General features: G+C 35.0%; 1 protein-coding gene and 1 pseudogene across 1 annotated transcript; both read left to right on the forward strand.

The window, feature by feature from the left end:
* Positions 1-13,616: 13,616 nt before the first annotated feature.
* On the forward strand, positions 13,617-22,519 carry LOC108459394 (histidine kinase 4-like; annotated as a pseudogene).
* A 36,124-nt stretch (positions 22,520-58,643) lies between these two features.
* LOC108482417 (U-box domain-containing protein 21-like) lies at positions 58,644-60,469 on the forward strand. Its single transcript, XM_017785548.2, has one exon. The coding sequence runs from the start codon at positions 58,900-58,902 to the stop codon at positions 60,232-60,234; it is 1,335 nt and encodes a 444-aa protein (XP_017641037.1). The 5' UTR covers positions 58,644-58,899; the 3' UTR covers positions 60,235-60,469.
* Positions 60,470-72,089: the final 11,620 nt, after the last annotated feature.

Here is a 72,089-nt window from a genome sequence, read left to right on the forward strand (position 1 = left end):
TCAGCATAACAATCCAAACACCGAAAAATTCATAATTGGGCAAAATGACCATTTTGCCCCTAGACTTTCACAAAATGACCATTTTACCCCTATGCCTGAAATTCAATTTTCATCTTATTTTCTTGCAATTTAACCCTATACAAATGTATTTTATAACTAGAAGCAGCCCAAATTCTCATTATTTTATACATTTATCATATATTTTACAACTTATGCAAAAATGGTCATTTTTGGTGCTTTCATGCTAACACCTTTCACAAAAGTTGTTTATAACATATCCAAAACTCATATTCTTCCATAAGATTCCAAAAAACACCTTATATGTTCTCATGGTAAAACCTTAGACTTTCTACCATTTTGCAAAATAGTCCCCTCATTTGAAAGCTTATGTCTCTAGGGTCTTAAAAATGTAAAAATCATTAATAAAGAACATAAAAATCACTTACTTGCAAAAGCATAACCTAGTTGAAATTTTAAAGCTTCAAAAACTCTTCATTTTCAGGTATTTTCGGTCAAGAAGGAAGGAAAAATGAAAAAGATGAAGGTAAGCTCTTAGGGTATTAGTTTATTACATAATATGTCATCAATTACCTAATGTTGAGTTTTCAACATCCATGTCCCCTATGGCCGGCCAAGCTAGAATTTTAAGGTCTAATTGCCCTTTAAAGACCCCCAATTCTTATTCTCTATCTATTTGACACCTTTAGCTATCAATTCAAGACTTTTTCACTTTGTGCGATTTAGTCCTTTTTCACAATTAAGCTCACAGATGATAAAATTACTCCACCAAACTTTTCATACACTCATAAAATCATGCTATCACATCAAAATAAAAATAAAATAATTCATTCAACTCCAGATTCATGGTCCCGAGATCACCATTCTGACTAGCCCCAAAATCGAGCTGTTACAGTAGTAAACACACAGGCAGAGACACGGCCATGTGTCTCAGTCGTGTGGAGGAGACATCCCAACTCACGGGCGTGTGCCTCAGTCGTGTGCCCTTAATTGGTTGATGACATCAGAAACAGAATGTCAAGGTTTTTATACACCAGTGAGACACAAGCATGTAATGGCCGTGTAAAGGACACGGGCATATGCCAGGCTATGTGAAAACGGGTTTGAATTGAAAAATAAATTCGCACAGGCTAGGGACATAGGCATGTCCCGATATGTCCAGGTTGTGTAAGTCACACAGGCCTTCAATATAGCCATGTTAAGAAGACACAAGGCTGTGTTGCCCTTCCATACGGGCGTGTGCCCCTATCAACTTGAAATTTTATAAAAAAATTTAGAGTGCACCGATTAGTCTCGAATCAATTCCAAAGTGTGTTTGGGGCCTCGTAAACCCATAGTAGGGACATTAAGGTATTATGAAAATTTTTAATTTGGAGCAAAATTTCATAACTGGGAAGTGTATGTTTGTATGTGTTTAAATCCGGTAACACCTCGTAACCTATCCCAGCTTCAAACTCGAGTACATTTAATGGTATTAGAGCTATAGTTTAGTCGAATCTCAGACTAATGTAGCATAAGTACGAGTCTAGCTATAAATGCTATAAATATATTGTGATAGTGTGACGACTTCTACGAAATTTAAATTGTGTTTTCATATAGTAAATAGATCCTGACGGAGCTATGGTGGATGATGTGAAAAGTAATGCGTCAGCTCCCGCTAAAGGGACCGCGCTAGTCGAAAGTGGGCCCGTGACATTGAGTCAGAGCGAAAGGGTTAGATAAGCCTACCTTCATATGATGGATGCTTGGTACTCGAAGTTCGTTCATGCAAATCCAAACACTCCGCCTCCCCCACCTCATCCGAATCCTCAGCCTGCTCATATGGCTCCTCAAGGAGTAGAAGTGGTTAGGAGAGAAAAACCTCCAGTAGATAGAATTTGTAAGCACGGGGTAGAGGAATTTCGGGCTAAAATTGATGATGACCTAGAAATAGCAGAGTTCTGGTTGAAAAATACCATTAGGGTATTCGATAAATTGTCTTGCAACTTTGAGGAGTGCATGAAGTGTGTTGTGTCACTCCTGCGAGACTCGGCCTAACAATGGTGGAACACCCTTGTGTCAGTTGTACCAAAGGAAAGGATTACATGGGAGTTTTTATAGGAAGAATTCCGAAAGAACTATATCAGTCAGAGGTTTATAGACCAGAAGAGGAAAGAATTTCTAGAATTAAAGCAAGGTCGAATGATGGTAATAGAGTATGAGCGTGAGTTCGTGAGACTTAGAAAATACGCTAGGGAGTGCGTATCTACTAAAGCCACTATGTGCAAGAGGTTTGAGGATGGTCTGAACAAAGACATCCAATTGTTGGTTGTTATTTTGGAGTTAAGAAAATTTGTAGTACTTGTTGAGAGGGCATGTAAGGCTGAAGAATTGGCCAAAGGGAAGAGGAGAGCTGACATTGAGTCACGTGACTCAAAGAAAAGAAAAATGGGAAGATCATTTCAGACCTCATCCAAGAAATTGAGGGAGTTTCTTACTAGAACAAATGCGTCGGCAGGATTCTCGAGCAGAAATAAGAATAAGCAGTATGCGGCGTCTAAAGCTCAGACCACTTCCATTGCGAGTGTTGGTAGTGCTCGACCGAATAGACCGAAGTGTTCGCAGTGTGGTAGATGACACTTCAGTGAGTGCCGACGTAATGATAAAGGCTACTTCAAGTGTGGTTCACTAGACCACTTTATTCGAAACTGTCCTGAGATAGAGGAGAAAGACAAAAAGGAAGATGTGAGAGCGAGTAATGCTCTCTCGAGGGGTAGACCACAAAAGAACCCTGGGAGTGGGGCTGGCAGTAGAGGTACGCCAAAAGATTCTACTGTGAGGTCTGAGGGCAGAGCGCCTGCAACGTCATACGCCATTCATGCCCGCAAAGATGTCACGTCTCCCGATGTGATTACGAGTACCTTTTCTATCTATGATATATCCGTAGTTGCTTTGATCGACCCGAGGTCTACCAACTCTTATATTTGCATGAAATTGGTACCTAGTACGAAAATGCTAGTGGAGTCTACTGAATTTGTGGTAAGTCTCCAACCCGTTAGGCAAACATGTAATAGTTGACAAAGTGTGTAGAAACTGTCCTTTAATGATTAGGGGCCACTATTTTCCGGCTAACCTCATGCTACTACTGTTTGATGAATTTGACCTAATTCTTGGCACGGATTGGCTGACTGTTCATAATGTGTTTCAAACTGTAGTAGTAAATTTACTGAATTGAGATGTGAAAATGGGGATATTATTTAGGTTGAATCAGGTGAATCGGACAGTTTGCCAATACTGATTTCCTCTATAACTGTTGAGAAATACATAAGAAAGGGTATGAGTCCTATCTTGCATTTATGTTGAATACCCAAGAGTCTGGATTAAAGATTGAGTCAGTGCTAGTGGTATGTGAGTACCCAGATGTGTTTCCGGAAGAATTGCACGGATTACCTCCAACTAGGGAAGTTGAGTTTGGTATCGAGTTAGTCCCTGGTACGACACCTATCTTGATTGCTCCGTATAGGATGGCTTCAATGGAGTTAAAGGAGTTAAAAGTATAGTTACAAGAATTAACAGACAAGGGTTTCACGAGACCGAGGTATTCCCCATGGGGTGCTCCAATACTTTTTGTGAAAAAGAAAGATGGGTCAATGAGATTATGTATAGACTACAGACAGCTTAACAAGATGACGATGAAGAACAAGTATCCCTTGCCGAGGATCAATGATTTTTGATCAATTAACGGGAGCCACGGTATTTTCTAAGATAGACTTGAGATCTAGCTATTACCAGCTAAGAGTTAAGGAGAAAGATGTGCCGAAAACCACGTTTCGAACGAGATACGGGCACTATGAGTTCCTTGTCATGCCCTTTGGCTTAACCAATGCTCCTGCCATGTTTATGGACTTGATGAATCATATTTTGTGGCCGTACTTGGATAAGTTCATGGTTGTTTTTATCGATGATATATTAATTTATTCTCGTGATGAGAGTGAGCACACAGAGCATTTAAGAACCGTTTTGAAGACATTACGAGATAAGAAACTATATGCCAAGTTTAGTAAAAGTGAGTTTTGGCTCCGAGAGGTTAGATTCTTGGGACACATCGTGTCGGGTGATGGGATTAGAGTTGACTCGAGTAAGATCTCGGCTATTGTTGAGTGGAAACTGCTGAGAAATGTATCAGAGATTAGAAGCTTTCTAGGATTAGCGGGTTACTATAGAAGATTCGTTAAAGGATTCTCCATGATTGCTACTCCGATGACGAGGTTGCTACAAAAGGATGTCAAGTTCGAGTGGACGAAAAAATGCCAACAGAGTTTTAAGAAACTTAAGGCGTTGTTGACTGAAGCCCCAATTTTAGTGCAACCAGAACCGGGAAAAGAATTCATAGTGTATAGCGATGCATCCTTGAATGGATTAAGATGCATGCTCATGCAAGAAGGCAGGTGATAGCATATGCCTCAAGACAACTAAAGCCACATGAGAAAAATTATTCGACTCACGACTTAGTGTTAGCAGCCATAGAGTTTGAACTAAAGATTTAGAGACACCACTTGTATGGTGAGAAATGTCAGGTATTCACTGACCATAAAAACTTAAAATATTTTATGATTTAAAAGGACTTGAATCTACGACAATAAAGGTGGCTAGAGTTGATTAAAGATTATGAGTTAGTAATTGACTATCACCCGGGAAAGGCGAACGTGGTTGCTGATGCATTAAGTAGGAAGTCATTGTTTGCCTTGAGAGCTATGAATACTCAGCTTTCTGTAATCGAGGATGGTTCGATTCTAGTAAAGTTGAGAGCTAGACCTATATTTCTCCAAGAGATTTGTGAGGCTCAGAAGAGTGATAAATATTTGCAAGCCAGGATGACTCAGTGTGAGATAGTTGACAGATCCGATTTTTGGATTAGTATCGATGGTTGTTTGATGTTTCGAGATAGGGTCTGTGTACCTAGAGATGATAAGCTTATTGGGAAAATTCTTCATGAAGCACATAGTAGTTGTAAGTCAATCCATCCGGGTAGTACTAAGATGTATAATGACTTGAAGAGATTGTATTGGTGTCGGGCATGAAAAGAGACATCTCAGAGTTTGTGTCGAAATGTTTAATTTGTCAACAAGTGAAAGCCGAGCATCAAGTACCTTCGGGTTTACTTCAGCCTGTGATAGCTCCCAAGAGGAAATGGGATTGAATTACCATGGATTTTGTGATAGGATTGCCGTTGTCACCTAGAAAGAAAGATGTGGTTTGGGTCGTAGTCAACCGATTAACGAAGTCGGCTCATTTTATCCCTGTACGTACTGACTACTCGCTTGATAAACTAGTCGAGTTGTATGTTTTCGAAATTATGAGACTTCATGTGTAACACCCCTTACCAGTGTCCAACGTCGGAACAGGTTACGAGGCATTACCAGACTTAATCATTCACAAACATGCAAAAAACAGGTTACAAAATCTCTTTTAATTCAAAACATTTCGTACACATGAATAATGTCCCATACACGGGCCTACGAAGCCCTAAACATGCATTGAAAGTAGTTAGGGACTAAACCGAGAACCTTAGAATGTTTTGGGAAAACTTAAAAAATTTTCCAATGGAACAGGGTCACACGCTGGTGTGGACATAGGGACATGCCCGTGTATCTTTGACATGCTCGTGTCCTCAAGCCGTGTAACTCTCTGTTTATGACGTCAGCATGCAAATCGAACCACACGGCTGGGCAACACGCCGGTATCTACAGGCCATGTCCTTCACACGGTTGAGACACATGACTATGTCTCGGCCCATGTAGTCAACACTTAGGCTATTTTCAAAGCCTTCATGTTACCCATAAACCCTTACAGCCTTATACATATTAAAACCACAAATCATGGTATCATTTTAGTGATTAAAAAACCTTTATTAAGACATATTCATAACATTAACATGTCCTCTTACAAGCAATGCATTACTCATGCAATACCAAGTCTAGATTCCTTAATTCACATTCATAAGACTTGTCATTTTGATGATCACTTTTACCATTATACTATGGTTACCAACTTATCCATCAAGCACTTATGTTCAACCATTATCACGTTGTTTTTATAACGTACAATTACTACATGGCTATGACCACCTCAATTGGTCATAGAGCATACATCAATCACATATGTGATATTACCAGCCAAGCATGGCAAACAAATATAACCACATCATAAACATTAGACATGACATGAATAGCTAGGTTTACAAGCCATAATCAATATGAGCCACATCTCATGGCCATATACATATAACTCAATATAAACCAATACATTTGGCCAAAGCATAATAGCACATGTCAATAAACTAGATCCCTATACATGCCACTCACTTGAAATTTCTATTAATACTTCGTTATTCCAAAGGTAGTGACTTGATAGTGTGATGCTGCCTCCGACGATCTCCAACCCCGAGCTACCTAACAAGCTAAAAGAAATGGAAAAGAGGGAGTAAGCTTCATGCTTAGTAAGTCCATATGAAAATAATAAGCAATTTATCAATACGCTTCCACCAATTCTTACAACATGATCTCAAGGCAATACTATCATAATTGCCTTTTCACCTATGTTCAGGTCAACATGTTTTCTCAAGTCATAGTCACTAAATTACTTATATCCAGAGTTACAGAACTCCAAGTTAAGATTCGGTAATTTTTAAAAAAACTAGACTCACATATATTCTTACCATAAAATTTTCAGAATTCTTTTGTTTAGCCAATTAGTACAGTTTATACTTTAAAGTCACCTCTGGTCTACGGTTTAACAGCTTCAACCTTTCTTTGCTAAAAATTAATTATCTCCTCACATGGGATTTGAATGATGCTCCCATTTGTTTTTGTTTTTTGAAAATAGACTCATTAAGGATTCTAATCATATAAATTATAACCCATAATTATTTTTGTACAATTTTTAATGATTTTCCCAAATCAGGACAGGGGATTTCGAAATCATTCTGAATATGTCTCACAACAATTTAAATATTTCATAATATGAAACTCTTTTGCTTACACCGTTTCTTCTATGTGAAACTAAACTCATTAAGATTTAATTTCATATTTTATTCAGCGTGGATTTTTAAAGTCAGACTACGGCTGCTGTCCAAAATTGTTTTAGTGTAAATTAATGATAGTAAGTTTATCACACCTCATTAATTCATTTTCACCACATTGGTAAAGATACATATTTATACATCATAAATATAGACCTATAATCACAAGGTCATCTCTAAATCATTATCATAGGCATGGGTTACCTATTTACATCTTCACCAAATGTGCATCATAAACCGAAATCATTTCTCATGAGCTTGGCATACATACCTGTGTTACTCAACATGCTCATATTCATTCCTTATTAATCATACAACATGAATTGAATTCACATCTCATCAATTTCATGTAAGTACCTGTACCACTCACTACATGGTCATAAGTTCTCTCATTTTGATATAAATTATAAATCTTCTATTGAACCATTTGGAATACTACAGGATATTCATTATCCCCAAACATGGGATACGATGCCGATGCCATGTCCCATATATGGTCTTACACTAGCTAGCACATCAAAATCGATGCCATGTCCCAGACAGGACTTACACTGACTTTCATATCTCGAGGCTGATATCGTGTCCCAAACAAGTTTTACATTGGCTCTCATCTATTAGTGTTGGTGCCATGTCCCAGATAGGTCTTACACTAGCTTGTATATCTCGAGACTGATGCATGTCCCAGACATGTCTTACACTAGCTCTCGTCTCAGTGCTGATACATGCCCAGACATGTCTTACACTGGCTTGTATATTTCGAGGCTGATGCATGTCCCAAACATGTCTTACTCTGGCTCTCAATATGTGGTCGATGCATGTCCCAGACATGTCTTACACTAGCACACATATCACCCAATGTCATGGCATGAATATACAAACCTATTCCTAATGTTCAACCGGAAGTCTTCATTATGCAAATTCTCATGCACGATGCAAATCAATAATTCATACTATACTAATCGTACAATACATGATAATATTGAATTAGTATTATTTACGTACAACTTACTTGTTTCAATGGAATGTCATATTCCATCAGATTTCCAATGTATTTAATCATCATAAAAATGTTATTAACGTTTGGTATCACTTTCTCATACATAACCCCATCCACATATAATTAAATGCGATCATATCAAAATAGATTTCAAATATATTACAATAACATGGATAACATGTTTATTGACTTACCTCGAATGCAATTTCGACTAATTATTCTCTTTTTGTCCTTAACCACGTACTTTCTTGATTTAAACCCGAATCTCGATTTTCTTAATCTAACGTGATGAAATCCACTCATTTAATCATTAAAATAATCAAAACATTTTACAATTCACAATTTGGAAAAATAATCGTTTTGCCCTTAGAATTTACAAAAATTACGATTTTACCCTTAGGCTTGTAAATCAATTTTTATCGAATTTCCTACTTTACCAAGCCTAGCTAAATTCTCTTTATAACTATAGTAACTCAAAATTTCAAATTATTTCACACATTTACAACTTATTTTACAAACTTTACAAAATAGCCCTTTTTAGGTGTTTTCATGCAAACTCCTTTCACAAAAGTTGTTTATTACACAACTATGACTCATTTTATTCCATAAAAATTCAGAAAAAACATGAGTATTCACATGGAAAAACCCTAAACTTTCATCCATTTTGCAAAATAGTCCCCTCATTAGCTAGATTATGCTACAAGGGTCTCAAAAGTACAAAAATTATCAAGAAAGGCCATCAAAATCACTTACTTGCAAGGGTGAAGAGTGGCTGATATTTTTGAGCTTCCAAAACCCCCTCTTTGCTGGTATTTTCGGTGGGGAAGAAGAAAGATGAAAAGGTGATACCTTTTATTTTATTTTATTTTATTTCTAGTCAAAATTAAGTTACCAACTTCACCTAATTTTGACTTTTCTACTTTCTTTCTCTATGGCTGGCCAAGCACCTTTTTAGGGTCTATTTTCACTTTAAACACCCCAAATTTTAGTTCTCTAGCTATTTAACATATTTAGCTAGCAAAACAAAACTTTTGCCCTTTTATACGATTTAGTCCTTTTTCTCAATTAAGCATGAAATCGCTAAAATTATTTCACCAAAATTTTTATACACTCATATAATCATGCTATAACACATGAAATAACATTAAAAAAAATTTCTCCGTCTCTGGAATAGTGGTTCTAAGACCAGTGTTCCGACTAGGCCCAAAATCGGGCTGTTACATCACAAGTGCCCTTGTCGATTATTTTGGATAGGGATCCGAGGTTTACTTCACAGTTTTGGAAAAAGTTACAAGAAGCTTTGGGGAAAATTTTGAATTTTAGCATGGCTTTCCATCCGCAAACCGAAGGCCAGTCGGAGAAAGTAATTCATATTCTTGAGGACATGTTTTGTGTTCTTGAATTCCAAGGTAGTTGGGAAAAGTATTTACCACTGGTAGAGTTTGCCTACAACAATAACTATCAGTCGAGTTTGAAAATGGAGCCTTATGAGGCTTTATATGGGCATAAGTGTCGAACACCCTTGTTTTGGACTGAACTCAGAGAAGATCAGATTCACGAGGTCGACTTAGTCAAAGAGACCGAAGAGAAAGTTAAGGTAATTTGTGATTGTTTGAAGGCCGCTTCAGATAGACAGAAATCCTACGCGGATTTGAAACGAAAGGAAATTGAGTTCAAGTCGGTGATAAGGTGTTTAAAAGTATCCACGTGGAAGAAAGTCCTTAAATTTGGTAAAAAAGGAAAATTAAGTCCACGTTTTATTGGACCCTATGAGGTGATAGAGAGAATTGGACCAGTAGCTTATCGACTAGCCTTGTCATCCGAGTTAGACAAGATCCATGATGTTTTCTATCTGTCGATGTTGCACCGTTACCGTTCTGACCCTTCACACGTTCTTTCGACAACAAAGTTGAGATTCAATCAGACATGACTTATGGCGAAGAACCGGTTAAGATCTTTAGCCCGAGAGGTCAAGCAATTGAGAAATAAAAGTATAGCACTCGTGAAAGTACTTTGGCATCAACATGGGGTTGAAGAGGCCACATGGGAACCCGAAAATACAAAGAGAGATCAATACCCTAACCTTTTCACCGGTAAGATTTTCGGGGACGAAAATCCCTAAGGGGGAGAATTATAACAACCCGATTTAGGGCCTAGTCAGAACAGTGGTTTCGGAACCACTAACCCAAGGTTGGAGAAATTATCTTTAATATTATTTTATGTGTTGTAGTATGATTATATAGGTGCATGAAAATTTTGGTGAATTAATTTTAGCGATTGCATGCTCAATTGCGAACAATGATTAAATCGCATAAAGGGAAAAAGTTTTGTTTTACTAAAAAATGGTGTTAAATAGCTAAAGAATCATAATTAGGGGTCTTTAAAAGGAAAATAGACTCATTTCAATAGGGTGGCCGACCATAGAGATAAGAGGAGTCAAAAAGTCAAAAAATTACTAGGGTTGGTATTTGATGACATTAGCTAATTGAATAAAAAAAATAAAAATCAAAAGGGGTCATCTTTCTTCTCCATCTTTTCCACCAAAAATTTGAAGTGAAAAACCCCTATGGGAGCTTGAAAATTTTTAGCACAATAAACCCTTACATGTAAGTCATTTTGATGGTTATTTTTGTTGATTTTTGTACTTTTGGGACTCTTGTAACTTAATTTAGCTAATGGAGGGACTATTTTGCAAAATGGTTGAAATTATAGGGTTTTGGAATGAGAGTGTTCATGTTTTTTGCTGAATTTTTATGGAAGAAAATGAATCATGATCGTTAAACAAACAACTTTTGTGAAGTAGTTTTCATGAAAACCCTAACTAAGGACCATTTTGCATAAGTTATAAATTATGGGGTAAATGTGTGAAATAATGGGAATTGTGGGCTGCTTCTAGTATAAAAAGAATTTGAATAGGCTTGGTTAGTGAGAAAATTCTAGAAAAATCGACTTACGAGCCTAGGGGTAAAATAGTAATTTTGTGAAAGTCTAGGGGCAAAATGGCCATTTTTCCAGAATATGAATTATGAAATGCATTGATCAATATGATGATTAAATTAGTGAATTTTTATCATTTTAGATCAAGAAATACGAAATCCGGACCTAGATCGGGGAAAGGCCAAGCAAGTAAACTAATTCCAACTCGCCCATTTTTTGTATACCGAGGTAAGTTGTACGTAAGTAAGGTAAATTTATCGTTATTATGTATTGAATGATTTATTTTGCATAATATGGTTGAATATGATTATGAATAAGGCGTGATGAAATTAATGCGGTAAATTCTCGGTTGAACCTAAGAATAGATTGGATATCCATGCCATGACATTTAGGTGATATGTGTGCCAGTTTAAGACCATGTTTGGAACATGGCATTAGCCACGATATGAGAGCTAGTGTAAGACCATGTTTGGAACATGGCATCAGCAATGTTGTGAGAGCCAGTGTAAGACCATATTTGGGACATGGCATCGACATTAATATGTGCGCTAGTGTAAGAGCATGTTTGGAACATGGCATCGGCCACATTATGAGAGCCAGTGTAAGACCATGTTTGGAACATGGCATCAGCCACATTATGAGAGCTAGTGTAAGACCATGTCTGGGACATGGCATTGGCAATGAGACGAGAGCTAGTGTAAGACCATGTCTGGGACATGGCATCAGCCTCGACATGTGAGCCAGTGTAAGACCATGTTTGGAACATGGCATCGGCAATTCACCCTCTTGTGTAAAGCTTGTCAGATATCCTTTAGTATTTCAAATGGTTTCACAGGCTATTTTAAAAGCTTATGGCAATGATATGGAGTGATATAATCATGTTGTGAGTGGTACAGGTTCTTATTTGAAACTCATGAGATTTGAGTCTAGTTATGAATGACACGAGTAAGTTCTAGTTATGAAAATGATCTTGGGACGATATTGAAATCTTTAGTTTATACTTGCGATATATATAAGCATGTAGTGATATTTACCCATGTTCACTCAAGAATGTTGTGTGGATTTATAATATGCATGGTTGATGTAGTTACTTACTTATATGCAACTTACTAAGCTTTATGCTTACTCCCTCTCCTTTCTATTTCCTTACAGTGCCACCAAGCTAGTATCGGAGATCAAGGGACGTCGGAGGCATCGATCACACTATCACCTGAACCTTTAGTATAGCTAGTTTAACATTTGATTTTGGCATGTATAAGGACTTGAATCTTTTGTTTAATGTCTTGTTAGTTTAGCCACAAGGGTTGGCTCATATAATGGATGTGATATTCATTTTGTATAGGCCATTAATGTTGGCTAATATTGATTATTATTAAATGCATTTGATGCAAATTTCTCATGGTTGTGGTTGATTTGGTTATATGTGTTATGCTTGGATTGGTTTTGGTTGATATTGTGTAGGTTGGTGCAAGTAAGGGTGGCAAAAAGGCTTGGTAAATAGCCTTATTTTTGTCCACACGGGGAGACACACAGGTGTGTGTCTAAGCCGCGTTTGACACATGGTCTGCCTCACGAGCGTGTAGTCTGGTCATGTGTCTCCTGCACCTTAATTTTACAAGTCATTATGCATGGTAGTAAATATATGGGCAGAGACACGGCCGTGTGTCTCAGCCGTGTGGAGGACACGGCCTAACATACGGGCGTGTGCCTTGGCCGTGTACTAATTAGTTGATGATATTAGAAACAGAATGTCAATGTTTTTGTACACGGGCTGAGACACGGGCGTGCCATGGCCGTGAGAAGGACACGGGCCATGGACACAGGTGTGTGCTAGGCCGTGTGAATACCTCTATAGGTTCGAATTGAAAAATAAATTCACATGGGCTAGGGACATGGGCGTGTCCCGATATGTTCAGGCCGTGTGAGTCGCACAGGCCTTCAACATGGCCATGTTAAGAAGACACACGGGCGTGTGCCCCTATCAACTTGAAATTTTACAAAGTTTTCTAGAATGCACCGATTAGTCTCGAATCAATTTCAAAGTGTGTTCGGGGCCTCGTAAACCTATAGTAGGGACATTAAGGCATTATGAAAAGTTTTAATTTGGAGCAAAATTTCATATCTAGGAAGTGTATGTTTGTATGTATTTAAGTCCGGTAACACCTTATATCATGTCCCGGCGTCGAACTTGGATAAGGGGTGTTACAATTTATGAAATTCATGAAAGCCTATTTAACAGTAATTTTAAAAATGGTAAGGAATTTATGAGTGTTAATAATTATGGTTTCTATACTTTGTAAATATATATTACATTGAAATCCAATTAATTTTTTCATAATATATACCATTTATATAACAAATGGAATCCCAAGCACAAAATAAAAGTATTGTGAAATTTAGAACCAAATTAAAAATGGAGGACCTCGTATGAAATTAATCCCAAAAGATTGCATTTTTTAAGGGAAAATGATGCCTGTGGGGCATCAGTGGCAGCAAGCCCACATGGCCGACATCCACATCTCCCACACACATTGAGTGGGCGCGGTAAGAAGTCTTAAGATAAGATTGATAAATAAATAAATAAAATAAAAACGTAAAAGTGTGAATACAAGAATGATGAAATATTGTGGTTTTGGTCCCCATCTCATCTCCAACTTATTCCATCAGCATCTTCTATTTCATTCTTTCAAATTTCTACCAACTTCTCTTTCTCCACCAATTACTAAAACAAAACTCATAAATTTTGAATTATGATACACAGTGACAACAACGTATCTGCAAAAATCTTAAAAATTCGATCTAGTTTTACTCTGAAAAGCAAAGAAGAAAGTGGGAAAGCAATATACATAAATAAAATGTGCATTAAACTATTACTACAACATAAATAAATCTAAAAAAAGAAGAAAAAAGGAAGAACAGATCAAAGCAGAGCCAAGGGAAAAAAACCTTTCTACTTTATTTCTTTAGATATATATTATTCAAGGTACTATGATGTACAGGCAAAACACTGTTCCCTTTCAAAACGACCCCCGCATTTCTTTCTCCAAACATCTTTCTCTTTCTTTTTTCTTTATTTGTGGTCTTTACTTTTTGTGCTCTGCTGCGAGATTTGTTACTGGTCAATCTGCAGGATTTGATTTTAATTTAGAAAAAATATAAACAGTGAAGGTGCTCTTCTCAATTTGCCTTTGTTGCTTTAAACTAAAACACCACTTTCATGCTTGGAAGCTAACATGATTAGTGTTGTTCCTCTGTGAAATCCCATTTTTTATTAAATATAGCAAGAGAAAAAAAGAAAACCTCATTTAATGAGATATTTTTGGAGTTTGAGCTGTTTTGCATCTTTTGGAACTCATGCTTGTCTCTGGGAATTGATAACTTTCCTTGTATGGTGAGTCCATGTTAAGCTTAGATATGAAGTGGGTATCAAAGAAAGAAGAAGAAAAACAAGTTGAGATGGTATTGTGCATTTGGTAATGGGTCTTAAATTGCAGCAAAGCCATCACCACCAATCAGTGGCTGTCAAAGGGAATGAACAAATGGGGACCAAAAGAGGATACACATTTATTCAGTCTAACAGGGCTTGGTTACCAAAATTTCTTTTGCTTTGGGTAATGGTGATGGGTTTTATCAGCACTTGGATCTACAAAAAAATGGATGCTGACAACAACGTGAGGAGGGAAGAAGTACTAAGTAGCATGTGTGACCAAAGGGCGAGGATGTTGCAGGATCAGTTCTGTGTTAGTGTTAACCATGTTCATGCCTTAGCCCTTCTTGTCTCCACTTTCCATTACTACAAGAATCCATCTGCTATCGATCAGGTTTGTAAAATTTAGTTTTGGTCTTGAATATCCTGAATGACATATGAGTTGGTTGTGGCTTATTTTGAAGAAATGCAGGAGACCTTTGCGGAGTACACTGCTAGAACTGCTTTCGAGAGGCCATTGCTTAGTGGGGTGGCCTATGCAGAAAGAGTGGTACATTCTGGGAGGGAGAAATTTGAGAAGCAACATGGTTGGACAATAAAGACAATGCAGAGAGAACCTTCTCGTCTCCGAGATGAATACGCTACCGTGTTATTCTCTCAAGAAACTATTTCTTACATTGAATCACTTGACATGATGTCTGGGAAGGTAAATACTTTGCTGTTTATGGTTATTAGGCTTTTTCATTTAATTTGATTGTTAGAATTGACTGCTAATGTGCAGGAGGATCGAGAGAACATCGTAAGGGCTAGGGCTACTGGGAAAGCTGTCCTAACTAGCCCTTTCAGGCTACTCGGTTCTCATCATCTTGGTATTGTGTTGACATTCCCTGTTTACAAATCCAAGCTCCCGCCAAAACCGACTATGGAAGAGCGAATTGTAGCCACTGCAGGGTATGTCCTGCACCTTATCTTTATATTCGAATCCCACTTTATTGTTTGCAAGCTCTTGCCTATTAGAGTTAGTGAATATGTCTGACTTAGTTTTGAAATTTATTGGTTGAATGAAAAAGTTGCACAAGATAATTTGAGAGTGTTGATGATGACTAAAAAGGTTTAGAGTTTATTGTAGATGAAATTGTGGTAGAATGAACATTTCAACCAATATGTTTATAGTTTTGACCTTTGTTTTGATTTGGGGTGGTGAAGTCAGTTATTCGAAGGTATATAAATTAAGCAGAAAATTTAATGCTATATAGAAATCTTCTGTTTTTCTCCCAAGTTTCTAGGGTAGTTGCTGCTTTAAGACCCTATTATGGTTATACTGACATTACACGTTTGGTACCATTGCTGGCTTGGCTACACCTGATCATTACCATTTTCTCAATAAATTTTTGTTTTTGCTTTTATATATTAGTATAGTTAGAGTTGGCAAAACTGTCCTGGCCGCAAAAGTCCGCTCGTGCTAATCCAAGCTCGTAAGGATTCAAGTCCGAGAAAGTTTGAGTTCGTGCCCGAGAAATTGAGCCTAAGAAAGCCCGGGTTTGAGCTCAGTTTGGCTCAAGCCCAAGATTAATCCAACATAAAGACCAAAAAAACTTGAGTTTATAATGTAGCAACCATAGACATTAATAATTAATATATTTATATGATATTATTTAAAATAAAATGAAATATAAATAAATGATAATTATTTATTTTATGAAAATGTATTCATAAGCATTACATGTTTATATTAAAATTGTATTATTAACAAAAAGTAATTAATAATATTTTTACGTTAAATTATATAGTGAAATAAACTTTTGACAACATTAATTGAAATATAAAAATATTTTTAATACTATAATTAATAATGATTAAGATCTATCAAATTTAAATTTAATGATAATATAAAATATATAATGACATAATATGTTAATTTAGTCTTTATATTAGCTTTTCAATTTGGATTGGATTTATTTTATTTAGATTGGATTTTGAGTAGAGTTTAAATAGAACTTAGGTTTGAGTTTGGTTGGTATTGAATTTGAGTTTAAATATATATTATATTAATAGGTGTAAAGTCGGTTATTTTGAATTTTAATTCAAAATTAAAATATTTATAATGTAGAAAATTTAAAAATATTTGAATCTGTTAGAGTTTGCCTTACTCAATCCAAACCCAAATTTAGAAAACTCCGAGTCAGAAAGAGTTTGAGCTCGAAAAAATTTAAGCTTGAAAAAACCCGAATCCGAAAAAATTTAAGCCCGAGAAAGTCCAAACTTGAATTTTTTATCCAAAACCGAAAAACTCCAAACCTAACAAAATCCAAATACAAATAAAGCCCAAGCCTACCCGTTTGTCACCTCTAAATATAATCATTGAATATATTACTTTTGAGCAGTCCAAAAAAAAAGAATATATTACTTTTGTTAACCTGCCAAGGTTTTAACAAATTGGAGTTATTTTCCATATATAACTATAATAATTTTATAATATTATCATCATAATCAAACAAATCTTAATTTATATCATTGTATTCGATATTTAAAAATTAAGACTTTGTTTGTTTCAATCGAAAATGGTTTCAGAAAATGATTTCTAGAAAATGACTTACTTTTCGGAAAAGTTAATATTTTCGATGTTGGGATAAATCATGTAAAATATTTTTTGTTGTTTGGCGATTTCCTAAAATATTTTGTAAAAGTCGTTTTCAATAAAACAAATATATAATTGAGATTTTATTATCTTTTCATTATTTAATTGAGTTTATTTCATAAAGCTTTTTATATTTTAATTAATTATGTTTTAGATATAATCAATCTTAATTTATTTAATTAAGCTTAATTGTTAAATTTGCACATTACGTAATATAATTTTATATCTATAAATTTATGTTTAATTAAGTTGAACGTGATAAATATTTATTTTGAATATTATTTGGATGAGTAAGTTGAAAATGATTTAATTTAATAAAATTGAAGTAAGGACCAAATTGTAAAATTTTTAAATTTTCAAATTCTAAGGGTTTTAGTATTGAATTCTGAAACATTGATGTAGTAACTAAATTATATGATTATGAAATATGAAGATTTGGAAAGTTGAGCATAAAATAGTAAAGTTTGAAATTATAAAGGTTAAATTGTAAAGATTTCAAAACTTGAGTTTTAGGACTAATTTACATTATTTGAGAATTTACAATTCTTAAAAATAAAATATGAAAGTTTGACTGTTCAAAAGTCAAGGACTAATTTTGGAAATTTTGACAATTTTAGTTGTAAGGACTAAATTATAAAATCTAGAAATTTTAAAAAAATGGATTGTTTTGCAAAATTGTACAAAAAAAGGTTTAGGACTGAAGTATAGAATATGAAAATCTATTTTTGAGGAATTATATTGTAGAATAGTAAAAAATTGGATTTTAGGGGCTAAATCATAAAAAATATAAAATTGGAATATAAGAGGCTGTTTTCTTCGACAATGAAGAGAGCTTCCCCTTTGTTACTCTTAAAGCTTCCCTTTTTGTTTCTTCGATAATGAGGACAGTGAATAGAGCCTTATTGGTTTAGAAAATGTCTTACGGAAAAAAATTTGGTAAGACATTTTCCTTTACTATTTTTTTTGGAGAATGTTTTCCTTTGGTAATTTATTTTCCAACAAATAAACACCGTAAAATAATGAATCGTAAAGCATTTTACATGCAAACAAATAGATGAATCACATGTATATCAAATCCGACCATGGTGAGAAAGAAAACTTCGGAACCTTAATATTAAAATGCTTCTTCCCAATGAACTAGACTTCATTATCTTAAAGATTACAATATTAATTGAAATAAATGTTTATATATATACACACATTCATAACAATGATTTTTGTAAATATTACTATTTCTTTTCCTTACTAGTGTTGTTTCTATCTACTATTATCTGAAAATAATCAAGTTATTAATAGCTAGATGAAACTAAGAAATAACCCCTCACGTGCGAAATAATTGAAGATCTCCTTTAAGATCAAACAATTCCATCGAATTGAGAATGATTATATGTGTGATAGCATCTACTATACTAGGAATATCAATGAACCCGATTATTGCAATGGCTCAAGGTACCTTTTTTTAGTTTAGCATCCCGTTAATTTCTAAAATCCATTTTTTAGTTCAAGATCCCTCTTTATTAACTGAAATCAAAAAATTAGTAGACCTATTCCACCCAAAATGGGAATGGACTGGGGTTATAAACTTACATTCTATAATTTGATGATCGAGTCGATTCTATGATTATAAGGTCATTCCATACCAAACCAAACCAGAATAAGACTATATAGATTCTCGTTATGAGAATGGGTGATTCGAGCATATCTAAATAGATATTATGTTTACATATGTATCCCTAAGTCGTTACATTCCATTTAGGATTAGGAATGGGCGTAATCGGTCCCTGCTAGACCCTGTTAGCAAACATAGTTTTTTCTTAGTTATAAACAAACTTCTAAATGAATACAGATACCTCGGTGGAGCCATTGATGTGGAGTCCCTAGTGGAGAATCTACTCGGGCAACTTGCTGGAAATCAGGCGATTCTAGTCAATGTATACGATATTACCAACTCTTCAGATCCCCTGGTCATGTATGGTGACCAAAATCAAGATGGTGACTTGGCTGTGGTCCATGAAAGCAACCTTGATTTTGGAGATCCGTTCCGGAAGCATCAAATGATATGTAGGTAAGTGTATACTGACTCCTTTCTAACACTTTCAGAAGTTCGGTAGAATGACTGGAGTTGTTTCTACAAGCACTTACAATTTGGTGTTCTGAGCAGATATCAACAGAAGGCACCCACATCATGGACCGCCCTCACAAATGCGTTCTTATTCTTTGTAATCTGCTTATTAGTTGGCTACATCTTATATGGTGTGGCAATACACATTGTTAAAGTTGAGGATGATTTCCACGAAATGCAAGAGCTAAAAGTTCGAGCGGAAGCCGCTGATGTTGCCAAATCGCAGGTATGGTTTTCAAGATTTATCTATCCACGCGTTTCCAAAAAATTATTATGACTTGCTTGTTATTTGTTCTCTGGGTACAGTTTTTGGCAACAGTTTCTCATGAAATTAGAACACCTATGAATGGTATTCTTGGTATGTGCCATTTCTCTCCTCAAGTTTTTCTTCGTGAAATATATGTGCACTAACAATTACCACTTTTAATCCAAATAAATGCTGACAGCTTTTTGAATGATTGCAGGGATGCTTGTGTTGCTTCTAGATACGGATTTAAGTTCAACGCAAAGAGATTATGCTCAGACCGCTCAAGTTTGCGGAAAGGCATTGATAACATTGATAAATGAGGTGATTGACAGGGCAAAAATTGAAGCTGGAAAGTTGGAGCTGGAAACTGTTCCCTTCAACATTCGGTCGATCTTTGATAATGTGCTCTCTTTGTTTTCTGAGAAGTCTAGAAACAAAGGCGTTGAGGTAAGTCGAGACAAAACTAATAGAAAACCCAGTGCTTCGTTTTTCAGTATGCTTTTCTTAAGTTAGATAGTTCCTATAGGCTTAGGGGATGCCTACGAGGACACGAGAAAAACCCCTTTGATTTATAATGCTCTAACTAACTCGGTCCTTTTTCTGTTTTGATGGGTTGTTGACATCAAACGGGGATGTTCCTCATGCATTACAATGACTCAAACATGGTGATTTATTTGGGAACTGAAGCTGGCAGTCTTTGTTTCTGATAAAGTTCCGGAAATGGTTATGGGGGACCTGGGGAGATTCAGACAGATAATCACCAATCTTGTTGGGAACTCTGTTAAAGTAAGTGGTATTAATTGACGGAGGCTTTGGCATTAATGGAGTTTATTTGCTAAAATAACTGGTTATTATTCTCGTAAAATTTCTTTTAACTAGGTAAACATGTGTGTTTGACAGTTCACAGAACGAGGACACATATTTGTTAAAGTCCAGCTAGCTGAAAGCACACAGCCTGTGACAGACACTAAAGTGGAAACTTGTTTGAATGGAGGGTCAGATGAAGGTCTGCTGATATCAAGTGCATGCCAGTTCAAAACTGGCTATGAAGCAGCTGATGAGCGGAACAGTTGGGATTCCTTCAGACACTTAGTTGTCGACGAAGAATTACGATATGATGCCCCAATAAACACGATAGATGAAGCTTCTCGGGGTGTCACTTTGATGGTATCTGTAGAGGATACTGGCATTGGGATCCCTTTAATCGTGCAGGACCGGGTTTTCACCCCGTTTATGCAGGCAGATAGTTCAACCTCGAGGAATTATGGTGGCACTGGTATAGGCTTGAGCATAACCAAGTGTTTGGTTGAGTTAATGGGTGGTCACATAAGCTTCATTAGTAGGCCACAAGTTGGAAGCACATTCTCATTCACAACTGTTTTTGAGAGGTGTAACAAAGCTTCGTATAATGATACGAAAAAATTCATTGTAGAACTTCCTTTTGGTTTCAAAGGACTGAAAGCAATAGTAGTTGACGGAAAACCAGTATGAGCTGCTGTAACCAGATACCACTTGAAGAGGCTTGGTATTCTGGTTAAATTTGCAAATAGTATCAAGAGTGCTGCTTCTGCATGCAGTAAAAATGGTTCTACATGTGGGTAAGTTGAATTCCAGCTTAGAATTATTACTATTTTGGAGAAAGTAAATTCTGTTGAAAATTCTGTTTAGATTATTGAGGAAAATAACATGTTACCTTCTATTCATCTTATCAAAATGTTTTAAACTTTGTTACTTCATTGAATATTGCAGAAGTAAAATCCAGCCAGATATAGTTCTTGTTGAGAAAGATTTATGACTCTCTAGCAAGGATGGTGGATTGAGCTTATGAATGTTGGAGGGAAAACAGAATGGACAGGTGTTTAAGTTGCCTAAGGTGATTCTACTCGCAACAAATATTACGAATGTGGAACTCGAGAAAGCAAAGGCAGCAGGTTTTGCAGATACTGTGATTATGAAACCAATGAGGGCAAGTATGGCGGCTGCTTGTCTTCAACAGGTGTTGGGGATAGGGAAGAAGAGGCAGGCAGGAAAAAACATGTTGAATGGATCTATGGCCCTTCAGGGTCTACTCTGCGGGAAGAAAATATTAGTAGTCGATGACAATATGGTACATCAAAGAGTTGTTGCAGGTGCATTGAAGAAGTTTGAAGTTGCTGTAGAATGTAGGGAAAGTGGAAAAGCTGCACTTAAATTGCTTCAGCTTCCATATTGTTTCGATGCATACTTCATGGACATTCAGATGCCAGAAATGAATGGGTATGTATACCATTTTCGCTTATGATATTGTGCTTTTACTTTCATTTATATGTGTACGTGCTTGTATTATGGCTATTGGGACCGAAATTAGTAGCACAGGGTTCGTTTCTAAGTATTTGTTTTTCTGTCCGAAAACCTCATTTACATCTGAGTCATATAAATTGGAATGTTAATAATACCTTGAATTTTTATTTAAGCTTTGAGGCAACTCATCCAATTCGAATGATGGAGAGCAAGGCAAACAAACAGATGAACGGAGGCATGGATGAAGATTCAGGCAGGAAGGGTGAGTGGCATGTCCCTATATTAGCCATGACAGCTGATGTGATTCATGCCACCTATGATGCTTTAAATGCAGGATGGATGGATGTGTCGAAGCCCTTTGAGGAAGCAAAACTCTACCAGGTTGTGGCAGAGTTCTTCAAATCGACTCGTAGCAACTGCTTCACCTGATTCGGAAAGCTGACAAAAATAAAACCGGAGAAACATGAAGGTTGGACTTTCTCTACTAAATTTTTTTCTTTCCATTGAAAGCCCATTGAAACCGTAGAAACAGTATATAGTTATGGTTAGCTCGGATTGTTAAGCGTGATCCGGCTATAGTTTCTAACAGATTGCAGTTATAATTGTCATGATTAGGATTTCAGTATACTATAGGAACTCCATGCCCATCTGTTTGTATAGATCTTTACAAGGGGATGGATTCAAAGGTGTAAATCCCATTTTCTCTCTAGACTAACAAAAACTTCTATATGGTAAGAGATCCTTCTGCCTTGATATACATATATAATATTATCTCTATTATTTTTTGTAAAAACTTTGGTATTGAGTTTTTTAATATGAGAAATTAAGAGTTATTTGCTCTGCATGAGCATGACTGCATACATAGTTATACTGACAAAAAAAATTCCCAAACTACTGGAGATTTCATCATTTTAAATGAGGTGTCAACTTTTACTCGATATGAATTGTTAATATACTAAAATTTATATAAATAAATAATCTAAATTCTTGATTTCCTTTAATGTTGAAAAAGAGATCTTACCACTATTACAGTGCATATATAATTAACAAAATAAATAAATAAATAAACCTTGGAGCATTGTATGGGGGTAATAATTTCTTGGGTAAAATTTCCATAAAAGCAAAAGAAAAGTAAAAAAAAGAAAAGAAATTGCTTTTCTAGACAAGGACATGAAATTATATTATATAGAGAGGGAGAGTGAGACCAGATGCATGTTTTCTGCAAAAAAATAAAAATAAAAGAGCCATTTTATATGGTCGATCCACTATAGGATACAACATTTATACCTAGAAAGTTTGCAATTATTCGTTTTTAGCCACACACAGAAATTGTCACGTACTTGCGAACATTGTTCAAACCCTTGAGGGTAAAAAACATAATTTCCATGTCTACAATTTTTTATAGGAATTAAATTGTATATTTTATTATCGTAAAATATAATTTTATTATTTTAAAGATTAAAATATAATTTTATCATTAATAATTTAAAATTTTATAAATTATAAAAACACTCAAAAAAAAAATTTTCATTTAAGGGAAACTTGGAGCCTCTACCAACCTCCTAGCTCTGCCCCTATTTATAATCATAATCGGTGAAATAAATTAAGTATAGATTGTTAAGTGGTTGATTAACCGATAATGCTCATTGATTGAATCAAATTAATGATTTTGGAATTGAATTAGTGATTGAACAAGTTAAATTATTGATTTTTGGTCCGTTCAGTTCAAATAAAATAAATTATTAAAAACATAAAAATTTAAAAAATATTAATATATATAAATCCAATTCAACTACTTTGTTTAATCAATTTTTTGGCCGAATTCAATTTATTCATACTGGTACAAAAGTCAAATGGTTTTTTTACTTCTTTTCAAACTGATACTTGCCTAGTTCTCAGTCTAACCGATCTAATCAATCAATCTGATTCTAAAAACGTTAATTCAAATAAATTTTAATTGACAAAAATTTATTTGTCCAAATTTAAAACTCTCCACATTAATATAATTTAAAATAAATTAAATAATTTCATAAAATAAAATAAAATAATTTTATAATTAAATTAAAATAAAATAATGTTATTAATTAAAAAAGTACAAAACTAAACTGAATAAACTTGAATTAAAAAGTCTAAAAAGAAAAGGAATATATTCACCCAAGGGTTATGTGATAAAGTTGATCCTTTTAAACAGAATTTGGAGCTTTAGTCTATATCACAGCTGCAAATGTGATAAACCAACTTCAATATAAAAGTAATTAATCCTTTTTTATGTTATTTAGATAAAAGACAGAATGGGTAATTTGTTTTTTTTTATATATATCAAAATATGTATTGTATACAAATGTTGAAAATGGATAATACGCTTATAAAGAAATGAAAAAGAAAATAAATGAAATGTCTTATATTCATAACCCGCTCTACCATTAGGAGTAAATAAGTGTTTAGCAATTACATACGCTGATCTTATCGTTACTTAGCACTATAATTACCAGACAAGTTTACCTACAACCACAGACAATGGGAATGTGTAAAAAAAAAAAAAAAAAAACCTTCATACTTCTCTTTCCGCTTTTGCGCTAGTAGGGACTAGATTGCATCCTTTTAGAATCACGATATGGTATGATGCGGTGATATGATATGGTGCCTTTTGTTAGGGTATTTAGGTGTATTCTTGGGTCCTTTATATGTATATGTATGGTGTTAAGGTTGGACATACATTTAGTACAATATGTGAAGAGTTTGGGTGAGATTCTTGAGTAACTGAGTCATATTTTACTAAAGTTTATTAAAGGTGAAATGAATTAAGAGCTTGATAATGAAACTTATGAATATAAACTAATATATGTGAACTAAAGTGATATGTGCTAAATGCTATAAATTAAATATGTTGAATTCAATGAATGAGTAAAACTAGTAAGGATTTTGCTATAATTATCATGTTCTGATCAATTCTGGCACAAATGAAAGTTATATGCAAATAGATTTAGCTAAGTGATCAAGTGTTTATCAATAAAGGAAAAATTATGGACACCTCATTAGTATAAGGGTTACAAGATAAAATTGAGATTTAAATCTATGATTTTGTATGTCCTTAATATAGAAAAGGAAAGTACAGTAATTATCTTTTCATATGGAATAAAAGTGCCATAAGTGAAATTTATATGTAACTGTGATAAGGACAATGGCAAAAGTGAATATATATTTGATTAAAAACCATTTGAGTACTTCATAGGAATCGCGTATCTAATTTCATAATGTGACCAACAAATAAATTAATAATATGTAAGTTGAGCTCTTATAATTTGAAAACAAGACTTGATTTTGTTAGTGACACTAAAATATGATATGAGTGAACATTGTAATAATCACTTCTGATAACAGGATTGTATAAGTAAGTTTGCCCTTGTTTATTTACTAAGCTCATTGAGTTCACCCATTAATTGTTTAAATGCGTAGGTTTGGACTTGCTGAGAAGCTTGCGGTTTTGTTTGGTATAACCATTTTAGCTGAGGTTGTTAATTATTGCTTTAGATGTCATTTGTAAAAAATCCTTAGCATGTACATAAAGACATAGATTGAATTTGTATTTGTGAATTTGAAATGAAACTTTGAATCCTTGTGGTATTCTTAAACAAGAATTATATTATTTCATTTTCAATGTGTTTGTGGTGTGTACTTGAGTTTAAATGGCTTTTAAGTTTTTCTTTCCAATGTTTTGAGACTTGACATAATGATGTGCAAGTGTTTGGATATGAAAATGGGTGTTTGGGGTTGATTTTAACTCCATGGATCTAGGCTCCGATACTTATAGAAAAGAATTAGAACATTGTAAAACAATAGCTAAAAAGCTACAATTTCTAGCCCAGTTGCTGATGTATACGACCTATGTATTGATACCTTACGTAAAGTATCAATACAATAATACTTAGCCCTTGAAATTGGCAAAGTAGAGTTTTGAGTATTTCAAGCCTATTGAAGCTCATGTTTGACCCTAGACACTTCTAACCACTCCAAAATTATTCAAAATGATTTTTAGATGATTTTAGAACCTTGGAATTGATCTTATCAAAATTAGCTTATTAGTAAAAAATCAATTAAGTCCTCAATAAACTTTAACACCCAATTGAATCTTTGCTGTTGGAAAATCATCACAACCAAGCCCTCTGTAGACATTGACCATGTTTGACCATTTATTTTTGGTGACGAGGCTAATAGTGGAGTCAAGGGAGGGTATGTATCACACCGTATCAAGGTTGAAATGGCAAATCCGTTAACGTGGAATTAGCATGTTTTAAAATAGTTTTCATTTTTTTATTTTTTTTTGGGAACTGCCATGTGAATTGGTCCCGGTGATAATAAATGGTAGAAATTGTAATAGGCTATTTTTCAGTAGTGTCGGAAATAGTGGTTTCGGTGCCACAAATTCGATGAGTAAGTTTGTAAATATTATTATTTAATATTTATGAGTCAAATATTGTATTAAAATAAATTTTGAATTGGCAATTTATGTTATTTGAATGAATAATTAGGTTTAAGAGGTAAGACCCTAAAGTGGTTTTAAAAAATAAGGTATCGGGACCTTATTTCTATAAACCGAGCCATAAATATTTTATGAAATATTTATAAAATGTTATTAAGGTTGTATTAATTTTGGTAAAGAAATTTATTGTTTGGATAACTAATTAAAGAAAAAGGACTAAATTGTAAAAGGTGCAGAACTTGTTAATTAATGTATTTAGGTGATTTAATAGCTTAAATATCATAAAAGGGAGGACTTATGTGGCAATTAAACCTTAGTCATTAATGTTGGATGGTAAAAGGAATAAAAGTAGTAAAATAAAACATATTTTAATGGCAAAATGGTAAACAACATAAAAATTAAAACAAAATAATTAGAAAAAGGTATCATCTTCTTCTTCATTTTGTTTCATGTTGGCCGAATATACCTTAAGGGAGAAACCTAACATTCAGTTGGTTTGAAGCTTTGCATGGGTAAGTTTTGATACTTGTTTCTTGTAATTTTTATGTTTTTGAGATCGTTGCAATTAGCTCTAACTAGCCCGTACCTTCGTTTTTGAATTTTTAAAAATTTTAGAATTTTCCATTGATGAATATTGAATTTTTTTTATGATAAACATGTGTTTGAAGCTTTGATTGTGGTATTTGGTTGTTTTGTGAAGTGATTTTTGTTAAATCTTGATTTAAAGATTAAATTGTTAAAATGTTAAAATTTCAAGGTTTGATGGAGAATTTAATGTTTAATAGGACTATATTAAGGCCTATGATATTCGTTTATAATTTGATCTTGAGGAAAATGGTTAATTTGATGATTTTCGGGTTAAGGGACTAAATTGAAAAAGTTGTGAAAGCTAGAGGCAATTTTGTAATTTTTGAAAATAAAAGGGTATAAAATGTGAATTAAATTGGAATGTGAACTGTAAGCTAATAATTGAGAAATATTACAAAAATCAAGGAGAAGAGGAAATTGCCAAATAGCCCCTAAACTTAGTTATTGCTACAATTTAGTTAGGTAAGTTCGTATGAACTGTAATCATTTTAATGTTATATAAATTGAATGTCTGTTATCTCAAATGTACCAATGCTATGATGAATTGACGACTATTAAGTCCATGTTGAACCTTAGGAATTCTTAGGATACAAATGACATGTCATTAAGGATTTCATATTTCAGGTGCTGGTCTTAAATGTTCTACCAATGGCTGAGGTCCTGCATTTTTTGTGGATTCTCCATAGCTCGTGTGAGCAGCACCGTGTAGTTTACATTCTGACCCACAACTCGTGTGAGCAGGCCCATTTCACAACTCGTGTGAGCAGGCTCATTTCACAACTCGTGTGAGCTTTTTCGAGTATCTGATGTAATTCTAGATGGTTAAACGGGTAAGAAAAGGGAATGAAACGGTAAGTTCACAATTGAGATGTAACATGATGTTATAAAAAGATTGATAAATTAAATGATGTACTTATTTATGAGAAATCTACTTATTCTATGGATGAACTCATTTATATTATGGACAAGTACACTAACTTGTGATTTGATGATGTTGTTTAGACTTATACTAAGCATTTGGAAACGGTAAGTAAGATAAAGGAATGAAACATGATCATATGGTAATGATGATGAATTAAATGTTATGTTTATATATATATATATATATATATATATATATATATATATATATGGTTGATTTCATATGTATCATGAACAAGTATACTAACTTGTAAGTTTGATGGTGTTATATAGGCTTTATTAATCTTTTGGAATTGGTACGACATCTAATGTGCTTGTTTTTAAGGTTATATTGGAATGTTGATAATGACTTGAAAATGATTACTTGAGACATGGTTAAGTTTATTTATGAGCTAAGTTATCATGTATGGAAATGGCAATATTATCATGTATAGGTCTATTGTATTGATGGCTCATGTTAGTATTGATGGTTGTTTTATTATGCTTGTGTCTTTGAAGTTTATGTTATATGATGGACTTGTAATGCTAAGTAAAGTCATCTTAACCACTTTTAGTTATTTATAAGGTATGGTCTTTTGGTAGGCTTGTAATGGTTGAGAATGGATAAATTGAGATATGTTTTGGTAAGGAAATTAAGCTAGATTATGATGCTTGAAATAAGGTAATGATGACTTAAGTTGGCATGTTATGTTTTAGCATGTTTGTGATACCTTTGAATGACATATTTGTTAGGTAAATTAGTATGCTTAAAATGGTATGTTTATGCAAATTTGGATGGTGTTTGCACCCTTTAATTGTGTGTACAAATGGTTTATATAGTTATGCATGAAATGATCTTGGAAATGGCTTGATTTTAGGTAGATTTGGATCCATACGGCTTGAGACACGAGCATGTGACTTAGCCGTGTGAGACTGTAACATCCCAAAATATGGCCTAGCCGGAATAGTGGTTTCGGGACCACAAATTCGACATCAAAATATTTATTTTATGATTATTACAAGGCTTAGAATATGAGAATATTCATGTGTTAAAGTTTCATGAATGAATTCTTTGAGTAAGTGCCCAATTGGTAAATTAGGGGCTAAATTGAATAAATTGCAAAACTTGGATTCTAGAAGCAATTTGCATGAATTTGTTTTAGATTATAAAATAGAAGGTCTTAGGGAGTAATTTTCCCAATTTCTAAATTTGTGGACAAAAATGGGCTTGCATGGATGAAATTTCAAAGAAATGGCTTAAGGGCATTTTGGTCATTTGGCGTATTAATGAAATAAAATGGGAAAAAGAAGGAAAAAATCAGCCATTCTTCTCCCTTGTCCAGCCGAAATTCCTAAGCCACCATAGCTAGGGTTTCCAAGCTTTTCAAGCTCATTAGCAAATGCTACCAAGCCCCGTTTTTAATGTTCTTTGAAATTTTGAGATCCCGGTAGCTTACTCTCTCCATTTCTACCCATATTTCATGCTAGGGTTCATGTTTAAAAGTTTACCCATGCATGAGTTACTTGTATTTTAATGTTTTATGGAGGAATATGAAAGTTTGAGGTGTGTTAAACAACTTTTCCTAGGTAGTTTTCATGAAAAACCCCTAAAGGGACCTTTTCACAAAAGTTGTAAAATGTGTGGTAGAAATGTAAAAATAATAGAAAATGTGGGCTACCATAAGAGGGAAAAGTGTTCGGCTAGGCTTGAGTAAGGTAGAAATTGCATGCGTTTCATTATACGAGTCTAGGGACTAAATCGTAAAAAATGTGAAAGATGAGGGGCAAAACGGTCATTTGGACCGGGGGTGGAATTTAGACTTGAAATGTATAATGTGGAGTGTTAATGATCTATTTTTATTTTTATAGACCCCGAGGAACAAATTCCGGAGGTCGATCGAGGAAAACGAAAGATTTCGGAATAATTGAAACACGACACCGAAACGAATACCAGGTAAGTTCGGATAACTTAAAGTAAACACTCAATGTGCTTAACTGTATGATTTATGAATGCATGATGATTGCATTTATTAATAACATGAAATTCTATGAAATGCATGTTTAAGTATGAATTGTAATAAATGTCTTGGTTGAGGATAAAAAGGGAATTCGATGGATAAACCATAATTGACATGTGTAATGAGGTTTTGCATGTGTTGCAGTAAGGATTTAGCCTGGATGGGTAATCTGTTGATCTCATTTATAAAGGGATTTAGCCCGGATGGGTAATCTGTTGATCTCATGTTTCTTTGAATGGTCGAGCCTCCCGAATAATATGTGTGCATTATGGATTTAGCCCGGACGGGTAATCCGATTAGGATTTGAATTTAGCCTGGACTGGCAATTCAGACCCGAGCTCAATAAAGGTGTTTGTCGTTATAAGGGATTTAGCCTGGACTGATAATCCCGACATCACCTTATGAGTTCATAAAATGAGGGATTTAGCCTGGACTGGTAATCCCACCATAAGATGTGAGGTTCGCAGGAGTGCATATCTGAAACGATCATTGTACGAATTGACGATAAATAGATATTCCATCGAGATTTCCTGGAAACTCAACGAGATTAATGTGACATATATATATATACAAATGAGATGTTGAGTGATGAACTCATTGAAGATAACTTTTATAGTGCATTGTTATGTGACTAACTCATTGATTGAGTGTAAGTGATAGGGAAGCCATCCTATGCGCATTGAATTTATTGCCCAATTTGATTCCATGATAATTACTTGGTAAGTTTAATTTCCGGTTATTCGAGCTTACTAAGCATGAAAATGCTTACCCCTCTCTTTTTCCTATCTCTCACAGACCTTGAGGACTCGTAAAGATTGGAAGACGGTTGGAGAGTCAGCATACTATCAAATAGACCAGCTTTGGTATAAAGACATTTCTAAATTGTTCAATGGCATGTATAGATCTTTTGAGTATTTTGTTATATGTGTCATTTGATTTGCCAAATGAAGGCTTGTAAAGATAAATCTATCTTTTTGTTTATGGCCATAGAGATCGGCCTGTTTTGAAGTAGGCTATGACCTACAAAACTTCCATGCAAGTTTGTAATCATGTGCAATGGTTGGATTCCAATTGGCAATGGGTCATAGGAACGGGCCAATCTTGAATGTATTAAAGTGGTATGACAACACATAAATACAAGATGGGAAATAACCTAGCATGTACGAAACCAATGATATGAGGTTTCCATGCAATGAGTTTTTGCAAAGATTATTTATGAGAGAATAATTATGTTTTACTTTGTTTTTAGTATTCATTAGGTATAAGTGTTAAAAAGGGGGTGACTATAGGCTTGGAAAATAGCCTAATAGAGTCTACACGGTTGGGTACACGGTGTGTGACACACGGACCACACCCGTGGGCGTGTGGCATGGTCGTGTGTCCCCTGCATCTAAAATGGTAAGTCTATTAAATGAACACGGGCTAGACATACGGGCGTGTGTCTTGGCCGTGTGAATTTAACAGAATGCTCAAGTCTTAGACACGGGGTGATTGCACGGGCGTGCTCTAAGTCACACGGGCGTGTGACATTTCAAGTTAAAATAAATTTTTTCAAGGTGCCCAAAGTTTATCAAACGTTCTCGGCTTTGTCTCGCACTGCCTCTAGGCATGTTTTAGGTCTTGAAGGCCTGTTTAAGGGAAGTGATATACATATTTGAAAAGTTTTAAATTAGAGCGCAACTTAGTGACATGATTTAATATGTTTATGAAAGTGAAATCCCGGTAACGCCTCGAGCCCTATCCCGGCGTCGGATACGGGTGAGGGGTGTTACATTTAGTGGTATCAGAGCTACAGTTTAGTCAGTTCTAGGACTACCGTAGAGAGTATTGAGGTTTGCTATACATGCCATTATTAGAATATTGATAGTGTGATGTCTCCTAAGTGTTCAAATTGTTTTGAATATAGTAAATATCTTCCAATCAAGCACAAGATGAGTTCGAGGGAGCCGAGAGCCATGCTCCAGCTTCCGTACAATGATTTGTATCTAGTAGTAGTAGAAGGCTTATGTCTGAAGGCCGGGAAGAGGCCCGAGCTGCCTTCTTTGATATGATGGATGAATGGTTTGGGGATTACCTGAGGAATCGCCCTAACATACCAAGACCTCCCCCGCCCCCTAACCAACTTGATGAGGGTGTGCCACGAGGTATGGCTCCGATAAGAATTGGTAAAGCCCCTGTTGATAAGCTTATAAAGTATGGGGCTGAGGAGTTCAGAGCTAAAGTTGATGATGATGCTGAAAGAGTCGAGTTTTGGCTCGAGAACACTACAATGGTGTTAGATGAATTTTTGTGCACACTTGAGGAGTGTTTGAAGTGCGCCGTGTCCCTTCTGAAAGATACTGCATATCATTGGTGGAAGACTGTATCCTCGATAGTGCCAAAGGAAAATATCACTTGGGATTTCTTCCAAGCAGAGTTTAGGAAGAAATACATTAGCCAACGGTTTCTAGACTTGAAGCGAAAGGAGTTCTTGGAACTCAAACAAGAGAACAAGACTGTAGTTGAATACGAACGAGAGTTCGTAAGGCTAAGTCAATACACAACTGAATGGGTCCAAACCAAGTCGAAAATGTGTAAACGCTTCAAGGAAAGTCTGAATGAGGAAATTAAGTTGTTGATTGGGATCCTAGAAATACAGGAATTTACTGCATTGGCTGATCGGGCCAAGAAGGCCGAGGAGCTTAACAACAAAAGAAAGTAAGCAAAGAGAAAGTCCCAAGTCACGAGCAAGAGGTCTAGTGATAAAACAATCTCGTTTTCTACAAAGAAACTAAAGAGCCAGCACGAACGCTCCATTTCATCAGTAGGATATTCAGGTAGAGCGAGAAGCTCTAAACGACGAAGCCAAAAGTCTTCCTCCCCGATGGTAACTAGTGTGGGGAGTGTAGATGATCAAAAGCCAAAGTGTAAGAGTTGCAACAAATTTCACTACGGATAATGCCGAGTGAAGAGCGGTGCATGTTTCAGATGTGGATCTCTTGACCACTTTTTTAGGGACTGCCCAGAGCGAGTTGAGAAAGAAGTGGAAGTAGCCCCGAAGTTGAGTACTCCTATTTCACGAGGTAGACCTCTGAGATATCCTGGAAGTGCCAATGACAGTCGAGTTGTGGCTAAAGATGCTGCAAAACTAGAGGCTCGAGCCCCGACAAGAACGTATGCGATACGTGCTCGAGAGGAAGCCTTAACTCTCGATGTTATTACGGGTATTTTTTCCCTTTTTAATACAAGTGTTATTGCTTTAATTGACCCGAGGTCGACGTATTCATACATTTGCATGAGCTTGGTATCCAGAATAAACATACTTATTGAGCTACAAAATTTATTATTAACGTGTCGAACCCACTAGGCAGATCAGTCATGGTTGATAAAGTCTGTAAGAATTGTCCTTTGATGATTCAGGGTCATTGTTTTCCGACTAATCTTATGTTGCTACCATTTGATGAATTTGATGTAATACTTGGTATATATTGGTTAGCACTGCATGATGTAATTGTAAATTGTGGTAGTAAGTATATTAAATTGAAATGCCCGGATGGTGAGATTTTACGGGTTGATTCAAGAGAGTTGGGTACGCCTCCAGTTGTGATCGCGGCAGTGGCTGCTCAGAGATATATGAGAAAAGGGTATAAAGTCTACCTTGAAATTGTATTGAACACTAATGAAACAGAGTTGAAGATTGAGTCTATACCGATAGTATGTGAGTACCCAGACGTGTTCCCGGAAGAATTACCCAAGGGAGATAGAGTTTGGTATTGAATTGGTGCTAGGAACAACTCCCATTTCTATTGCTCCATATAGAATGACACCAATTGAGCTGAAAGAGTTGAAACCAAGTTTCTCACCTTGGGGTGCCCCCTATTGTTTGTAAAGAAGAAAGATGGTTCGATGAGGCTCTGTATAGATTATCGCCAACTAAACAAGGTGACTATCAAGAATAAGTATCCCTTGCCAAGGATCGATGATTTGTTTGATAAGTTGAAAGGAGCCACTGTGTTCTCTAAGATAGACTTGAGGTTCAACTATTATTAGCTGCGAGTTAAAGAATTGGATGTACCTAAGATGGCTTTCAGAACGAGGTGCGGTCATTATGAATTTCTCGTCATGCCGTTTGGGTTAACCAATGCATCGGCCGTATCATGGATCTAATGAATAGGATCTTCTGGCCACATTTGGATAAGTTTGTCATTGTGTTCATTGATGACAACTTGATTTATTCCAAAAGTGAGTCAGAACATGCAAAACACTTAAGAATTGTGTTGCAGACTTCACGGGAAAAGCAGTTGTATGCTAAGTTTAGCAAGAGTGAGTTTTGGCTTCAGGAAGTTGGATTTTTGGGTCATGTTGTTTCGGGTGAAGGCATCCAAGTCGATCCAAGTAAGATTTCTGCTATCGTCGAATGGAAACCACCTAAAAATGTAACCGATGTTAGAAGCTTTTTGGGCTTAGCCAGTTACTATCGAAGATTTGTGAAAGGATTCTCCATGATAGCAACTCTGATGACGAGATTGTTACAGAAAAACATTAAGTTTGAATGGACGAAAAAGTGTCAACAAAGTTTTGAGAAGTTAAAGACACTGTTAACTGAAGCTCCTGTATTAGTATTGCCTGAGTCAGAAAAAGAATTTGTAGTCTACAGTGATGCATCCTCAAATGGATTGGGTTGTGTACTTATGCAAGATGGCAAGGTAATAGCCTATGCTTCATAACAGTTGAAGACGCATGAGAAGAACTATCCTACACACGACCTAGAACTTGCCGCCATCATTTTTGCTTTGAAAATTTAGAGGCATTATTTATACGGTGAGACTTGCCGCATATTTACTGACTCCAAGAGTTTGAAGTATTTGATGACTCAAGAAGAATTAAATTTGAGGTAGCGGAGGTGGCTAGAGTTAATCAAGGATTACGAACTGATTTTTGACTATTACCCGGGAAAGGCGAATGTGGTCGCTGACGCATTGAGCAGAAAATCCTTGTTTGCATTAAGGGCCACGGATGCTTGTTTAGCACTGCTTGATGATGGTTCATTCTTGGCTGAGCTAAAGGCTAGGCTGACATTCCTTCAGGAAACCTATGATGCTCAAATTAATGATGATGACTTGCAAGCTAAAAGAACTCAATGTGAGCCAAGTATTGAATTAGATTTTCAGATTAGTTCTTATGGATGTTTGATATTCAGAGATAGGATTTGTGTACCCAAAAACAATGAACTTATTCAGAAAATTTTGCAAGAAGCACATAATAGCCGTTTGATAATTCACACGGGAAGTACCAAGATGTACAACGATTCGAAGAAAATTTATTAGTGGAACGACATGAAAAGAGATATTTCTGAATTTGTGTCGAAATGCCTAGTATGTCAGCAAGTTAAAACTGAACATCAAGTGCCTTCAGGTTTGCTACAGCATGTGACGGTCCCCGAATAGAAGTGGGACAGAGTTACTATGGATTTCGTGACAGAATTGCCATTGACTCCAAAGAAGAAAGATGCAGTATGGGTCATAGTAGATAAGTTGACGAAGTCGGCTCATTTTATTCCGGTGAGGATAGATTACTCCCTCAATAGATTGGCCGACTTGTACATTTCTGAGATTGTAAGATTGCATGGGGTACCATTGTCAATTATTTATGACAGAGACCTGAGGTTCACTTCGAGATTCTGGAAGAAATTACAAGAAGCCTTGGGTATGAAGTTAAGCTTTAGTACAGCTTTTTACCATCAGACAGATGGTCAGTCTGAGCGGATGATTCAAATTCTTGAGGATATGTTGCGATATTGCATCCTTAAATTTCAGGGTAGCTGGGAAAAATACTTGCCATTAGTAGAATTCGCCTACAACAACAATTTTTAGACGAGTTTGAAGATGGCACATTATAAGGCCTTATATGGCAGGAAGTGTCGAACTCTATTGTACTAGACAAAACTTAAGGAAAATCAAATTCACGGAGTTGACTTGATTAAAGAAACTGAAGAAAAAGTTAAAGTGATATGAGACTGTTTGAAAGTGGCATCGGATAGGCAAAAGTCATATGCTGATCTGAAAAGAAAGGAAATTGAGTTTCAAGCTAGAGATAGAGTATTCTTGAAAGTGTCTCCATGGAAAAAAGTGTTGAGATTTGGCCGGAAAGGCAACTTGAGTCCACGATTTATCGGATCGTACGAGATCATTGAAAGAGTTAGACCGTTAGCCTATCGTTTGGCATTGCCACCTGAACTGGAAAAGATTCACGATGTGTTTCACGTATCTATGTTAAGGCGATACCGATCAGACCCCTCTCACGTGATTTCGCCGACTGAGATTGAAATTCGACCGGACATGACCTATGGAGAGGAACCAGTTAAGATATTGGCTCGTGAGGTTAAACAGCTGAGGAATAAAGATGTGGCCTTAGTAAAAGCTTTATGGCATAGACATGGTGTAGAAGAGGCTACATGGGAACCAGAAGAAACCATGAGAAGCCAATATCCGAATCTGTTCAATGGTAAGACTTTCGAGGACGAAAGTCCCTAAGGGGGGAGAAATGTAACATCCCAAAATAGGGCCTAGTCGGAATAGTGGTTTCGGGACCACAAATTCGACATCAAAATATTTATTTTATGATTATTACGAGGCTTAGAATATGAAAATATGTATGTGTTAAAGTTTCATGAAAGAATTCTTTAAGTAAGTGCCCAATTGGAAAATTAGGGACTAAATTGAATAAATTGTAAAACTTGGATTGTAGAAGCAATTGGCATGAAATTGTTTTAGATTATAAAATAGAAGGTCTTGGGGAGAAATTTTCCCAATTTCTAAATTTTTGGACAAAAATAGGCTTGCATGGATGAAATTTCAAAGAAAAAATGGGAAAAAGAATGAAAAAATCATCCATTCTTCTCCCTTGTCCAGACAAAATTCCTAAGCCACCATAGCTAGGGTTTCCAAGCTTTTCAAGCTCATTAGTAAGTGCTCCCAAGCCCCGTTTTTAATGTTATTTGTAATTTTGAGAACTCGGTAGCTTACTCTCTCCATTTCTACCCATATTTCATGCTAGGGTTCATGTTTAAAAATTTACCCATGCATGAGTTACTTGTATTTTGATGTTTTATGGAGGAAAATGAAAGCTTGAGGTGTGTTAAACAACTTTTCCTAGGTGATTTTCATGAAAAATCCTAAATGTACTTTTTTGCAAAAGTTGTAAAATGTGTGGTAGAAATGTGAAAATAATGGAAAATGTCGGCTACCATAAGAGGGAAAAGTGTTCGGCTAGGCTTGAGTAAGGTAGAAATTGCATGCATTTCATTATATGAGCCTAGGGACTAAATCATAAAAAGTGTGAAAGGTTAAGGGCAAAACGGTCATTTGGACCAGGGGTGGAATTTAGACTTGAAATGCATAATGTGGAGTGTTAATGATCTATTTTTATTGTTATAGACCCCGAGGAAAAAATTTCGGAGGTCGATTGAGGAAAATGAAAGGTTTCAGAATAACCGAAATACGACACCGAAATGAATACCAAGTAAGTTCGGATAACTTAAAGTAAACACCCAATGTGCTTAATTGTATGATTTATGAATGCATGATGATTGCATTTATTAATAACATGAAATTCTATGAAATGCATGTTTAAGTATGAATTGTGATAAATGTCTTGGTTGAGGTTAAAAAGGAAATTTGATGGATAAACCATAATTGACATGTGTAATGAGGTCCTGCATGTGTTGCAGTAAGGATTTAGCCCGGACGGGTAATATGTTGATCTTATTTATAAAAGGATCTAGCCCGGACGAGTGTTCCTTTGAATGGTCGAGCCTCCCGAAGAATATGTGTGCATTATAGATTTAGCCCGGATGGGTAATCCGATTAGGATCTGAATTTAGCCTGGACTAGTAATTCAAATCTGAGCTCAATAAAGGTGTTTGTCGTTATAAGGGATTTAGCCTGGACTGGTAATCCCACCATAAGATGTGAGGTTCGTGGGAGTGCATATCTGAAACGATCATTGTATGAATTGATGGTAAATGGATATTCCATCGAAATTTCCTAGAAACTCAACGAGATTAATGTGACATATATATATACAAATAAGATGTTGAGTGATGAGCTCATCTAAGATAACTTTCATAGTGCATTGTTATGTGAATAACTCATTGATTGAGTGTAAGTGATAGGGAAGCCATCCTATGCTCATTAAATTTATTGCCCAATTTGATTGCATGATAATTACTTGGTAAGTTTACTTTCCGGTTATATAAGCTTACTAAGCATGAAAGTGCTTACCACTCTCTTTTCCCTATTTCTCACAGAGCTTGAGGACTCGTAAAGATTGGAAGACGGTTGGAGAGTCAGCATACTATCAAATAGTCCAACTTTGGTATAAAGACATTTCTAAATTGTTCAATGGCATGTATAGATCTTTTCAGTATTTTTTTATATGTGTCATTTGATTTGCCAAATGAAGGCTTGTAAAGATAAATCTATCTTTTTGTTTATGGCCATAGAGATCGGCTTGTTTTGAAGTAGGCTATGACCTACAAAACTTCCATGCAAGTTTGTAATCATATGCGATGGTTGGATTCCAATTGGCAATGGGTCATAATAACGAGCCAATCTTGAATGTATTAAAGTTGTATGACAACACATAAATACAAGATGGGAAATAACCAAGCATGTATGAAACCAATGACATGAGGTTTCTATGCAATGAGTTTTTGCAAAGATCATTTATGAGAGCATAATTATGTTTTACTTTGTTTTTAATATTCATTATTTATAAATGTTAAAAATAGGGTGACCATAGGCTTGGAAAATAGCCTAATAGAGTCTACATGGTTGGGTACATGGGCATGTGCCTAGGCCGTGTGTGACACACGGACCACACCCGTGGGCGTGTGGCATGGTCATGTGTCCCCTGCATCTAAAATGGTAAGTCTGTTAAATTCACACGGCCAAGACACAAGCCCGTGTGTCTTGGCCGTGTGAATTTAACAGAATGCTCAAGTCTTAGACACGGGGTGATTCCACGGACGTGTCCCAAGTCACACGGGCGTGTGACACTTCAAGTTAAAAGAAATTTTTTCAAGGTTCCCAAAGTTTATCAAACGTTCTCGGTTTTGTCCCGCACCGCCTCTGGGCATGTTTTAGGTCTCGAAGGCCTATTTAAGGGAAATGATATACATATTTGAAAAATTTTAAATTAGAGCACAACTTAGTGACTTGATTTAATATGTTTATGAACGTGAAATCCCGATAACACCTCGAGCCCTATCCCAGCGTCAGATATGGGTGAGGGGTGTTACAGAGACACAGGCCTGGTGACACTACGTTGTGTCATTTGATGATTTCTTTAGGGTACAAGTCAGTGAGTTACATGGCCTGGCATATAGGCGTGTGACACGGCTGTGTGACCCTGCTCAGAGAGTTATATGGGTTAGGACACGGTTTGAGATACGACCATGTGTCCCTAGTTCAAAGGTTACACGACCTGAGCTATATGAGTCACATGGCCTACCCACACGGCTGTGTGACCCCTATTTTGAAAATTTTGCATCTTTTTCCTAAACTTTTCGATTTGTTTCAAATTGGTCCCGAATTGCTTCTAAGCTATTTTTAAGGCCTCGAAGGCTCGATTTAGGGATAGTATGCATGTATATGAATATTTCATGATATGGTTAAATTATTGAATAATCTTAAGTCTAAATGTTTTTTATTATAATGCTCTGTAGCCCTAATTCGGCGACGGAGACGGGTTAAGGGTGTTATAGAAACTCTTGTATATGTAATTGTATTTGTAGAAACATTTTAATATTGATGCGAAGAGTTGATTGAATGTGGATCCCATGAAAATTATTGTTCATGTTGGTCCCATTTATACAATATTATAATGGTTTATGGTTTGTGTTTGTCCCATGTATAAAGTTAAAAAATGTCGTACAAATTGTTGTTTTTTGTTCACTAACAGTGAGATCATCTTGGTTTTTATGATATTGTTTATATAGTTAATGCTTAAATTTTTAACAAGTTTTAAAAAAACTTAGTGAAATTTTAATAGTTATGTTTGTATCACTGGTTAATGCAATTTCTTGAGGATTTATGAAGGTAATTGGCTTGGGAATGTTAGGGAATCAAAGTGCTATGGTTTAGGAAGGAAAAACCAATGGAAGGAGCAAGGGAATAGCAAAGGATGGCAAAGCTTGTGTTAGGGAAAAACCTATCGTGAAGTCACGTTAGTGGGGGAGGAAATAGGCTGAATTTTAAAATCTGGGCTAATTGCCTCTTAAAAACTCACAGTTTTGACTCTATTTCAATTCAATCCTTTTCTTAAAATTAAATATTTCTATAGCACTTTCTCAAAAATTAATTTAACAGTTAAGATGTTATAGTCGAATATAATCTCAATTTACCATGCTACAAAAGTCCGGGCACTCTAGAGCTAAAATTCTTAAAATACCCTAAAACTCTTAGGCCCTATTTTGGGTTGTTACAAAAGCTCAGTTGACCTTGAATTGTGACAGTTCTCTTTTAGCCAAACTGAAAGCTAGACCACTATTTTTACAGAGAATTCGAGAGTTGCAGATGACGACCTGAAAATCGATAGTTAAACTAGAACAGATTTAAAGTGATCAATCCACGGAATTCAGAGTTGGTATTGTTGAGATGTGATATTTCTGCAATAGATTATGTGCTTTGAATGATCTGGAATTGAAATGAGACATATTACCAGAGGTTTAAAGTAGTATGTACCTCATTTTTTCAAGTAGTACTAAAATGTTTTGTGATTTGAAACAGATGTACAAGTGGTCGACAATAAAATGCGAAATTTCAAAATATGTGGCTAAATGTTTGGTTTGTTAGCAAATGAAAGTCAAGAATCAAGTTTCATCTAAATTATTAAAGCCTATTTTGATTCCAAAATGGAAATGTGAGTGAGTCATGATGGATTTTGTATTTGGATTGGTTGTGATACCGAGAAAGAAAGACTTGATCTAGGTATTTTTTGATAGATTGACGAAATTAACTCATTTTGTAACACCTCTAACCCGTAACCTCGCCGGAATAGGTTAAGAGGCATTACCTGACTTGTAACTCAATTCAGAACAATCATTTATCCTCTCATTTTAGTAACTATCATTCATTCATATTCAATATTTACCCAAATCAAGCATACAAAGTTTTAGTCATGCATTCGAGACTAAACTGATAACATCTAAAAATTTCAAAAACATAGAAAAAATTTAATATTTCAAGTATCACACGCCCGTGTGAACCAGCCGTGTGCCTCACACAGCTAATAGACACGCCTGTGTCTTAGACCATGTGGAAACATGGCATACATACTGGCTTGTGTCACACGACTGAGGACACGCCCGTGTGCCAGGCCGTGGGAAAATTAGGGAGGTTACTGACTTAGGTTACACGGCCGGCCACATGCCCATGTGCAAGCCCGAGTACCACACACGGCCTGTAGACACACCCATGTGTCTAGGCTGTGTCAAACCTATAGGGTATGCTGACTTAAATCGAAAGGGTACCCTAGGGGACACACGGTCATACAACATGACCGTGTGTCACACACGGCAGAGACACATGCCCGTGTGGACAAAAATAGGCTATTTGCAAAGCCATTTTGCCACCCTATAAACACAATCATTCATAATCATAGATAACCACATTTTTACAACTCAATAGGCAGCCAAGATAACCATTTCAATACACATTATTACCAATTCAACTAGTTATTCAATTACCTATTTAATACCAAGCATAATCCATTTATCTAACAAATACATATCAATACCTCATTTGCATATTTTTCATTCAAACATTACCTTACCAAAACATACCATAATTGAACACTTAATTCAACCAAAACATGGTACCAAAATATGCTAAATCACTTGGCTTAACACATATACAAGATATACCAAAACCATTATATCAAGTAACATAACTAACATCATTTAAACTAGCCTATTTCGGAACATTAAACAATCATCAATTTTAATATGAAATTATGAATCAGAATAAGACTCACATTGAATTCGTTTAGCTTGCAATTCAGGGTCATTTTTTTTAGCTTCACAAATTTTTTGAAGATATATTTGTTTAGCTTTTAATTCGGCTAAAATAGACCTATCATTACAAACCATCAATTGAGTGTTCATTGCTTGTAATGCAAACAAAGACTTTCGACTCAGGGCATCAGCAACAACATTAGCTTTTCCTTGGTGATAATCAATCACAAAATCATAATCTTTCAATAACTCGAGCCATCTTCGTTGTCGCAAATTCAAATCTTTTTGTGTCATCAGATATTTCAAGCTATTGTGATTTGTATAAATGTGGCATTTTTTATCGTATAAGTAGTGTCTCCAAATCTTCAATGCAAATACAATCGCAGCCAACTCTAAATCATGCGTCGGATAATTCTTTTCATACAGTTTCAACTGACGAAAAGCATAAGCTATAACTTTTCCTTCTTGCAACAGAACACATCCCAGACCGTTTAATGATACGTCACTATACATCACAAACTCTTTACCCGATACAAGTTGTACTAAAACTGGTGCTTCAATTAACAATACTTTCAACTGTTCAAAAATCTACTGACATTTTTCTAACCAATTGAACTTTACGTCTTTTGTAATAGTCGTGTCATTGGTATCGCAATCATCGAGAATCCTTTCACAAATCTTTGGTAATAGCTTGCTAAGCCCAGAAAACTATGGACTTCAGATACATTTCTCGGAGATTTCCAATCAACAATAGCAGAAATCTTGTTTAAATCAACTCTAATACTGTCGGCTGAAACAATATGCCCTAAAATCCAACTTCTTTGAGCCAAAACTTACATTTACTAAACTTTACGAATAACTGCTTATCAAGTAGAGTTTGTAACACAATTCTCAAGTGTTCGGTATGTTCAGATTCATCTCGTGAATAGATTAGAATATCGTCAATGAATACAATAACAAATCTATCTAAATACGGTCTGAATATTCGATTCATTAAGCCCATAAAAATGGCAGGAGCATTAGTTAAACCGAAAGGCATAACAAGAAATTCATAATGTCCATACCTCATTCTGAATGCAGTTTTTGGTACATTCAACTCTTTAACTCGCAACTGATAGTAACCCGATCTCATATCAATCTTTAAAAACACTGTAGCCCCTTTCAACTGATCAAATAAGTCATCAATCCGCAGTAGAGGATATTTGTTCTTTATAGTCACTTTATTCAACTCTCTATAGTCGATACACATTCTTATCGTGCCATCTTTCTTTTTCACGAACAATACTGGTGCACACTAGGGAGAATAACTTGGTTGTACAAAACCTCTATCTGTTAATTCTTGCAATTGAGCTTTCAACTCTTTTAATTCTGTTGGACCCATCCTGTATGGAGCTATCGATATTGGTGTTATTCCCGATACTAATTCAATACCAAATTCAACCTCTCTGATCGGCTGTAAACCTGGTAATTTTTCTGGAAATACATCCGAAAACTCACAAACTATAGGTACAAATTCAATCTTTGATTCAGGCACTTTCGTATCCAGTACATATACAAGGTATGCATCATAGCCCTTTTTCAAATATGTATGAGTTAATATAGATGATATTAGAACCAGTAACTCATTCGAATCATTAGACTTAATCCGAAGAATCTCACCATTTTGACATTTCAAATCGATAGTCTTCTGTCTACAATTCACAACTGCATCATGCATAGTCAGCCAGTCCATACCCAGAATCATATCAAACTCATCAAACGGTAGAAGCATCAAGTCAGCCCGAAAACAGTAACCCCGGATCATCAAAGGACAATTCTTACAAATTTTATCAACTAAAACAGACTTGCCTAAGGGGTTCGATATTTTAATTACAAACTCCGTAGACTCGACATGTAAACTCTTTTTAAACACTAAATTCACACAGATATAAGAATGGGTTGATCCAGGATCTATCAACACAACTATATCAGTATCAAAAAGAGAAAAAATACCGGTAATAACGTCTGGCAATGATGCTTCTTTCCGTGCATGTATAGCATAAGCTCTAGCAGGTGCTCGTGCCTCAGATGTCACAATCGAATCTCTTGTAACACCTCGGTTACCTGTAATGCCCCCGTACCGGAGACCGTCGTCAGAGTCAAGCACGAGATGTTAATGAACTTAATTCATTAATTAAACAGCTCAAACAATTTATTTTAGAATTTCCAGAAAAGCTGGCTAACTACGTCACAGTCGCTAAAAAATTCATATCTCGAGTTACGAAACTCGAAATCCAATTCCATAAATTTTACTTGAAACTAGACTCATATATCTACTTAATAATTTTTTTCTAGAATTTTTGGTTAGGCCGATTAGTACAGTTTATTAGTTAAAGTCTCCCCTGTTTCAAGGTTTAGCTACTCTGACCCTTGTATATTACGAATCAGATATCTCCCTGTACAGAGTTTCAATGACTATCCTATTTTTTTCTCATAAAACTAGACTCGATAAGGAATCCATACATATAAAATGTGAGTCCTAATTATTTTTACACAATTTATTGTGAATTTATAAAGTCAGAATAGGGGATCCAAAAATCACTCTGACCCTGTTTCACCAAAACGTAAATATCTCATAAAATATAACTTTTTTACCCATTTTGTTTCTTCCAAATTAAAATAGATTCATTAAGATTAAATTACATATTTTATTATTAATCTAATTCTATTTCTACTATTTTTAGTGATTTTTCAAATTCACATCACTGCTGCTGTGTGATTCTGTTTTATAGCCAATTTCACCATTTTATGGATTTCCATAGATCAGTTATCAAATATAATCTCGATTAGCCACTCTAATAGCTAATCATTCTCAAACATTTCCATGCCATCCATGAGCTATATCATAAGATTATATACACAAAAGGATTATAATGCTATACATGCCATATTCCCAAAATATGCAAGCCACAATACCGAGATGGTCCGTTGATAGTGTGAGTGTGACTGTCCTAGTCTTCAAATTGGCTTGTCAAAACTACAAGGAATGGAAGGGAAGGAGTAAGCATAAATGCTTAGTAAGTTCATATGCAAATAACAAATAACTTAACAAAGCAATTATACCAACCAACATTAGCATTATATCACCAAAACATATATCACATTTCTATTCATCATTCATCGTCTTACTACATTTTTGTTGTCATATGAAGTCTCAACCCGAGGGTTAAGTACATACCTGTCCAAAGTGCCCATTCCACAACACTTACCAATACGTCACTTGCATCTTGAGTATTCTTCCATTTCACTAGAATTTTACCCGTTGAACACATCGGAATATAACTCGGATACATGGAAAGTTTGCACATAAGTGCCACATATGTAGCCAAGCTACCATGTAACCCGCCCATAAGTGAACTCGGACTCAACTCAACGAGCTCGGGTGTTCGCATCCATAAGTGAAGTTGGACTCAACTCAACGAGCTCGGATGCCTAGTTACATCTCACGAAGTCGGACTCAACTCAACGAGTTCGGACGTTCGCATCCATAAGTGAACTCGGACTCAACTCAACGAGCTCGGATGCCTAGTTACATCTCACGAACTCGGACTCAACTCAACAAGTTCGGACGTTCGCATCCATAAGTGAACTCGGACTCAACTCAACGAGTTCGGATGCCCAAATATCTGAATCTATTCCTAAGGTTCAACGGGATTCTTTCAAATTACACATTTCGATCGCCTTCTTCGGAATATAGAAATCGATATTTGCTAACATCTCATACTTATTAAATTGTTCACATAATTTGCATATCACCAAATAATAATTCACAAAACATCATATTTCATGATAATAAGTATCATGTCATATAAATAACATTAAATCACTTAAAATAAAAATTACGTTACCTTATTTACACATGAACTTACCTCGTATGCGAAAATGGTCATTTTTACCATTTTGTCCACAACTTGGTATTTTACCGATTTTAGCCCGAATTTCAATTTTCCTTGCTCTATCATTTCAAATATAGCCTAATTAGGACTCATATTATTCAAATCAACCCAAAATCATATTTTTTAAAAATTACAATTTTGCCCCTAAACTTTCACATATTTACACTTTTGCCCCAAATCTCGTAAATTAAACTTCATCCTATTTTCTTATGTTTTATGATATTCTGATCATTTTTCCCTTCTACAGCAACATCCAATTCTCACTCTAACATGTACTTATGAACATTAGGTATTTTTACCGATTATGTCATTCTAGTCGTTTTTACGTAAAATCACTTAGAAAAAGTTGTTTAACACAATCTCAAGCTTCATATTCTACCATAAAACATCAAAATTCATGCATATCATTCATGGGTAAATTTTTAAATATAAACCTTAGCTCAAAATATTGGTAGAAATAGGTAAATCGAGCTACGAGGATTTCAAAAATGTAAAGAACATTAAAAACGGGCATAGAAATCACTTACAATCAAGGCTTAAAAGTGTTGAAACCCTAGCTATGGTGGAAATCAAAATTCAGCAGCAACTTATGGAGAAGATGATCATTTTGTTGTTATTTTTCCCATTTTATTTCATTTAATATCCAAATGACCAAAATACCCTTCCTTACTAAACTTTCAAAAATTCCATCCACGTCCAATTTTTGTCCATAAACATAGAAATCGGTAAAATTTCTATTTAAGACCTCCTAATTAATATTTCAAAGCAATGTCATACTAGAAACTTCTAGAATGCAAGTTTTGCAACTTATTCAATTTAGTCCCTAACTTCAAATTAAGCACTTTATGCATAGAATTTCTTCACGAAATTTTCACACAATCATGAAATCATATCATAGACCTCAAAATAATTATAAAATAATTATTTCTATCTCAAATTTGTGGTCCCAAAACCACTATTCCGATTAGGCCCTAATTCGGGATATCACATTACCGCTCATATTTCCAATATTTCAGGGTGGTCTCCCTCTAGAAGCCTTGTTACTCACTTTCACTGGTTAATCTCTATTAGCTGTAAACTTTTCTGGACAATCTCGAAGATAATGATCAAGCTATCCACATTTAAAGCAAACTCCGCTCACTAATCTACATTCACCATAATGCTTCTTATTGCAATGTTTACATTCAGGTCCAGTATTTCTAACGCTTCCTACACTAGCAACGGATGTCGCCTGAGGTTTAAAATTGAAATGTCTCACATCTCTGTCCCTAATCAAAATTCCCGTAGAAGCCGTAGAACAAGGATGATAGTCTCTAAATTTCTTTGATGCTGACTGATGTGATTTGCTCAAAAATCTCCTTCTAGAATCTCTAGCTACAAAATCAGCTTTTCTTTTCTCTTTGCAAAGCTCTTCTACTTTACAAGCTCGATCAAACAAAACAATAAACTCTTTCAACTCAAGAATTCTGACTAACACTTTGATTTCTTCATTCAATCCATCCTCGAATATTTTACACATTATAGCTTCAGAAGAGACGTATTAACGAGCATATTTGCTGAGTCGTACAAACTCTCTCTCATATTTTGTGACTGACATATGGCCCTGCTTCAATTCAAAGAATTCTTTTCTCTTCTGATCGATGAACCTTTGACTGATGTATTTCTTTCTAAATTCAACTTGAAAGAAATCCCAAGTAACTCTTTCTTACGGAACTACGAATATCAAGGTATTCCACCACCGATACACTGTGTCTCTCAACAGTGATATTACACATTTTAGGTATTCTTCAGGTGTACAAGATAATTTATCGAATACCCAAATCGTGTTCTTAAGCCAAAACTCGGCTCTCTCTAGATCATCATTAATAGTGGCTCTGAATTCCTCAGCTCCTTGTTTCTGTATCTTATCAATAGGTAGTTTATTTAATTGTAGAGGATCAATACCTTAAGGAACTACAGGGATCGGTTGGGGAACAGGTGGGGGTGGAGGTTGTAGAATAGCCGGGTTCGTACGAATGTACTGTGTGAACCACTCGTTCAATATTTGAAAGGATGCTTCTTTAGCCTCACCCCCTTGACTACTTGTCACGGGTCTAGATTCCGTAGGCGCTGCCCCTTGAGCGAAAGTTGACACGTTACTTTCTACATCATCTGCTACAGCTCGTTCGGGATCCGTTACTATATAAAAATACATTTGGAAACGTCAAGAGTCATCACACTATCATAATTTTATATATAACATGTATAGCTAGACTCACAAACACTACGTTAGTCCTAGAATCGACTAAATCATAGCTCTGATACCAACAAATGTAACACCCCTAACCCGTAACTGTCGCCGGAATAGGTTAAGAGGCATTATTGGACTTGTAACTCAATTCAGAACAATTATTTATCATCTCATTTCAGTAACTATCATTCATTCATATTCAATATTTACCCAAATCAAGCATACAAAGCTTTAATCATGCATTCGGGACTAAATTGATAATATATAAAAATTTCAGAAACATAGAAAAATTTCAACATTTCAAGTATCACACGCCCGTGTGAACTGGCTGTGTACCTCACACGGCTAATAGACACGCCAATGTCTTATACCATGCGGAAACAAGGCATACATACGGACTGATGTCACACGACTGAGGACACGCCTATGTGCCAGGCCGTGGGAAAATTAGGAAGGTTACTGACTTGGGTCACAAATTCGACCACACGTCAATGTGCCAGCCTGTGTACCACACACGGCCTGTAGACACGCCCATGCGTCTAGGCCGTGTCAAACCTGTAGGGTATACTACTTAATTTGAAAGGGTACCCTAGGGGACACACGATCATGCAACATGACCGTGTGTCACACACGGCTGAGACACACGCCCGTGTCCCTACCCATGTGGACAAAAATAGGCTATTTGCAAAGCCATTTTGCCACCCTATAAACACAATCATTCAAAATCATAGATAACCACATTTTTACAACTCAATAGGCAGCCAAGATAACCATTTCAGTACACATTATTACCAATTCAACTTGTTATTCAATTACCTATTTAATACCAAGCATAAACCATTTATCTAACAAATACATATCAATACCTCATTTGCATATTTTCATTCAAACATTACCTTACCAAAACATACCACAATTGAACACTTAATTCATCCAAAACATGGTACCAAAATATGCCAAATCACATGGCTTAACACATATACAAAATGTACCCAAACCATGATATCAAGTAACATAACTAACATCACTTAAACTAGCCTATACATGCCATATTTACAAATATCCACAAGTTCAAAAGTACCAATCGGAGTTTGGATAATGTGATGTGCAACTCCGACTTGTCCGAAAAGAGCGAGCTAACGAGCCTCTATAAAACATAGAAAAAGAAACAGAGTAGCTTTATAGCTTAGTAAGCCTGTATAATTCAGAATTAAACTTACCATTTATACATAATCAAAGCAACATTAAAAATGTTAACAATTCAATTACCCAACACCTAAGCACCAATATCCATCACATGTTAGTCATTTGACAAATACATAAGAATCATTCATTAATACAATACTTTGCATCAATCCAAAATTCACATATCATATATATAGCATTAATAACATTTATAATCAGTAATTTTATCCATATAAACAGTATTTAGGCACGTTGAACCTATTAAAACTTCAAAGGATACTCGAGTGAACCACGTCAGTAATCCATCAGTTCATTATTATATATGCTCTTTCGAGCCATGATCAGTAAGCTCCTCCTGAGCTGATGAATAGTAAACTCTAATGAGCTGAAACAGTAAGCTCTATCGAGCTGAATAGTAAGCTCTATCGAGTTGAAACGGTTAGCTCTAATGAGCTAAAAACAGTAAGCTCTTACGAGCTGTGGTGAGTCCGCAACAAATGCAGGACCTCAACCAAAATGGTAATCTTAGTAACATGTCACTCGTATCCAATAAATTCATACGATTCAAATAGGGCTCAGTAACAAATACATTATATCAATAAGGAATTTATACTTCAAATATTTCCATTATACACATTCATTTCAATAATTATAAGTATATAAAAGTTTGATTCTAATTATACAAACTTACCTCGTATCCTCGAATAAAATTATCAGCTATTTGTCCACTTTTTGTTTTCCCCGATCTAGTTCCGATATTTGCTTATCTTGATCTATATAATATCAAATTAACTCATTCAAACTTTCATTCAATTCAATTTAGCTAAACACATTCATTTTGGCTAATTTACAATCCGATATTTGCTTATCTTGATCTATATAATATCAAATTAACTCATTCAAACTTTCATTCAATTCAATTTAGCCTAACACATTCATTTTGGCTAATTTACAATTTTACCCTAGACTTTTTACTACTTTGCAATTTAGTCCTTAACACATAAAAATACAAAATTGCATAATTAAGCCATAAACCGTGATAGCCGAATTTCATAGGGACTCCTAGAAGCCCATATATTTCATTTTTTCACACTTTTAACACCACATTTTACAATTTCACAATTTAATCCCTATTTTGCATTTTTGTCAAAAATCAATTTATAAAAGTTGCAAAACCATCATCAAGATTCCATTATCTATCATTAAACATCAAAGAACTCAAGCATTTAACAATGGCATCATTCAAAATCTATAACAGTTTCAAAAATGAAGGTACAGGCTAGCTAGATTAAGTTGCAACGAGCTCAAAACGTAGAAATCATTAAAAATCGAGCTAAAATCGTACCTTAATTTAGCTAAGAATGTGTCAAAACCATGGAAGCTTCAAACCCTTCTTTTCTTTCTCAAATTCGGCAAGATGATGAATAATTTTAACATGATTTTGGCTTATTATTATTATTAACTTAATACATAAATTACTATATTAACCTTTTAATTATAACTTATAAATCACTTAAACAATGTCCAAGAATGTCCACTTACATTATAAATGGACTAATTACATAATAAGGACTTCCATATTAATAAACCATAGCTATTTAATACTTTTAAACAACAGAACTCAACTTTTACGCGTTACGCGATTTAGTCCTTTTTACCGAATTAAGCATTTAAATGGTAAAATTTCTTTAAGAAACTTTCACATAATTAATCTATCATGCTGTAAACCTTATTAAAATAATAAAATAAATATTTTTACTTTGGATTTGTGGTCCCGAAACCACTGTTCTGATTTGACCTAAAAACGGGTTATTACACATTTTATTCTGGTTAGAACTGATTATTCACTCAAAAGGTTAGTTGAGGGTTATGTGTTCAAGATTATTAGATTACACGGAGTACTAATCTCTATTATCTTTGATTGAGACTCGAGATTCACCTCTAGTTTTTGGAGTAAACTTCACGAGGCTCTGGTACTAAACTCAATTTCGATACGATATTTCATCCACAGACAAATGGACAGATAGAACCGTTAATATAGATTCTAGAAGACATGTTATGGTGTTGTATTCTTGAGTTTGAAGGTAGTTGGGAAAAAATATTTTTCGTTAGTTGAATTTTCTCATAATAACAATTATTAGTCAAGTATTAAAATGATACCGCTCGAAGCTTTATATGAAAGAAAATGTAGAACACCATTATACTGGCCGGAGTTGAGTGAATTCAAGATAGTTGGGTCAAACTCGATTTCAAAAAACTGAAGATAAAGTTTGCATTATTCGAGATTGTTTAAAAGTTGCATCAGATTGTCATTTTTCATCTTCAAAAGAGTTAGTAATGAATTTAGCTCGTGAAGTAAAATAACTTTAAAATAAATAGGTACCGTTAGTAAAAGTTCTGTGGTATCGGCAGAGTATTCAAGAAGCTATGTGGAGAATGTGAGGTGTTGATGAAGTCATAATACTAGAATTCATTCTCAAGTAAAAATTTCGAGGATGAAATTTCCTAAGGGGGAGAGTTGTAACAGCCTAATTTTCAGTGTTGTTAGAAATAGCAGTTTTGGGCCACAATTCCAACGAATGAGTTCGAAAATATTATTCATTAATATTTACGAGTTTAATTATAATGTTTTATTAAATTTTGATTTGATAATTTTTTGTTATTTGAACGAATAGTTAAGTTCAAGTGGTTTTCCCCTAAAGGTAAGTGGTTTTGGAAAATATGGTATCGGGACTTTGTTTCTATAAAACGAGCTTGTAAATAAAATATTTACAGAGTTACGAAAGGTATATCGAAGTTTGGTCCTGAAATTTTAACGTTTATATAGTTAATTAAATGAAAAGGACTAAATCGTAAAAGTTACTAAAGTTAATTGTTATAGGTTTAATTGTGGCAAATGAATATAAAAGCATGAATTAAAGGTTTTAATTGGCAATTATGCAATATATATATTGGCAGTGGATGGTTTAATTTAGCATGGTACGGAATTTTTGATTATTTTAAAAGTTAAAATGGTAATTAGTTAATTAAGTAAAAATTAAATAAAATATGAAAGCATAACCTTCTCTCTTATTTCTTTTGTTTCATGACTGAATACTCCATGAATGTTTAGAAGAAGTTTCTGCCAAGCTTAATCAACCTGGCATGGGTATGTTATTTTAGCCCGTTTTTAGCAATTTTTATATTTTTGAGATCGTTGCAACTAGGTCTAGTTAACTCGTATCTTCATTTTCAAAATTTTTCAAGTTTTTTAAAATTACCATTGATGATTTTTGGATGTTTTTAAAATTTCTTTTAGGGTTAGTTTGTAAAGTGATTTTATATAGTTTTTATGTTTAGGGATTAAATTGTAAATAAATTAATTATGGCATATTTTTCTTGCAAAATATCATCATGTGGGGACTTTTTTGGAGTATTAATAAATTTGGTCCAGAGTAATTGGGGTTAAATGTGAAAATTTAAATAGTTTTGATGTTAAGGACTAAATTGAATAAAGTGTAAAAGTTAAGGGAAAATTGTAAAATGAAATTTAAAGATCACATGCATAGAAATGAGTTTGATAATTATTTGAATTTGATAAATTGAATTTAATCACTGTATTGATCAAGAGTCAGTAAATAATTCTGGAAAAGGGAAAATTGTTGAATAGTTCCTAATGTTGTCATCTTTGCTGTTTAGCCCTGGTAAGTTCATGCGGTTTAATTAAGTATAATTTTTAATATTATATTCTTTTCTGAGTTTTGGTATGTTAATAAATGTATATACATGTAATTGAGTTGTTACAAATTGGTACAAGGTGAGATGAGATACAATTGGTATGCCAATAGGTTATATTGCATGTTGTACGAGTCTGACTAAAGATGAGATGATGATTCCTGATTTATTCTTGTCCACTGAATATACTAGAGTCTAGCATTTGTTATAGACTATCGTGTTATATTTATAGTGTTTTTAGCATGTTACTGAGGGCAGATGTAAAGCCTTCAGGCTTGGCACTTGGTGCCAAGGTGTGTTCTAGAGGGATGATATCCTACGAGCTAGGCACTTAGTGCCAAGGCGTGTTCTCGATTGGTTTGGCTTGGAGCATTTTGGTGTGTTTCGGTGGATTATCGCGTATCTATTTCTATTATATCGTTCATCGAGCAGATTTAAATTGGTTAAATGACTTGCATATTGAATTAGATCAACATGAATATCACACCATCCAAATTCTTTTTGGTAGATTTTTAAAAACATTAAATTTTGGGTTATGTGGCATGCAATAGGAGTATCTTGTATTTGTTTTTAAGTATTACAAGTGGCATTTTCTATACTTGTGTGATAAATATATGCTTTAGTTAATAATGTGTTAATTCATGGTTTGGTATGAAATCCAAATATAGTATGGAACCTATCATGTAATAGGTGAAATTTGTATATGTTTTGATTGTGTGTTATATGTGGTATTGGTTAGATTGATGAAATGATGTTTATATTTTGTAATAGCTTATATGTGACCATGTTTTAGATCTTGGTGTGTTTATGGTCTTGTTGTGCTAATTGTTCACTTGATATAAACTTTACAAAGGTGTTTGAATTATGGTTCAAATGAATGTGGTTGAATGAAAAAAGTAATGGTAAGTTTTGGCATGAGTTAATGTATGGTTTTTGAGCTTAAATGCAAACCATTTGGTATATACTTGTGACATAAAAGTATAGGCTTGGTTTTTATTTGTTTTGGTATATAAGTTGTAGTGCCAAATGATGGCATATTTGTTAAGCATATGTTGGGTGAAATTGACATGTTTTTTAATGAGATTCAATGTGTTTGAGCATGGTTTTGTAATTGATAATGGTGTGGTTTGGTGTCTAAGCTTTTGTGGAAAATAACTTGAAATGTAAGATTTTTAAGGTGCACATAGCCTGGGACACGGGCTGTGACACGGCCGTGTGCCACACATGGCCACCCCACATGGTCGTATGTCATTATTGTTTTTAGATGTAGGTTTCACACGGTTAGGGACATGACCGTGTGTCACAAGTCAGTATGTAACACGGTCTGACACACGGCCGTGTGACCCAACAAAGAATGCATACACGGATTGGCATACGACTTACGACACGTCTGTGTGGTCCTATTTCAAATACTCACAAGGGAAAATGCATGGGCTAGGATACAGTCGTGTGTGCAAACTTCGATTTCCCACACGGTTTGGGCTATGTCACGCGGTCGTGTGACACATGTTTTCAAAATTTTTGAATTTTTCTAAAACTTTCTATTTTATTTCAAATTAGTCTATGATTGTTCCTAAATTATTTTTAAGGCCATGTAAGCCCGATTTAAGGTCAATAATTATATTTATGCTAAGAATGACATTTGAATTTGATTATATTTTATTTAATTTGATATTTGAATGGTTAAATGTTAGTAGTTATTATGATATGTGTTGTAATGCTTTGTAACCCTAATCAGGCGACAGAGACGGGTTAAGGGTGTTGCAGTCTCAGGGTTAGAGTCTTATTTGTAATTAGGTTTGATAAGAATATTACTTCTAAACTAAAAAAATATTCAATATGTTTAAACTACTTTGTAAAATATTTAGATAACAATATTTTAATAATAACTGCATTAAATCAGAATGGCAGAATATACATTAAAGAGTGTGTTAGTTAATTTACGATTATGAAGTGTAGTACTATGTAGTCTGAATCCGACGATCGGTTTGAGTATGGGGTGTTACACACAGTCCTTAGAATACATTTATGGAGAAATTTCAAAGGTTTTGGTATAACGCTTGACTATAAAATAAAGCTAACATCTGAAACAACCTGTGAAAGAGAGAGCTAACAGATCAGAGTGCCTCGAGGAAGGCCATTTTATAATCCTCCTCTCAACTCGAAAGGGGGAATATTGTTGTATCCCCATTCGTGTCAAGATACGTGGCAAGGAAGAAAGATATTTGAACACTAAGCCTGCCACTAGCAAACTGGAAGGTCACCCTTAAGCTCTCCTTTCTGAGATGACCATTCGGACAAGCACATACCATCCGTCATCTAGATCCCTGAGCTTCATTGGAAACATGAAGTTGTTGGTCACCAAACATCACGTGGTCTAAATTGCTTTATCCCATCAAGTCAAAATGAATGATAAGATCTGTCCTGTCATAGACATCCTTGTCCCATCGAATACATTCCCCCATGTGCTCCATAATGATGGCTAGATGGCAAGTCCAACACGTTAACACCATCTTACATAAGACCCCTACCTATAAATACTTCTAGGAACAATGAAGAGAGGATTGATCTTTCAAGAATACTAAGCCTACACTTTGTCAATACTCCTTCAACCTTTAACCTTTACCTTTCTCTTCGCCTCCACTCTCCATAACCTCCGACTCTTTGTCTTGACTGGGTGAACTAGCCTTCATAGTAATCACCCTCTCTCCTTTGTGCTCTTCCCTTTTTGTACACCGCATAAACAAATAGTGAGTTAATGACCTCTATTAGCAAGTTAATGGAAAGGTGACTTAAGTGATCAATTTTAAATAGTTAAATGATTATCTTATAACTTTTCATAATTAGATGATTCAAATGTAAACTTACTAAAAGTTAAATAATATAAGTGCAGTTTATCCAAACTTTTATTTTTATCAATTTCTTTTGCTTTCTCAGTTTTCTGCCATCTCTATCCTTTCTCCTTTTAAAATCAAACAAAATAAAACAAAGTTGAAGAAAATATTTTCTTTTCTTTTTTATTTATCTCTAGATTTTGCCTCATTAATTTTTGAATGTGAAATAGTAATGATTTCACAACGCAAATGGATTTTTATATAAATTGAATCAAAATCGGGTTTGATCCTAATAATTCCAATCCAAATCTTTACCAACAAAAATACTTTTTGTTTGTTTCTCGGAAAAATATGGAGCGAAACTCAAAAAAAGAAGAAGAATGACCACCGACAACGTATGGGAAATCAAAGGGAAACATCTAGAATGAGATTTCATATAAAATCATTACCAACACAAGAAAAATTATGTTGGTTTCTTGAAAAAATCAGGGAAATTGTCCCTAGGCATTTTATTGGATTTTCATGCCGCATGAGATAACGTTATAAATGGAATGAAAATATCAAACTAAGATTTTGAATGTAATATAAAAAGTCAAAATAAGTTTTCTAAAGTATAAGCTGTCAAAAGAATTTTCTTCAATTTATTTACACAACCTAATAAAAAGAAAAAGTACTTTCAAAATAATATAAAAAAAGTGTACTTTGGCAATCTTACAATTCACAAAGTTCTTATGATATCAAGCAATGTCCATTATCGGTCATTATCGAAAATAATGTATATACAGTTGGTGAAAAGAAAAGAAAATTAAAATAATAATGTTATATACAATCCAAATTTTAAAATATCTTATTTTATGTGGAATTCAATCAGCTTCAAGTTTATATATATATATATATATATATATATGGTCATATAACACGCATTTTTGCAGAAAATGATGGGAGAGTCGGCCATCTCTTGGTTTAAGGCATAAGACTGATGACTGATCATATGATATGCTGTATACTAGGTATTTGAAACTTTAAAAACACCAAGGAATAGTCCACGGTCATACTCTCTTACCCTTCTAGAATATGACCTTTAGTCTCCCTTCTGTAATTCACATATCATACTATACCTCATAACCTTCTTTCTGCTACTACAAACCATCATCGGTGTCAATGCACTTTGCCTATTTTCTGTAACATATGGTAAAGCCTTTGGGACTTCCACTACCACATTTCGTTCTTCTTTCACTTTCGGCGCCGATTCTCGAGAAAATATAGCTAATACCTCCAGTTTTTCTTCCCACTGTTTGCTAAAGCACTGTCATAATCTTTCTTCTTTGGACCTTTGTTAATGCTAAAATATTTTATTATTTTTATTGCCCATTCATTCTTATTCTAGATAAAAAGTTAACCGGATAAAAAACAGTAAGTCCCTGGAAATTGTCATCAATGGTTGGGGTTTAACTATTAGCTCATTTGGATGGTTGGCAGTTTTAAGTTAATAATATCAATGAACTATGACTACGGTTCATGACGTTATGTTATATATCAAACATAATATACCAGCCAAATGGATCTCCTCTTCGCTACGAGTTAACAGTTGGATATTAATCACCATACTATTATAAATATTATTTGTCGCTTTTTCAGTTTTAAGAAAATTTATTTTAGTCTTTTATTTAATTTTTTATTTCTTTTAATTCTTAAACTTACTTCTTCTTTTTTCAAATAACTTCAGAATAAATGAAAAATTAATTTTATTTACTTTTTAACATTGGGTACACATAGGTTGTCACGTAAATATTTTTAATGATTTTTAATTTTAAAATGATTTTTATGTTTTTAAAATTTTAAAATTTTAATTAAATATTTACGTAAAATTTTAATTTTTGAACATACAAAGATAAAGAAGTCATTACAATTACCAGAAATACTAGGCCTACTAAAAGCACAAAAATAGAGGAAAAATTGCTAAAAGTTGTCATAAAATGGGTACCTCAATTTAATATTTGTACATGTTATTATTATATTGTTTAATTAGAAATATATCTTATAACGATTATATTATAATTCATATATTATACTAATTATATCTAAATACTAAGTATATCTAAACGAGTCTATATATCTAATAAGTGCAAGGAATATAAAATTAAATAGAAGGACTTGTCCATCTTTTAAATCAAATAAAATAGATTCTACATTAGCAAAGTTAAAAATCGTTAACTTTTATTTATTTTAAAATAATTTAAAAATATAAATTTAAGGACTAAAAAATAAAAATTAAATGAATAGTTAGAATGATTTTTTTATTTATAAATCTAAGCACGAAACAATTCATTATAGCGATTATTTAAAAAAACCGTACCCAAATTTCCCTGCAAAAGGAATATTTAATATATAGCTTCCTGCGTGTTTGGTACTGCAAATGTGAAAATGAAAATCTCAAATAAATTAGTATAATAATAATAATAATAGCATTTCCTGTGTATTTTCTAAATAAAATTTTAAATTCAAGCATGAAATTTAAAAGGTTCCTGTAATTTTCAAGAAGTAGGAGTTAGTTCTTGTATTTGTATTTCAATAAATTTAATTTTTTTTCTACTTTTTAGATTTTAAAATTTAAATCTAATTATTAATATTGTTAAAAATTTATTAAATTCAGATTAATTATATATTTTTAGCAATTAGACCTAAATTTTAAAATCTAAAAAGTAAAACAACTAAATCATTAAAAATAGCATAAGGACTAAATTCTTAATTTTTAAAAAGTACAAGAAGTATAGACATATTTTAACCAATTTAAAAATCCGACTCATCTTAACAAGGAATTTAATATAATTATTAAAAAAGACTTAAACTATAAAAATTGGTCAAAATAATCACATGGGGAGACCGAGAGCGGCCGCTAGTGTCCGTCAGTTCACACCGACTCTCATACTTAGACGGCGCCTTTAATCTTTTGGTTTCGTCAAAGTTTTGATTTTCTCCGTTCCAAAATCCGCACCCTTTTACCATTTCAACATCTCCCATCATTTTTATTTGTCTAATTCAACGGTCAAACTTTGAGACCTTCATCACGCCCTCTCCCCCATGCTTTCTTTCTTTCTTTCTTTCTTTAATTTTCATGCTTTTCTATTTCAAATTTAAATAATATTCTTCGGGTTTTAAACGTTGAACCACCATCCTCCTCCTCGTAATATAACAACAACATATATGTTGCCTTAATCACTCACCCAAAGCAAACCCCAACATTCTTTCTTAGAATCCAAACAAGAAATTTTAAAAAAGAAAAACTATTTTCCAATGATGATTTCTTCCTGGAGGAGGAGAAGAGCTGCCAGGCGTGAAGGGAAATTGCAACAGCAAAGGAACGACAATGGAGAGATTGAGCTTACGGTTCCAAGGGATTTCAGGTGCCCCATATCACTAGACTTGATGAAAGATCCCGTCACTTTGTCTACAGGGATAACCTACGATCGAGAGAACATTGAGAAGTGGATTGAAGCTGGGAATTTCACTTGCCCACTCACCAATCAAGTTCTCAGGAGTCTCGAACCCATTCCAAATCATATCATAAGGAAAAAAATACAAGATTGGTGCGTCGAGAATCGATCCTATGGGATTGAAAGAATCCCCACGCCTCGGGTTCCCGTCACTTCCATGGAGGTTTCCGATATTCTTTCCAAAATCAACGTCGCTTGTATGAAACAAAACGGAAAAGGGTGTCTAGATTTGGTTTTAAAGATCAAGTCGTTGGCAAAAGAGAGCGAACGTAACAAGCGTTGCGTTGTCAGTAATGGGGCAGGCTGCGCTTTATCGGAAGCTTTCCAAGCTTTTTCCAGGGCGTCTTTTGATGAAAACGTTGCTGTTTTAGAGGAGATATTGTCATCTTTAACGATAATGTTCCCTCTTGATGTAGAGGCCAAAGGTTTCTTAGGATCAGCCTCCGCCATGCGTTGCTTGATATGGTTTTTAAGCAGTGGAGACTTGTCTAGGAGAAGGAACGCAGTTTTGGGCTTAAGAGAGCTTGTTTCAACAGATGAGAGAAAAATCAACGAGTTATCAGACATGGAAGGTGCCATTGAAGCATTGTTCAAGCTGATTAAAGACCCAATTTGCCCTACATCAACAAAAGCTTCATTACTCGTCATTTACAAGATAATCACATCATCTTCAACAAAGGAGAAACGAGTGAAAAAGCTAGTAAACTTAGGCATAGTATCGTTGCTGCTAGAAACGTTGGTAGACTCCGAAAGAGGCATATGCGAGAAGGCGTTGGGTGTTCTAGATGGTATATGCAACAGCGAGGAAGGGAGACAAATGGCCTGCAACAATGCCTTAAGCATGCCGGTTTTGGTTAAGAAAATCCTTAGGGTTTCCAATTTAACAACCGACTTTTCGGTCTCCATATTGTGGAAGCTTTGCAAGAAGGAGAAAACCGAAGATGATGCAAGTGTTATACTTGAAGCTCTTCAAGTGGGCGCTTTTCTAAAGCTTTTGCTACTTTTACAGGTTGGATGTGTTGAGCAAACTAAGGACAAAGCTTCCGAGTTGTTGAAAATATTGAATCTTCATAGAAACAAAATGGAATGTGTTGATCCAATGGATAATTTCAAGGATCTGAAAAGGCCATTTTGATTGTAAATGATACATCAGTACGTGTGAATTTTTGTTATGATTTTAGATACAAGACAAAAAGTTCTCAAGTATACAAATCAAGCTTCATTTAAATGTCGTTTTGCTATTTCTATTTGATAACAATAGTGATTTGTAATTTTTCTTTGCTAAACATGTAATCTTATCGGTGTCAAAAACCAATCTGGTCAATATACAACCGTGTATAAAGTTATAGAAGCTTGCCATCTTTTTCAAAGATACTATATAAGTTTTATATTATTTATACTATTATTTAATTTGTTGGTTGAGTTGGTGTTGCAAGTTAACTGGACACTAGCTCAGTTATAGAAATTACGGTCATTAAAATATGTAAAATACTCTACTAGAACAGAGAACAATTTGATAGAAAATGAATTTACTTAGAAATTTGGTTAGTATTCATATCTGCCTTCATCAATTACACATATGATGTTTTTATACTTGAAAATGAATAACTGCTCCTAACCAATGTTATAGTGATAAATCAGGTGGTTAGGTAGTTAACAAAGTTGGTATTTGTTAAAGAGTTGTTAGCAGCAGTTAGGCTTATTCCTCCTATATATAAGTCATGTATGCAATAATAAATACAAGTCAAGCTTACAGAATAATACCTCTGTTAGTTACTTCGTTCCCTCTTTAAGAATTTTTTATTTTACTAAGCTTCTATCATGGTATCAGTCGCTCGGTGATTCTCGGGCATGGCTATCACGCACTCTGCCGACTCTGACTCCGTTGAACCTGGTGGCTCTATGTTCACTGGTGATCGGATCGTTACTTCTTTTCCTCGACATGAGGTTGTTAAACTTGATGAGGATTCGTTCATTCAGTGGCAACAGTAGGTCCGTTTTATTCTTGCTGGTTACGATTTGCTTGGATTTCTTGATGGCACTTTGACTGCTCTGACGAGATTCGTTCAAGCTTCCAATGGATCTCTTACTGCAAATTCGTCTGCCTCGGTTTTTACTCAACAAGACAACCTTCTCACTTCATAGCTGCTCTCTACCATAAGTCATTCTTTTCTGTCCTTCTTCACGGACGTCCGGACCGCAAGCGATGTGTGGCTCATGACGAATAGCACATTTACGACTGACACGAGTACAAAGTAGTCTCAACTTCGTCACGAAATTCATTCGCTCAAGAAAGGTAGCCTATCTATCCGATATTACGTTGACAAAATCAAAGGTCTGTGTGCTCTTCTTGCACGTCTGGTTCTCTAATTTTAGAGGCCGAAAGATCGGCGGTTTTACTTGCGGGTCTCTCTTCTGATTTTGAGGGAATCGTGTCATCTGCCTCGCTTTCTTTGGTCCCGTTGCCGTTTCAACGTCTTGTTGATATGCTGCTTGAGTACGAGACTCGACAGGATAGATCTGTTCAAGAGTTGGTGGTTGCTACGAATTATGTGAAAGGATTTTAGCCGCTTGTGGAGGATGGTTCTTCTTGTGGTGGCCGTTCTTCAGTTCGTGATTGTGGTCGCGGTTTTTGTCCTCGACTTTAATGCCAAATCTATAGTCGGTATGGTCATCTTGCTCAATGTTGTTATTACAGGTACCACCGTCATGAGCAGTCATCGGTGGTGGCGCACCAAGGTGGGCTCATGTCTGGTTTTTCAAATGACTATGGTCAGAATTGCAAATCTGGTCAAAATTTGTCTCTGCCTTTATCTATTAAACCAAATATGGGAATGGAAAATATGACCCCACGTGGACTGCATGTACTAAATGTGCCATTTCGGCCGCACATGTTTGTGCTAAATGGTACTAGGCCGAATGTTGATGTGTCTTATAGGCATGGTGGTGGTCGGTTTGTTCCTCCCTTCTTGGACCCGTGTTATGATGATGGTGAAAAGGGCATGGACGTTAATGCTCGTGGGTCGATTGGTACAGGCCATAACTTTGGACCTAGTAGCTTTGTCAAGCCTCGATTGAATGATGGCCAATATTCTTCTAGGCTCAATGCTAATTGTGTTCATCTTGATAGGTATTTGTCGACCACTGCCCCTGAGGTTCCGTAGTGAACAAAACTGCATGCTCGTGTGTTTGATGTTGACTCGTCTCAGTATGACTCGTCTCAATTTGTTAGAATACCCCCCGGCTTTCTGACTTGCATGCCTCTGACTATTTCGATGCCACTGCCTATGGTTCAAATTTTGATACCACTGATTCTTATGTTCCATTATCGGTAGGGAGCACGTCTTAGTGTCCAGACTCAGGGGCTACTCACCATGTGTGTCAAAATGCCTCCAATTTACATACCTCCAATCCAATTCAGGTAATTCCTCTCTTCTAATGGGTAATGGAGCTTCCACTAAGATTTCCTTCATTGGGAGTACAATTATACCTACACAGAAGAAATTACTTCATCTGTTGAATGTTTTGTGTGTTCCGAGCATCCAAAAAAATTTGTTATCTGTGTCTAAATTTGCTACTGAAAATAATGTAGTTTTTGAGTTTCATCCATCTTATTGTGTGAGTAAGGACATCCAGACACAGGAAATCTTAATGCGGGGCCACGTTCGTGATGGGCCCTATCATTTTTCAGCAGAATCGATTATTCTCTGCCCTTCTGTTCACAACACTGTTGTTTAGGATTGCTCCACGGGTGATGATGTTTTTACTTTGTGGCATAAAAGGCTTGGTCATCCTTCTTCTACTATTATAAAAACTGTTCTTGATCAGTGCCAAGTTACTTTCAATAGAAAATGTCTTGCTAATGTTTGTGTAGCATGTCAAAAAGGCAAATCTCATAAATTGCCCTTTTCACAATCTAGTACTGAATATGCTAAATTGTTTGAATTAGTTGTTTCTGATTTGTGGGGATCAGCATTTGTTCCTTGTGAAGGGAATTTGTATTATGTTCCATTCATTGACATGAGTAGTCGATTTACCTGGGTTTATTTGTTAAAACGCAAATCTCAAGCAGTGGATTGTTTTCTACAATTTCAAAAAATGATATTTACTTAGTTTGGGAAGTCTATCAAAAAATTCCAGAGTGATTGGGGTGGTGAGTTTCGTGCTTTTGCTTCTGTTCTAGCAAGTCATGGGATTCTTCATCGAATTACCTGTCCTCACACCTCTGAACAGAATGGTGTTGCTGAGCATAAATATCGACACATTGTGGAGACTGGTCTCACTCTTCTAGCTCAAGCTAATTTACCTATGACTTATTGGGGCTATGCTTTCTGTAGTGTGGTTCATCTCATTAATCGAGTACCTACTCCGGTTCTGAAGGGTAAATCCCCATATCAAAGTTTGTTTGGTCATGAACCAACCTATGATCATCTTCAGGTATTTGGTTGTTGTTTTCCGCACTTACGACCTTTTGTTAAACATAAGCTTGATTTTTACTCACAACCGTCTACTTTTCTTGGGTATAGTTCGCAACATAAGGGTTATTACTGTTTAACACCAGATGGTAAGGTAATCGTCTCTTGACATGTTGTCTTTGATGAGTCTCAGTTTTTGTTTCCTATCTCTACTACATCCGGTGATCCGCCTTCTCCAGGTACTGCTACATATGTTCCTGTTATGCGCTCTTTCAATTTTACGGAGCCTAGTAGAATTCTGACACTGCGGTCTCTCTGGCCAGTTAGAATCGTGTAATGCCTCAATCTACTCCATGTAGTCCTCCACAAGCTCTTCCAGTTAGTTCGGTGCATGAATTAGGGTCTTGTGCGCAGAACGACCTTCTATCTACTGAAGTTGTTCAGTTTCCTCCTGAACAAGTTTTTGTTCCCACTGTTTCAACTACTAACACTCATGCTATGGTTACTCGGTCTAAGGTTGAGGTGTTTAAACCAAAGGCTTTGACTGTGGATAAAGTTGAGTCAGAGCCCAATTCTATTGAGGAGGCACTTGCTCATCCAGACTGGAGCCTAACGGTTCAAGTTGGATTCGATGCCTTAATTGCTAACTCTACATGGGAACTTAGTACTCTTCCTCCTAGTCGTAAAGCAATTGGATGCAAATGGTTGTTTAAGGTAAAGAAAAATCCTGATGGGTCGATTGCCCGACTAAAGGCCCGGTTAGTAGCCAAGGGTTGTTCCCAAGTTCTTGGTTGTGATTTCAAGGAAAGGTTTAGTCCAATTGTAAAACCTGCCACTATACGAGCCATTTTGTTTACTGCTGTAACTAAAGGATGGCCTTTACGACAAGTTGATGTCAATAATGCCTTTTTAAATGGAGACCTGACTGATGAAGTTTTCATGCAGCAACCCCCTGGTTATATTCAATCTGGTCCAAATGGTGAGAGGCTTGTGTGTCGGCTGCCAAAGCTTTGTATGGCTTACGGCAAGCTCCGCGTGCCTGGTTTAACAAATTAAAGCAGTTTTTTGTTTCTACTGGGTTTGTCCTCTCTAAATCGGATGCTTTTTTGTTTGTCAGATCTTCCTCTGAGTTTACGCTTTATGTGATTGTCTATGTGGATGACAATGTTATCACTGACAGTTCATCTGACGCAATTAATTGTTTTGTTCAGCAGTTACATAACGAGTTTGCTTTAAAGGATATGGGTGATCTCCATTATTTTTTGGGAATTGAAGTAAGTTGATCTTCCTTTAGCAGTCTTCACTTGTCTCAGCACAAAAACATTCGAGAGCTTCTTGATCGGGGTTCTATGTTTAATGCCAAAAGTGTTCATACACCAATGGTGAGTTCATCTATGTTGTCTAAAAAATGAGGGTGAGCCACTGGCTGATCCAACTGAATATCGTAGTCTTACTGGAGCACTTCAGTATATTGTACTAACTCAAACTGACATCGCATATGTTGTTAATCGGGTGTGTCAATTCATGCATGCTCCCACTACTTCCCATATGGTGGCGTTAAAACAAATTTTGCGATATCTACGTGGTACTCTTTCTCATGGGCTGGTTTTTCACCGGTCTGATCGCCTATCTTTGGTCGGTTATGCTAATGCCAATTAAGGTCTTGATTTTGATGATCGGAGGTCTACTACGGGGTACTGTGTATATTTTAGTCATACCCCTATATCATGGTGTTCTAAGAAGCAGCCAGTTGTTTCTCGCTCTACGATTGAAGTCGAGTATCGCAATTTAGTAGCGGCCACTAATGATATTGCTTGGCTGGTCTTACTATTAGTAGAACTAAATGTCAGTTCAGTTGATCTACTGATAGTATGGTGTGATAATTCTAGTGCTGTGGCTATTGCAGCTAATCCGGTTCTTTACTCCAAGTTCAAACATGTTGAGCTTGACTTTTTTTTGTTCGCGAGAAGGTAGCTAGTGGAGACTTGGTTGTTGGTGAAGTTCCAGCGTGTGACCAGGTGGCGGATATTCTCACTAAACCATTATCAGTGTTTCTGTTTAGTCAAGTTCGTAGTCTTCTTCGGGTGTTACCATTCAAAGAAGTTGGGTAAATGTTATAGTGATAAGTCAGGTCGTTAGGCAGTTAACAAAGTTGGTATTTGTTAAAGAGTTGTTAGCAGCAGTAGGCTTATTCCTTCTATATATCAGTCATGTATGCAATACTGAATACAAGTCAAGCTTACAGAAAAATACCTCTGTTAGTTACTTCGTTCCTTCTTTAAGAATTTTCTATTTTACTAAGCTTCTATCAACCAATTATACACCAGACTTAGTAACTGACTGATAACAAACTAACAGTCCCTAATCTCTTTACTCTAACATTCATCCTACTTCTCAAGGGGTAAGACCTGAAGTAAACTTTGAAACCGAGCACAATTAGAGAGGGATTGTAACAACCCAATTTTGGGCCTAGTCAAAATAGTGGTTTCAAAACCACAAATTCAAGGTTGGAGAAATTATTTTAATATTATTTTATGTGTTATAGCATGATTATATTAGTGTTTGAAATTTTTGGTGAATTAATTTTAGTGATTGCATGCTTAATTTTGAAAAAGGACTAAATCGCATAAACTGCAAAAATTTTGTTTTGCTAGCTAAAGGTGTCAAATAGCTATGGAACATTAAATTAGATGTCTTTATTGAGTAAATAGACCACAAATATGTTAGTGGTTGAACATCGAGAAAAATAATTTGTAGAGTCAAAGTTACGTGAAATTTGGTGACTAGTTTGACTAGAAATAAAATATCTAATAAATAAATCGGTAACTCCGGTAATGCTCCGTAACTCTATTCCGGTGACAGATTTAGGTTAGGGGTGTTACATGTTTAGATTAAGAACCAAAGAAATTTAATTTGGATCGGGGGAAAACCAAAGTTGTCGATTAGTTGTCCCGTTCCGATTATCATTGTCCGAGGTAAGTTTATAAGCAAATGTGTAACACCCCTTACCCGTATCAGACGCCGGGAAAGGGTTCAAGGTGTTACCCGACTTAAACATTCACAACATGCAAAATCGGGCCACAAAATTTTTGCCCCAAATTAAAACATCTCAAACACATGCATATCGTCCCTTATACAGGCCTTCGAAGCCTATAACATACATCGGGGTGGTTCGGGACTAAACTGAGAACTTTGAAAATCTTTAGGAAACTTAATCAATTTTCTTGCTTTGGAGAGTCACACGCCATGTGGGTTGGGCTGTGTGGTCACACATGTCCGTCTTAACCAATTTTCTTGCTTTAGAGAGTCACACGCCATGTAGGTTGGGCTGTGTGGTCACACATGTCCGTGTGGCTTGGGACACGCCCGTGTCCTCAGCCCGTGTAACTCTCTGTTGATGACGTCAGCCAAACAAATTGATCCACACGGTCAAGCCACACGCCCGTGTGCTAAACTGTGTCCTCCACACGGCTAAGACACATGGTCGTGTCTCTGCCCGTGTAGCCAACACTTAGGCTATTTTCCAAGCCTTATATTTTCCTTAATTCTTCCCATACTTTACACATCATGGACCCAAATTATAGCATCAATTTAATGATTAATCGACCTTGAGAAAGATTCAATTAAATAATTTGCATGTTGTCTTACAAGTGTTTATTACCCAGCACTTAATCTCTACACATTCTAAAATTGTCCATGTTTAATCATTATCAACTTACTACCAGACCACATATTCATTCCATGGCCACGACCACCTTGAATGGTTCTAGGGCATTCATCGTATACATGTGTTATACTAATTATTCATAGCAACAAATTATAATCACACGACATGCATTAACCCATAGCAGGAAAAATTAGGCTTACAAGCCATAACCATAATAAGCCACATCTCATGGCTATATACAATAGATCAATAAAAGCCGATACATTTGGCTAATCATAACAACATCTAATATAAAAACTAGTCCTTATACATGCCACTCACTTGAAAGTGTTTAATACACGTATGACAATACTCTGGAGTTGATAGCTTGATAATGTGATGCTGCCTTCGACGATCTCCAACCCTAATCCGACCTGACAACACTAAAGAAATGGAGAGGAGGGAGTAAGCTTAAAGCTTAGTAAGTCCATATGAAAATAATAAGCATTATAACAACATGTTTCCTTAGGCAATCAACCATAATGACACTTTTACTTATATTCCGGTTCAGTTGTTTTCTCGAGTAATAGTTACTAATTTATTTATATCTGGAGATATGGAACTCCAAATTAAGATCCGTTCATTTTATCTGAAACTACACTCATTTATCTTATTACAATAAAATTTCAAGAATTTTTGGTCTATTCAATAAGTACATTCTATTATTCAAATTCTCCACTATTTTGCTATTTGACAGTTTCAACCTTTCTTCACTAAAATTTATTTATCTCATAGTATGAGACTTGAATAATGTTTCTGTCTCTTTCTACTGAAAGTATACTCATTAAAGATTTCAGGAATATAATTCCTAACTCATAATTATTTTTTTAAAATTTCTATTGATTTTCCCAAGTCAGAACAGGGGATTCCGAACTCATTCTGACTCTGTCTCACAAGAATTCAAATATCTCATCATATGAGATTCGTTCACTAGCATCATTTCATTTATCTGAAACTAGACTCAATAAGATTTAATTTCATATTTTATTCAGTCTCTAACTAAATTTCCACTATTTTTGGTGGATTTGCAAAGTCGGACTATTGCTACTATCCAAAACTGTTTTAGTGCAAATTCATAGTAACTATCATAAACTCATTGATCATGGGCTCATCATTTCATGAAACCCATATCTCATTACACAATGTAAGTTAACATGATATTACAACACAATTCACTATCATAAGCATAAGGATGGTTCATCTTTCAAACCTTTTTACTTGTTTATCATGTATACACATACATATGCGTGAATTTGTTTACTCATCATTTATCACATTTCAATAAGGCATCACTTATGAGTATAATGTATGTACCTGAACATATCCATAGCATATCAATTAACTTTACCTTTATCACCACACCCATCTCAGGACTTTCATCACATTATTCATTATAATACTTGTTGAATTTCTTGGAAATCTCGATAGATAGCTCATTTACTGCCAAGTCATACAAATGATCATTTTCAAGCAAGCACTACCACGAACCTCAAATCTTACGGCGGGATTACCAGCCCAGGATAAATCCCCCGTAATATAAACCCATAGAGTGATGTTGGGATTACCAATCCAGGCTAAATCCCCTATGTGACAAATTACCAATCCAGGCTAAATCCCCTATGTGACAAACACTCTTAATGAGCTCGGATCTGAATTACTAGTCCAGGCTACCTAATTGGATTACCCATCTGAGCTAAATCCATAATGTACACATATTCTTCAGGAGGCTCGATCACTCAAGGAACACCTGTCTGGGCTAGATCCTTTTTATACCGAGATCAACGGATTTCCCGTCTAGGTTAAATCCTTTTCTGCAACAGATGCAGGATCTCGTATCATGTATGAATAGCGTATCCATCAAATATCCCTTTATTTTCAACCGGGATTTTCTCTTTTCACCAAGAATACCAATAAGCATAGCTGATCATGCAATTTACATTCGATTCAACACATTTTCATGTGTATTTGGACATTTGTCCATGAAATAAACATGGTATTGCACATAATTATATTTAGGCATTTGTCACAATATATAATCTTCATATCAACTATATAAATATTGATCACACAATGTTGACACATCAATTTGAGTTCAAGCATGAACAATAATATCATTGCATTATCACTGACATATGAACTTACCTCGGTTTCGAGTACGACTATTTATTTCGAGTTTGTGCTTGATCTATAATATCACATTTAGCCTACTAATTAGTCACATTATTCATATGAGACTAAAAATCATATTTTTACAAATTTTCATTTTGACCCCTAAACTTTCACATATTTGCACTTTTTCCCCAATGCTTGTAAAATGACTTTTATTCAATTTCCTTGCATTTCAAGCCTAGCCAAATCATTTTCATAACTTTGGCAGCCCCCAATTTCCACTAAATCACCCTTTTATGACTAACTTTATAACTTTTATGATTTAGTCCTTTTAAGCATTTTTACCAAAAATCACTTAGCAAAAGTCGTTTTTTATACACCGAGCCTTCATATTCTACCATTAAACATAAAAATACATGCATATCATTTATTGGTAAATTTTTAAACACAAACCCTAGCTCAAATAAATGGTAGAAATAGCTAGATCTTGTTACGAGGATTTTAAAAACGTAAAAATTATTAAAAATGTGGCAAGAACAGACTTACACTCGAGATTGGAAGCTTGGAAAACCCTAGCCATGGTTTCTTCATGTCATATTTGGCCAAGGAAGAAGATGGACAAGAAATTTTGGCTTTTATTTTGTTTTTAATTCATTTTAATTACTAGATTACCAAAATGTCCCTAACTTAATAATATTCTATTTCACCCATTTCATGTCCATTTTTGTCCAAAACAATTATACAATGGTATAATTACCATTCAAAGACCTCCCATTTAAAATTTCATAACAATTAGACACCTCTAACATGTAGAACTCAACTTTTGCATGTAATGGCCTAAATTCAAGGTTATCGAACAGTGGTTTCGTAACCACAAATCCGATTTAAAGAGAAATTTATTTTAATATTTTTGCATGAAAATTGATATGATAGGAAAATCGTATGAAAATATTGATAGAAAAATTTTACCGATTTAGTGGTTAGTTAGAAAAAGAAATTATTGAAGAAATTGAGTAAAAACAAGATATCGGGACCTCTATCTTGTAAAACTGAGTCGAAAATAATTTTATAAATATTTATGAAATGTTATTAGTGTGGTATTAAAATTTCGTTAGGAAATTTTAATGTTTGGGTAGTCAATTAAATGAAAATGACTAAATTGTAATAGGTGTAAAAGTTGCTAGAATGATTAAATAGCTTAAGAGTCTAATGAGAAAGGATTTAAAAGGCAATTAGACCCAAAAGTTATTTGGGCTGGACAGCAAGGGTATGAAATCAGCAGAAAAATTGATAAATTAAGGGTAAAATTGGAATATTGCAAAATTAACTAAATAAAGCTAGGACTAAATAGGAAATATCTAGATTTCTCTTCACTTCTCTTCAATTTCAGCAGCTAAAAATGCCATAGGAGGGTTCTCTAAGCTAGTATTTCATAATTTTTGCACCAAGTGAGTTAATCCTTGCCTTTTTCTTGTAATTTTTGTGTTTCTAAGACTTTTACAACTAGGTCCTACTATTAAATTCATTAGTTTTACCATGGTTGAGTGCTGTAAGTTTATGATGAAATAGAATGAAATTAAAGCTTTAATTTGTTTATGAGATGATTTTATTAGGTAATTTCAATAGAAATTGATTTTTAGGACCTAATTGTGAAAATGCTTGGAATTAAAGTCTATTGCTGAAATTCTGATTCCTAAAGGTTGTAAACTAGTTTAAGGTGATAGAATAAAATATTAATTGAGAAAAATCAGTACAATTGAGAGGCTAATTGAGTAGGGACGAAATTATCATTTATTAAAAGCTTAGGGGAAAAATGGTAATAAATAGCTTGCACAAAAACAGTTTAGACTGCAGCAGTAGACTAACTTTGAAAAATCACCATAAATTTTATAAATTAAATTAGAAGATGAAAAAGATATGGAATTAAATCTTATTGAGTATAGTTTCTCATAGAAGAAATATTGTAAGCAATGGATTTGTAAATTTTGAGATATAATTAATTTTGTGAGACAAGGTCAGAATGAATTCGGGTTCCCCTATTCTGACTTTGAAAAATTATAAAAAAATTGAAGAAAAAACAATTAGGGGCTTAAATTTATATGTATAGAATACTTAATGAGTCTATTTTTAGGGGAAACAAACGAGAACATCATTTGAATTCTTTATGAAGATATAATTAATTTTTAGTGAAGAAGGGACTGAACTATCAACAGTAGAACAGGGGTGACTTTAAAGAATAAACTGTACTGATTGGCTAAACCAAAAATTCTGAAAATTTTATGGTAAGAGGATATGTGAGTCTAGTTTCAGGGAAAATTATCGGATCCTAATTTGGAGTTCTTTACCTTAAGATAAAAATAATTTAGTGACTATGACTCAAGTAGACAACTTTGAATGAACTATAAATAATAGTTGAATTATAGAGAATGTTGCATATGAACATGAAATGTATTAAATTGATAATTAAATTTATTTATTTAGATCTAGAAGATTCAAATACGAAGCTAGATCGAGGAAAGGAAAAAGTTCGGGATTAGTAGATTTTTTTTGTTTACAAACAAGTATCAAGGTAAGTTCATGTAACTTGAATTATATTCTTAAATGCTTGAGATTGTATGTTATTGATGTGAATATGATTTGAATGTTCATTGTATGAAAATTAATGAAACATTGATATATTTGATAAAATGGGAAGAAATCCCGGTTGAATGAAAGGAAAATTCGATGGATCTCTGAAAAGGAATTGACGGTAAAAAGGAT

This window comes from Gossypium arboreum, chromosome 3 (assembly GCF_025698485.1).
Source record: "Gossypium arboreum isolate Shixiya-1 chromosome 3, ASM2569848v2, whole genome shotgun sequence".
NCBI lineage: Eukaryota > Viridiplantae > Streptophyta > Magnoliopsida > Malvales > Malvaceae > Gossypium > Gossypium arboreum.

What these genes read in the sequence shown, in the direction of transcription:
- LOC108482417 (XM_017785548.2), top strand. Translation starts at nt 58,900, where the DNA reads ATGATGATTTCTTCCTGGAGGAGGAGAAGAGCTGCCAGGCGTGAAGGG.